Source organism: Python bivittatus, unplaced genomic scaffold, assembly GCF_059951505.1.
Source record: "Python bivittatus isolate LINGU-HERP-01145 unplaced genomic scaffold, Pbiv_v1 ctg000020_np1212, whole genome shotgun sequence".
In the NCBI taxonomy this organism is placed as follows: Eukaryota; Metazoa; Chordata; class Lepidosauria; order Squamata; family Pythonidae; genus Python; species Python bivittatus.
This window is the reverse complement of record NW_028277030.1, coordinates 103292539-103353486: the sequence shown is the minus strand read 5'-3', so window position 1 is coordinate 103353486 and position 60948 is coordinate 103292539. Positions and strand designations below refer to the sequence as shown.

Below are 60948 nucleotides of genomic sequence, written 5' to 3'. Positions count from 1 at the left end.
TATCAAGACTTTCACCAAAACATGGGTTTACAAAGAACAGAGCTGTTTGCCAGCATCTGTTTTCTATTTTAAACAGCCAAGATTTACCAGGAAGGGCAGAAATAAGTTCACTGTGTATAAATACCTAACAACACAACATGTAAATGATGATCAGATGCCAGCTGATAAAAGGATTTGTTTTGTATACAATGAAATTCTATCCCTTTCAATGTTTAATCGCACACATGTTGCATTCTGTCTGTCGAACTTGTCTGTGCAACTTGGTTGCCCACTTGATATTTCCAAACTCAGCTTTACAACAGCATTTGAGAAGTTAAGTTTCCTTCTGGGTTGGAGAGATGCATTCTGAGTCAACAATAAATCTTTCATGACTTGGGGAAAGGTCAAAGCAGTAAAGCCAAATTGTTTTTAAGAAAAATATATGATTATTTTATTAACAGAGGGAGATGAAAATTTATGAGGGCAAAACTCACATGGGTTATTTAAAGGATTCTGAAATAACAGCTTCCCACCCAAATGGGCGAGGAAAAAAAAACAGCTACAAAGCAACACACACACACTCATGTGCACACACATACACACTTCTGAGCTTCAGAGAATGGCAAAAAAAAAAATAAAAATAAAAAAAATGACCGTGTAATGAAAATTTAACAATTCCAATGTTAATAGCTGACCAGCTTTTTATTTTATAGCACAGCATTAACAGGTCTGAACATTAGTAATTATTTACCACTCACATTAGGAACTTAAAGCATTTCTAAACAGTTTGGCTTGACTGCCAATCCACTCTGGCCATCTTAAGATACTTGCCCAGTTCTTCCTGTTTTTTAAAGTCTCTAACCTTGCAGCTTTTAACCAGCATCTCCTTTCCCACAACAATTGCTGCTATAATAATTTAAACAAGAACCCATCCCAATTTACCACTTTTCATCTTCCTGGAATATTTAGAAATATTCTCTCAAGTAGAGTTTGGAGTGGATGATGATTGGGTATACTTTGATCCAGTGGAATTGCTGTCTGGATTAATCTCAGATCTGGCCCTTTTACCATGTTAGCTTTCAGTCACTGGGCTGTACCATGTTTTTCCTGCCCCATTATTTACTGCAGGGCTCCAGCTGGCTTGCATTTCCAACTTGATGTATGAAGCTGCTGAGTAAAATTGTGCAGAGCTAAGCTACAAGCAATCAGGAGTTTCTTCTTTTCATTTAACTCTTGTGGTCACACAGAGGGTCTGGCCACAATTGTGGCCTGGGAAGGAAGCTTCCAACAAGGATAAAATAGACAAGAACTTTCTGTAATATGGAAGAAACAGAACAATACACTGAACTATCTAGAATACCATCACAGCTTCCACCCGTGTGCAGGTAGGTACGTTAACAATTTAGATCTTTTTGTGTCTTCTGGCTTGAGGAAAAAAAAGGGGCAAGGAACTACTGAATAGTGCTCACTCAGTAAAAAAAAAAAAAAAAAAAAAAAAGATTTCCTGTTGTTTGTATTTAGTATATATTAGGAACACTGGAAAAGCATTTTTAGCATACTGTGTCTAGGTTGTAAAAATCTGGGTGACTACTAGATAGCAGCAGAGGGACTTATGTATCTCTGCAGCATTTAGTTGCCATCCATTGGCTTTCCATACTTTTTGCAGCCTGGACATGCCTAATAGTGAAAATCTATTATTTTTTGCCAACTTTGAGAGCGTTTGAAGTTTAATAAAGACTCCCAAGTAGAGTCACAGGCTCATGGCAGAAGTGGATTAGTTGTTGGAACAGAATTTTAAATTATAGTAGTGGCTAAAAACTGTAATTTTATAATATACTATACTATAATAATACTGGGCCATACATTTCCAAACGTTATCTTTTCACATAATTGTAAAGGAAAACTTCTCTTAAAATCTTTTCGCTATGAGAGAAATGGTGATTTGTATGTGAACGTTATAGATGGAACAAAATGGAATTGGATTGTCATGCACTAGAGAATGGACTCAGAATATGGGGGTTTACCATATTTTCTAAAGTCTATCTCAGGCACAATCATATGTCCTTTCATTCACCCACCATTTATGGAATTGGGCTAACTTCAGGATCATACTTCTGAACTCAATTCTCCTTTCAGTCCATGAATTGTGCAATTCTCACATTCCTACTTGCCAGTGAATCCATTACTCTACAGTCTTCAAATCTACAGGCTTCATTTTACAGTCAAAAGAAAATTGAACCTAGTAAACATTTTCCAGTGCTTACCCCCCTCCCCTCCACCATCAAGAACTAATGTCTATTCTTATAACTAATATGTTTACATAGTAGATAACCCTGTTCTATGCCTCTAGCTTGTTTTTTCCTTTTAAATGCAATTTCTATCCTTTTCTCATATAGAACATGATGCAACCTAAGTGGACTGTCAGATTTATGATCGCTATTTAACAGAAATTATGAAGTAAAAACAGCTGTACAAGGATAATTGCCTTTTGGGCAGACGTCTTGCTCTTCCTCTTATCCAAGAAATTTCAGATACATTAACGACTGAATTGACATACTTCCATACCTTAGCTTTGACTTTCCCAGCTACACAGTGTTAGATATTTAATATTCTTTCAGGAACTGCTAAAGACTAATGCATTTTTCCACCCACACTGATACTAATCTATAACTGGCCATGATATGAACGTGTTAGCATTTCACCCTCTTGTAGAGGGAAAAAAAGAAAAAGAACAAAAAAAGAACCTTTACAGAAAAGACTGCAAGGAAAGGAAGGATAAAAATTAGCTTGGGTTTGAGCAGCTCCACCTGGAGGTGGCCATTGGCAATTGTATTTTGTGGAAATATATACTGTATGTGAATGCACAGAAAGGAAACACTTTGGTAATCGACTCAAGTGTCACAATATTTGAAGTAGCCCTTAGCACACATATTGGCTAAATAGAAGTCTAAAACTAAATGTTTATTTCTTTACTCCTTTTACATCCAGAAATAATTGTAAAGAAATAAAAACAAGCATTTTAATTTTTCTTTATAAAATAAACATTGCTGTATCTAAGTTACCTGTAAATTCTTAGTTATCACCACTATATACATTATGATGCACAGTATACACAAATTCACTTCTAGGGGGAAAGAACTATCCATAAGTAAGGATCAGGAATCATTAAACAGAGTTTAAGAAAAATGAACAAAGGTTGTTGCTCGTCATTTCAATGGCATCTTGAACCAGTTAGCAGTCGCTGTGCCATACTTCTTTACTTTTCAAAGTCATTTAGTAGCCATATTTAGCATTCAGATGGGTTCTGCCGTCACCACTTTGACCTGCTCAATACAGAGAAAGGAAAACAGAATGCTTATTTTAAAATCTGAGAGATTTTTTTTTGCTTGTAGTGCTTTTTAAAAGAATTTGCATTACTGTTGTTTCTCTCAATGGTTTTATTTCAATGCTGTTTTTAATTTGTTCAAGATTTTATTTTGTACTTTATAGTTTTACCTTTTAATCCAGGGGACTTTTTTTTAATGAGTAGGATAAAAATGTTCTAAATATATTGGAAAATGGATTATTAGAAATTGATAGGTTGGAAATACAAAAGGTGTATGCGGAATTTGCAGGCTATTTGACATTTGAGGAATGGAGCTAGCAAACCTAATAAAGATATGTACTATGTACGCTTCTTACAACAGTATATGATTTTATTACTAAAAAACAAACATTGTTTTTTAGTAATAAAAATGACTAAAAGTAATAAATTACTCTGTAGTAAAAGACTATTCCATCTGCTACAAATATAGGCAAAGCTGCTACCATTATTTCTATTCTAGTTTTCAACACAGCCAGAGCCAGAAGCATGCTATGAGCAGAAGATCGTAATACTGTGGTTGAACATGCTCTGGGATCTGAACATCATTCCTGCAAAAGCAGAGCCAGGCTTTACAATAGAGAGAAGCAGCTTTGATTCTCTACCAAAACCCACTTCTGCCTATTATATTCAGAGATGGAACACTGATCTTCTCTATACTTGAATTCCAATAAAGGTGACACATGAACTTAGAGCTAACATAATTATTAGTCAGAATGGAGTAATAATTATGTTAGCATTTATATAACCTCATTCTGAAGAGCGAATAGGAAACTGTAGCATTAAAAAAATGGCACCATCCTGAATATATCTTGTTTACTCTGTATGTCCAGTTGGTTAAGGGTTTTGTGTGTGTGTGCGCGCGTGCCTTAGAGTCAATCTTGCTAATGGTGACTGCCTGGAGGAGTCCTTGCAGTTTTCTTGGCAAGATTTTGGAAGTGGTTTGCCTTCAGCTTCTTCCTAGGGCTGAGAGTGACTGGCCCAAAGTCAACCAGCTGGCTTTGTGCCTAAGGTTTGACTAGAACTCACAGTCTGTTTTAAGCACCTGTCTCTTAGTTTTCTTTGTTTGCATATAAAACTACATTTTTTCAGCAACTCAGGTTCTACAAATTACTCTGATTCCCCCTTTACCTTCAGGTGGCATCCATACACAGTAATCTGGGTCATCTTCTGGATATTTTGAGGATATTGAATGCTGAATCTGTAGGACAGAAAGTAATTTGTTTTCATAAACATATGCCAGAGTGTGTAACTTTAATTGCACTGTGGGCATGCCAGCCCTTGAATGGCACACCAGGGATCATGCTGCAAAAGAGGGCTGAATCACATAAAAACATCTTAAAAATGAGTGGGAGGCAAAATTTAAACTTAGCACTCATTAAACAAATCAATGGGATAAATTTGTTAAATGTTAAATTTTGCTAATATAATTATTACTTCTGCATAATTTAAATTCTTGTTACAGGTTAACACACCAACTTACAATGATCCCCATCCCTTCACAAATCAGTTGATTCCAAGGTTTAAAATAAAGTAGGTGACCTAAAAACAAAACCACCTCAAACCACTCTCTCCTGTATAGAGACATGCTCAAGTCTTGAATACTATGGCAGAGACAAAACAAGACAGAGTGGCATGTGGCATGTTTCTGGCAGGCAACATAACCAGTGGGGCGGGGCGGGGAATAATAGATGGACCACAAGTTGCATATTCTCTGTGATCCAGAGCAGTGTTTCTTAACCTCAGCAGTTTTAAGATGCATGGACTTCAACTCACAGAATTCCCCAGCCAGCTCTGGGAGTTGAAGTCCACATATCTTAAAATTGCTGAGGTTGAGAAACACTGACCTAGAGAATGAGTGAGCCTGAGGCAAAAACGTAAACCGGAGTATCAAATCCATATATTGGGCCAGTTCCTTTTATGTCTAGAATTCATTTCAAATTATGATTTGTGGGCAAAATACTGTTTTGTCAGACTATACTCTGAGGCTTGCTTATATATGAAGGAGATTTTTGTATCAAATAAAAAGAGTAGGGTTGATAACTAAAGGAAATATAGTTTTTTAGTTGGGCATAAATTGAGGAAAATGCAAACAATTGTTTAAATAACTGTTTCTACTGGAAGATTCACATAAGGAAAAGAATACAAAAATTATCTCAGACATTTTAAATAAGATAATTTGCGGATAGACAAAAAAATAAAAATTAAACCGCATTGTTATATCAAGTGCTGCACTACAGAATAGTCCTCTATTTTTGTTTTGTGTAGGAGAAAAGAAAGATGCAGTATCCCCTAGCTCAAGCATTACTGCAGATTTAGAAAGCGAGATTAACAGCAGATGGTCAAACAGCTGCACATAATTTCTCTATCATTAGCTCTACTGCACCACCAAGGCTGATTAGGTGAGATATTTTAATAATTGCCGGTTCAATGGAAACCAAGTATTTGGATTATAACCCTTTTATATAAGCTCTTGTACATTTTTGTGAGCAGTGCTACTATTCCCAAAATATCAACAAGTTATCTCCTTTTGATAAGCATAAAAGTTGCCCCTCCGAGAGCAGTATGCTACAGGAACAGGCTGAGACAAAGAGACAGTTGCCCTCAAATGCCAATATCAAGCAATTCCTTTTTTAATTCATAAGGGAACATTCCTCGCCCCCCCCCCATGGCTAGACTAAAAAGAGTCTGTTATTATTAACTATTATCATTATCTGGATGGGGTATGCAATCTGGGGGTCCTCCTGAACTCACAGATCCTGCGTGAGGAACAGGTGGCAGCTGTGGCTATGAGGGCCTTTGTCCAGCTTTGGCTTATGCGCTAGTTGTGCCTGGCCCTGGATCGAGAACCCTACTCATGCTCACTCATGCCTTAGTGACCTCTGGATTGGACTATTGCAATGTGCTCTCTGTGGGGGTCCGCCTGAAGAGCACTTGAGAGCTGCAGCTGGTGTAGAATGCGGTGGCCAGGGCAGTTAGCGGGGTCTTTTTTTGGCAGATGTGGCACTACTGCTCCGTGAGTTGCACTGGCTACCAGGGTGCTTCCAGGTGCAATTCAAGGCACTGGTAGTCTCCTGATTATGTTGATTGCTGTTGTTGTTTATGATTCTCAACTGCTACATGTTTTTATTATTTTAATGCTGTAAGATGCCCAAAGTCATTTATCTGAGATGGGCAGCGACATAAATCTATGAAACAAACAACCAAACAAGTTTTTTTCTTCCAACTCACCTTATGTTTACTGCTACCTTTCTGATTCTTGGGCATTCCTGCAGGCGTCTCAGACGCTAGTAAAATAAATAGTTGGAAAAATGAAGTTTATAATACCAGCTCTTTGGTTATCTTCAAGTCAGTAAAGCCTTTCTCTAAGAGCAGGGAGTTGTTAAAATAAAGCACTGTGTCTCACTGACAAAACAATGAGTGCAGATATCCCAGAAATGCGAGTAACAGTAGGACTGCCATACTGCCTTTTGAATATATCTCAGGTGAAGTGTTATTCATGTTTCTAATATTTTACCTGAAATATATTTTTCTTTAGTTTCTTCCTCCTTTATTTTGATCACTGTTATACATGTAGTTTTTAAACTGTACTATCGCTGAAATATTCTTCTTCTGTAAGGTTTCACTAATAAACTTTTTTTTAAAGGTAAAATATTTCTTCGCTTATTATTTGCATGACACTGCCTATTGGAAGTAGTCCAACATTAGAAAGCATAATTTACCATTGCGTTTTTCCCCTTCATTCTTCTGAAAAGGCTTGAGTTTCTAAATTAATGCTTTTACAAGTGATTTATAGACCTGAGCAGAGCACTGAATGAAAGTCCAACATCTCTTTGGATCTGCAGCGTGAAGGCATAAAGGGGTTACAGCCAGGCTCAGCATGGCTGGTTTGAGGCTCCTGAAGTTTTCTGACATTGCCCCTGAGATAACTGGAGAAGTAACTTTAAGTGGCTAAGACTGATATGCCCCTTAAGGGACCTGGAGAGGCACTCTGCTGAAAGCTCAGCCCAGGCCTAGTAACTGGAAGCAAGTTCCTTTATCTTCATTCTAAATTTTTCAGTTACTGAATGCAAAATATTGTTTAAAATACATTTCTTCATTTTTAACTAGAAGAAAATAGTGATCTTCTTAAGAGTCAACAACTTTTTCTCATCAGTTGTAAAATATAATTTGTTTCAATGTCAGTGAAATTATCATTTTGTCCTAATGTTCACAATCCATAGCTTGTTCAGAGATAAAAGGGTTGGATAAAACTGCTTACCTTCTGGTTTTATCTGTTCATTCACTGGGGAATTATGCTCTAATGTGCTTGTATCCTTGCTTGAAGATTCAGAATGAGACTTAAGTCCTATAAAAATACAATAGGACCCCAGAAATTTAGTTAATTAGACATAGTAATAATATTTTTTAAACAAATTATGATGCTAACCTTTTTCATTCCTTAAAAATAGAGTCTTATCTATTTAAAGCAGCTTTTCCACTATACACAGCAATGATATTGCAAAATAAAACAGGAGATAAGAGCTTTTCAGTGAGCCCCAGATCAATAAAAACAGGGAGCCTTAAAATGTGAAAATGAAGCTAGGTGGTATAAAGATAAAAATATGAAATTTATGGAAGCTTTTTTAAAAATGGGAGGGTGTCAAATAAGGATGGACACTAACTTATTTTGTTAAATCTTATTATTGCATTGCAAATATTAGGAAAATTAAGAGTATTCAAGGTCTTAATATAAAAATCAATCATAATTAATCTATTTGATTTTTGGGGGGGGGAAATGAAATAGGTATATACCTCAATTAAGTTTAAGTGAAATATATTTAATATATTTTATGTAGTGGCAAGTTCAGAAATTCATTTTGATAAACCACGGTTAATTAACATTGATTCTCTTTCTCTCTCTCTCTCTCTCCCCCTCTCCCTCTATCATCTGCTGTCCAAAAGACTTTACTGGGACTGTGAAAACATCCAAATTCATAGCTAACATAGATTTGCCTGAATGAATGAATGAATGTCTGGGCAGAGCTATACTAGTTCTGAAAGAGATACCTTGCAACTGAGACCAGTTCAAGATATTAGTTCTTTCCTTTCAAGCTCCAAAGAGTGTGTGGCCTCAAATAGCTACAGAAGTATGTCTTCTTATACCATCCTGCCTGGGCATTAATCAGAGAAGGCATTGTTCTTGGTTCTGTATGAGAAAATTAATCATTAATCAGCCTCTAGAGAAAGGATAGCTTCTTTTCAACTGCCCTCTCACAGGAAGCTTACCTAGTGTCAATGTTGCATTCTTTTTGGTGATAGGTTAAAGTTTTATTTTCACTGGCATTTTCATTATTGTTTAAAATATTACAAATATAGTTCTGTTTTTACTACCTGTTGATTTAATTTTAAGTTTCTTCCCTTGTACCAGTATTAGGTAGTGTTATTGTATTCAATTTATAAACTTGCTATTCTGTAACCACATTGGGTTGATGATGCATAATATAAAGTTTAAAATTAAATTTAAAAATATTCTGGGAAATATGAGAGTTGTGCATGCTTCACATAACCACTATAGTGTAGCAGTCAAGGTGGTATACTTGATCCACAGGGCCCCACTCAGTCACAAAGCTCAATAAGGATTCTGATCCAGTCACACTTTCTCAACCTAACCCACTTCACCCCCTACCAGCCTCTGGATCCAATGGAGCCAAGCATCCTCTGAATTTCAAGAAATAATGGACTTTGCTGCAAAGAAACTTGGATAATGGGAATGTTGGCTAATATAACTGGAAGATGGCAGCCCAGTGAAATGTGCCCCTTTCCCCCCACTGGGGCTAGGCACTGACGGCATGGCTGCCATCACTTAGCAATGTGGTCTCTCTCCCCAATGGTTTCAGTGGTGCCACCTGTGCAAAGGGTGCCACCAACTTTGTCTTTATACCTCCCTCGGACTACTACCACAGAAGTGGGAAACAGATGGACTGCATGTGTTTTGGGGCTCAACCCCTCCCAACTATCTGCCATGTAATGGATATTCAACTTTAATGGACACCCTTTCTACTCTATTAAGAGTATTCTACTCTTTCTACTCTACTCTTTTATCTTAAATTGAAAATGTACTGTTTAAGGAAACTAGAAGTAGACACAATTGCTAGCAAAAATGACTAAATCTTCATATTCCCTCTCTTATTTCTTTAAGTTCAAACTAATTAAAATGTGTAGAAGTTGAACAACTATTAAAAAAACAGTATAATTAACCATCACTAATGAATTCCATGCCTTGGTTTCTTGGTGAATAAGAATCAGAAATGAGATTCCCTTGTTTAACCATCTCTTGTGTTGCAGTTTCCATCTTTGTTTTCTGTGAGCTTTGATTTACACTGCTGTTCACATCTTCCTCCTCCTCTTCTTCCTCCTCCTCTTCTTCTTCTGGCCCCTCATCTTTCATCTTTAATAAGTTTACAGGTATGTCTGGACGTTTCATGGGCAACTTCTGTATGGTAAACAGAAATTACAGTGAAGGCTGCTTTTCAACTGACACTCAGAAATAAGGAAAATTGGAAAAGGTGCATTAGAAACTGGCCTTATACATATTTCTAGGAATAAGAAGTTAATGGCCTAATATTTTTCTCAGAAAATACAGAGTTCCTATAATAAACATGAGATAGGCGACCCCTGAAACTCCAGCAGCTTTTCCCAATACTGTCACAGTATTGTGTGCTTGAAGTTCTACAGCGCAAAATTAAAACCCAAAGCCTTTTCTTCTTACTTACCCCTACAGTCCCTGTTTTTAGTCTGAATTTGCTTCCCCCTTTCATGGCGCCAAATAAGGGTAAAGTTAGCTTTTTTGGCTTCTTCTGAGATTCCAGATCTTGATTCTGAAGCCTATGGAAAATGAATAAAAAACAAAACAAAATGAAGCATATCCAAAAAAAATAACATCAGATCTTGAAAGACTAGGTTTACTCATATGGGCAACCTACATATAGAGCCCTACACAACTCTAATTGGACTGGCTTCAATCAATACAGGTTTTATAGGATTGATAGGAACCCAGTGCAGCTGATATAGCCCAGTTCACACAATAGTGCATTTCTTCTCCAAGCATGAACTTCTGTTATTAAACATTACAATAGTACCCAACACTTCCCACAATTAATGCAAATTATAATTTACATAAAATTGAGGCCAGAGGGTTGTTGTTTTTTAAGTTCAAATGTTACATATACTCCATCACAAGTGCATTTAGTGGCTAAATTATATCACATATTTAAAATAATAGGAAAGGACAAAATGATTAGTGCTCTGTAATCAGACTCACTGGGAGTTCAGCTCTGGCATGGATGCAGGTGTAACAATCTTAATTAATCCTTTCAATCGCTGCTGTTCCTTCCTCAGTTCAAAGGTCCTCAAATGAAGCTTTTTACGTGTCACACTGTCTATGGCACAGCCTGATTTGATTTCTGTCATGAATTCGTCCAGTGAATCCTGAGTTGCTGAATGGGACTGTGCTACAGGAAATTATATATATGAAAAACATATATATGAAATACACAAATATATTATTTAGAAATAAATAAATATTAGGAATATCTGCAAAAATGTTAACGTCTACACTATTTCAATGTATTTTTGTATCCAATTATTCTTATACCAGTTCTTTGTGTCAATATTCTCCCTTCTCCCCATTTAAAGATTAAAAAGATACTGAGTTACAGTATTTAACCAAATTACTGATTTTTTTTAAAACAAAGGGATTTCTAAAATCAACCTCTCCTATGTAACAAAACTTTTATGCCTTTTTAAAGTCAGACAATATATTAAACCCTAAACCTGTGTTAACAAAATTAAGTGCTGCGTTCACATAATAGCAAATATAGCATCTTATGGTTTAATGGCAATTTCAGTGATGCTGTGGGTGTCCTATCTCGGTGTCTGGGGCTGTGAGGATCTGGATGGGAAACAACAGGCTTCAACTGAATCCTGGCAAGACTGAGTGGCTTTCGGTTTTGAGCCCCTCTGGTTCTATGATTTTACCATCTTTGGTACTGGATGGGGTCGCACCGCCTCAAACAGACCCTGTGTGCAATCTGGGGATCCTCCTGGACTCACGACTCCTGCTTGAAGAGCAGGTGGCAGCCGTGGCTAAGAGGGACTTTGCACAACTTCGTATTGTGCATCAGTTGCGCCCATTCCTAGATCAGAGGGACCTACTCACAGTCACTCATGTCCTGGTCACCTCCCAGTCTGATTACTGCAGTGCTCTCTACATGGGGCTGACCTTGAAAAATATCTGGAAACTTTACTGGTGCAAAATGCAGAGGCATGAGCAGTTATGTGTGGTTCTAGTAGAACACACATTACACCTCTGCTTCGTGAGTTGCACTGGTTACCAGTTTGTTTCCACGTCCAATTCAAGGTGCTGGTGTTGACCTTTAAAGCCCTTTATGGCATGGGGCCGGGCTACTTGATCGGCCTCTCCCTGATTTCATCTGCCCGTCCTACCAGATCCAGCAGAGAGGATGTTAACGGTTCTGTCACATAGGGAGCTACATTTGGCAGGCCCCAGGCAGTGGGCCTTTTCTGCTGTGGCGCCTGCACTGTGGAATCTTCTCCCCCCTGAGGTGAGACTGGCATCGTCACTGTTGCGCTTCCGGAGGTACCTTAAGACTTCGTTATGCCAGCAGGCCTGGGGAACCCAGGGGATGGGGGATTAGGGAGGTGGCTCCCTTATTTTTAACTTCCTTTTATTCTCGGTTTTATTTTGTTTTATATATTTTTAATGTATTTTACTGTTTTTAGCTTTGTTGTACACTGCCCAGAGTCATCTGTGGTGAGATGGGTAGCTATATAAATTGATTTAATAAACAAACAAACAAACAAACAAATAAATAAAGCAATAAAGCAAGCAAGCAAGCAAGCAATGGCCTAGTTCACAAAGCATGCTAAGATAATGGCTAGATACAACTCCATTTTAATCCAGGCAGCAATACACAAAAACTGAAATAACTCAGTCATATTTAAAAGACTGGTTCCCAAAAATGAATCTCTTGACTTCACTGTCACAGGATTGTGTCTTCTTTCAAAAGAAATGTAATTCTATTTCTAATACACATTTTAAAATGCCTTTTAAATTATAATTTGAAACTGTACCCTAAAAATATGAGTATATAGCTATAAATAAAAGCAAACAGTATTATTAATTGCAACAATGTCAAAATATTTTTAAGCTGAATAACTGCATTGGTCTTCTATATACTATCCTCCTTAAATTTTTAAAAAATATTATAAAAATCCAAGCATTCTCATACCAGTAAAAGAACCTTCCAAATAGAAAATAAGTTAATATTTGCCCTGATTCAGGAAATGCAATTCTCATATGGAAACAGGATTATTTCAGACATTCAATTGTATCCACTGTGCTTGCCACACTTAATAAACAGTAACAGGTCAAGATTCTGTCTTAGTGTCTGGAGGATGTGGGAGTCTGGATGGGGACAAATAGCCTTCAGCTCAACCTTAGTAAGAGTGAATGGCTGTGGATTTGGAGGCTCTCCAACTTTGGAAATCTTTCATCATTAGTTCTACACTACCTCAGAGGGAACCAATGAGCAATTTATGAGTCCTCCTAGACTCCAGCTCCTGCTGGAAGAACAGATGGCAGCTATAGCTAAGCAAGCCTTTACACAAATTCACGTTGTGCAACAACTGCTCCTCTTCTGGATCAGAGGGCCCTATTCACAGTTACTCATGCCATAGTTACCTACTGGCAACTTTGGGGCTGCCTTTGAAGATCGCTGGCCCAAAATATGGCAGTGCAAGTAGTTAAGTGTTGCACCTTCTCTTCCTTCTTATACTTCAGTCAATTAGGAAGGTGTCAGCCTGAGCCACTTTCAAATGTTATCTCATTGTTCTGGACTTAAAAATACAGGTGAAACTCGAAAAATTAGAATATCGTGCAAATGTTCATTTATGTCAGTAAGGCAACTCAAAAGGTGAAACCAATATATGAGATAGACACATTACATGCAAAGCGAGATATATCAAGCCTTACTTTGGTATAATTGTGATGATTATGGTGTACAGCTTATGAAAACCCCAAATTCACAATCTCAGAAAATTAGAATATAACATGACATCAATAACACAAGGATTGGAAATAGAACAATATCGGACCTCTGCAAAGTATAAGCATGCATATGTACTCAGTACTTGGTTTGGGCCCCTTTTGCAGCAATGACTGCCGCAATGTGGCGTGGCATGGATGCTATCTGCCTGTGGCACTGCTGAGGTGTTATGGAATACCAGGATGCTTCAATAGCGGCCTTCAGCTCCGCTGCATTGTTCGGTGTCATGTCCCTCATCTTTCTCTTGGCAATGGCCCATAGATTCTTGATGGGGTTCAGGTCAGGCGAGTTTGCTGGCCAATCAAGCACAGTAATCCCATGGTCATTGAACCAGGTTTTGGTACTTTTGGCAGTGTGGGCAGGTGCCAAGTCCTGCTGGAAAATGAAGTCAGCATCCCCATAAAGCTCGTCTGTGGAAGGAAGCATGAAGTGCTCCAAAATCTCCTGGTAGACGGCTGTGTTGACCCTGGACTTAATGAAGCACAGTGGACCAACACCAGCAGATGACATGGCTCCCCAAATCAACACAGACTGTGGAAACTTCACACTGGACTTCAAGCATCGTGCATTGTGCGCCTCTCCATTCTTCCTCCAGACTCTGGGTCCTTGGTTCCCAAATGAGATGCAAAAGTTGCTCTCATCAGAAAAGAGGACTTTGGACCACTGGGCAACAGACCAGTTCTTTTTTTCTGTAGCCCAGGTAAGACGCTTCTGATGTTGTTTGTTGTTCAGGAGCGGCTTGACAAGAGGATACGACATTTGAAGCCCATGTCCAGGATCCGTCTGTGTATGGTGGCTCTTGATGCACTAACTCCAGCCTCAGTCCACTCCTTGTGAAAGTCCCCAACACTTTTGAATGGCCTTTTCCTGACAATCCTCTCCAGGCTGTGGTCATCTCTGCTGCTTGTGCACCTTTTTCTACCACACTTTTCCCTTCCACATAACCTTCTATTGATGTGCTTTGATACAGCACTTTGGGAACATCCAACTTCTTTTGCAATTACCTTTTGGGGCTCTCCCTTCTTATGGAGGGTGTCAATGATGGTTTTCTGCACAACTGTCAGGTCAGCAGTCTTTCCCATGCTTGTGATCCCTACTGAACCAGCCTGAGAGACCATTTAAAGGCTCAGGAATCCTTTGCAGGTGTTATGGATTCATTAGCTGATTAGAGTGGGACACTTTGAGCCTAGAATATTGAACCTTTTCACACTATTCTAATTTTCTGAGATTGTGAATTTGGGGTTTTCATAAGCTGTACTCCATAATCATCACAATTATACCAAAGTAAGGCTTGACATATCTCGCTTTGCATGTAATGCGTCTATCTCATATATTGCTTTCACCTTTTGAGTTGCCGTACTGACATAAATGAACATTTGCACGATATTCTAATTTTTCAAGTTTCACCTGTATGTCAGCCCCTTTTGCCTAGATAATGGTTCCTGAATATTTTTGTCAAGTCATCTTCCTTACTCTCTACAATCTATCTCCACTTATCGCTGCCTATCCTGTAAGACCTGATACTGCTGGCATGCTTCCTGTCCCATCAATTAAACAATGTCACTTTGTGGGACAGGAAGCATCCCTTCTCTGTCACAACACTTGACATACAGAACAGATCTCCCTCTACCTTGTGAGTGTTTAAGAAGGCCCTGAGGACAAAAAATATGACATGATGACATCAATTATCTTTTTTCTTGGAAAATACATTTCTACTATTACAAGTTGTTGGCAATGAAAAATTCTTCCAAAGTTGTTTTTTTAAAACAGTTTTTATCCTGCCTTTCTTATTTTTATAAATAACTCAAGGTGACGAATGTACCTAATACTCCTTCCTCCTCCTATTTTCCCCACAACAACAACCCTGCAAGTTGAGTTGGGCTGAGAGAGAGTGACTGGCAAAGTCACCCAGCCCTACATTAATCAATTGTATTCTACAATCTGACTTTGCATGGTACGTAAATACACCACTGAAGGAATGAGTTCAAAATAATACTTTCCATGACATATATGGCTAGACTCATTTGGGTTTCACTCCATTTTTAAATGTTTAGGAATCTGTGTAAGACAGCCTGCACTCATATATACAATGACATGTTCCTTTGCTATTTTCCCAGTTTTAATGGAAACTATGTAGTCTTACTTGTCCTTGAAGATTTCAGCTTCTCTGCTATCTCACAGAGCTCTCTCTCAGCTGCATGTAGTTTGGCAACCTATAAATAGATAAGATATCCATGGTAGGTCAGACCCAGTGCTGATGTGTTTTAGCTTTCTTTTCAAAACTCATTTTTATGTTGTTCTTCCCTAGAGTTAAATCTCTCCTCCCATACATTTCTTCTTTTTACTGTCTGTATTCATTTTACTCTGTTGTCCTATTTTATCTTGTTTCTTCTGTACATTTTTATAATTACTATAAATCATTTTGGGATATTTAAAATAAGCAGTATGTAAGTATCTTTTGAATCTATGATGCTTGTACAACATTTTAATTCAGTAATGATGCAGGTTTTTTGCTCTGAAGTACAAGGCAAATCTGTACTTCTATTTAGGCACCATGAAACTTTTTTTTGTTTTAGCTTAACAAGGCATTTTTTTTTTAGTAATTTCATTAGTTCGTAATTCTGCTTTTGTCTCTCAACTTTTATGACAGTATTGTTTTACAGTCAGGACCAGAAATATTGGAACAAGGATAACTGTTTTGGCATTTGGCCTCCTTGGTGTACACCACCACACTGAAGTTGAAAGGAAACACACCCAGATGGGAGCAAAGTCAGGACTTTCAGCTGTAATTCAAGGGGTTTGACAAAAGTGGGGTACTAGCCATTCAGGAAGTATAGCTAGTGGCATACACACACCCCATCGTTGGTGGCTCATAAGTAATGGAACAAATGGCTGACAAGCAGCTGCATGGCCAGGTGTGGCCTGTTTCCTGGGTACCCCATGACCAATCAAGCAGATAAAAGGCCTGGAGGTGGTTCTGAGTGTTACATTTGCATTTGGTAGCTGTTCACTGGAACTCTCAACATGAGGTCCAAAGAGGTGTCCATGTGAGTGAAGGAGGCCATCATTAGGCTGAGAAAACAAAATAAACCCATCAGAGAGATGATGACAAGATGATGTTTTGATAGCAAAAACATTGGGAGTGGCCGATACAACAGTTTGGAACATCCTGAAAAAGAAGGAATTAACTGGCAAGCTCAGTAACAGCAAAAGGCCTGGAAGACCACAGAAGACAACTAAAGTAGATGCCCGCAGAATTCTGCTCCTGGTGAAGAGGAACCCTTTCACAACCTCTAGCCAGGTCAAGAATGCTCTTGAGGAGGTAGGCATGTCATTGTCAACATCTACAGTCAAGAGACAGCTTTATGAATGTAAATACAGAGGCTTCACAAGGTGCAAACCACTGGTAATGCTCAAGAACAGAAAGGCCAGATTAGATTTTGCGAGCAAACACCTAAAAAAGCCTGCCCAGTTCTGGAATAAGATTCTTTGGACTGATGAAACCAAGATTAACTTGCGCCAGAATGATGGGAAGAGAAAAGTATGGAGAAGGAAAGGAACAGCTCATGATCCAAAGCATACCACATCATCTGTCAAACATGGTGGAGGCAATGTTATGGCATGGGCATGTATGGCTGCCAATGGAACCGGGTCACTGGTGTTTATTGATGACCTGACTGCTGATAAAAGCAGCAGGATGAATTCTGAAGTGTATAGGGCTATACTTTCTGCTCAGATTCAGCCAAATGCTGTCAAACTGATAGGACACTGCTTCATATTGCAGATAGATAATGACCCAAAACATACAGCAAAAGCTATCCAAGAGTTTCTCAAGGCAAAGAAATGGAATGTTCTTCAATGGCCAAGTCAGTCACCTGATCTCAACCCAATACAGCATGCTTTTCACTTACTGAAGACAAGACTAAAGGCAGAAAGACCCACAAACAAGCAGCAGCTGAAGGCAGCTGCAGTAAAGACCTGGCAAAGCATCTCGAGGGAGGAAACTCAGCATTTGGTCATGTCCATGGGTTTCAGACTTCAGGCAGTCATTGACTGCAAAGGATTTTCATCCAGGTATTAAAGGCGATCCTTATGTTTGTAATGATGGTTTGTTCCATTACTTATGACCCACCAATGATGGGTGTATGTGTGTGTGTGTGTGTGTGTGTGTGTATGCCACTGGCTGTACTTCCTGAATGGTTAGTGCCCCACTTTTGTCAAACCCCTTGAATTACAGCTGAAAGTTCTGACTTCGCTCCCATCTGGATGTGTTTCCTTTCAACTTCAATGTGGTGGTGTATAGAGGCCAAATGCCAAAACAGTTATCCTTGTTCCAATATTTCTGGTCCTGACTGTAGTTTTAGGTGTCTTAATTGTGTAGCATGTTAACATACCTTGAGGCATGAATATTATTTAAATAAAATAATTTTATATTATCATATATTCAAAGGATCTTAAGCTACACAATTAAGACACCTTGAATATATGATAGTATAACATTATTTTATTCAAACACCATTCATGCCTAGGGTTTTGGCTACATTAGGTGAAACTTTTTTTCCTTCTGCCCATTTAAATGGAACTTACAGCTTTTTTGTTCATACTACGGCTCATCATTTATCTTGTTATGCTGACTTACAATTTGCTTCAAAGCATGTATGCTAAACATGGAACCTAGTGCTTACAGGAACAGCTTATACAGTTATCACTTCTGTATGTGTCATTGAACAGATAACATGAAACAGAAAATACCTTATTCCCCACCCCCCCATTGCCCCACCTCCCGTAAGAGCAGATATTATGATATCTGAACTGAGGTGACTACATTTTTTACTTTGGCAAAATTGGAAACACAGAAATCTGCCTGACCTTGTGTTGATTCTGGAATCATAAATGATCTCCTTCTCACTTCCAGCTCAGGAAGAAAACCAAAAAAGATTTGAACAGAGCCTCAAAGAAATATGAGAAATAAAAAAGAGACTGCCAAGCTCCCCCTTCTCTCTCTAACAATTAGGAACCAAGATGGAGAAATTGTGCTGAGACCTGTTACTGAATAGTACCTTCAAAACTATATGTACATCCTAAGCAAGATGCTGCCATTTGCATTTGTAGAGTTCAGTTTCAAGCACATTTTTTTTTCTGACACCAAGGCCAACAAAGCTGCATGGATCACTGGCTTAATTTGCTCTTACCAATGAATCATATGTTTCTGGCTTTTCATCTATCTTTCCAGCTTTCTTCATTCTGTTGAGTCGTTTCTGTTCAATAACTCCTGTCCGATCAAGAAATATGTCATCATCACTATCATAGAAGTCTTCTTCTTCCCAATTCTTTGCTTTTCTTTTCCGGGACACTAAGAAAAATAGAGATAACAGAAACAAAATAAAGCAATTGGAGACCAATAATCCACACATATTACCATATGATTTCACACCTTTTTTAAAAAAGTAAGCGTGTCATGTAAGATCCACACATATTTGTGATGAAAATAAATGTGAGTAATGCATTACAAGGATTGAATGCCTCTAATGTTGTAAGTTGCCAAAAGATGGCATTGCTGACATGCTTGAAGCTCTAACACAGTAGCTCCTGAACCTTTTGTTATCACACCTCCCTTTAGTGTACTTTAATGTACACACCTCCCCTAAATATCCAAACGCCTAAATGAACACAAACAAACAATGAAAACAATACAATGAATCTTTGGGAAAGGTGGATTTATTGTAACAATGTACAACTAAAAGGTTCTTCACACCTCCCCTGGACTCTGTCTGCACCTCCCCAAGGGAGGTACACCTCAGTTTGAGAAACCCTGCTGTAACATGTTCTTTGACATCCGTTCTTTCACTTCAGTAGGCAGAAAGTTGAGAAAAAGCTGTATTGCTATCATTTGTCAAATGGAAGCTTGCAGTCAGTACTTTTCAGTGTGCTTTAAGTAATGTGCTGGAACTGAATTTCTGACTGCTGAAGGAGTCCCTCCAACTGAAATTCACCACCAAACACAGATTGTTTATGTTGATGACTGTGTTAATATGAGTTTTGTGCGTTGCTGGGCAAAAAAAGATAAAGACAGTGAACTGGGAAGAGTTGATTTGTGTGACTGAGGATGAAGTGATGATCTGTGACAGCAAATCATGTGAGTTTCACATGAGAAAACTTGATGAAATGATCAGGGACAATTAATGGATCATTCAGAGGGAAACTACTGTCAAGTTTGGCATTTAACATGAATATGTGGGTCACAATATCGATATTCTTCAATGCCAGAAGGTTTGTGCAAGATGGGTCCTCAAGAACTGAAATTTGCCAGCAATTGTCATACTGCAGAATGAAGGTGAGGAATTTGTTCATAGGATTGGGACAGTCGATGAAACATTATGACCTATAATGAAGCATCAGTCCATGGAATATCATTACAAAACTTCACTCTACAGAAAGAAAATTCAAACCCCAAGCTTTGGCAGGAAAACCCATTGTTACAGTTTTTGGAGAATGCAAATGGTGTTATTCACATAGTTTTCCTTGAACATGGCACCATTATAAAGTCAGAGTATCACACTGCAACATTCAAAACTTTGAAACAATGATTAAGTAGAGTTCAGAACCAAACACAAGCAAATTTTGCTGCAACATGACAATGCTAGGCAATCACCTGTCAGGACCTGACTGAAGAAACAAAGCTTTAAGAAGCTTGTCCTTTGCTGGCAGAAGTGTCTAGCAAATGAAGAAGTAAAATACAGATAACAAAAGAAATCATTCAAGGATTATTTTCCTATTTCATTTATTAAAATATCCTTATTTAAACTAAAGTTATTGACACTGAAGGCTTATTTTTCATTCAACCTTTGTTCAAAGCCCTTAGAGCTCCTTGTCAAATGGTGAGTGAAGAAACCTTTTTAAACAATAAACTACACTTGCACTGATAATGTTACGTCTGCAAGCAAACAACCAAGCTCAGAGAATACCGACTCCACAGTAAATTACACTTAGCCATATGGCAAGTATGACAGGCATAAATTTATAAAAATTCTTGATAACAAGACTGCTTCCTAAAGATTTCTGCTGAGAAAAAAATCTGGCCACATAACCTACCTGCCTCTTGTCGCAACACACCCCTAGCATCCAATATCCTGCAGGCTTCCAATGCACATTGGATCATTGCTTCTTTTTTCTTCCCTGAATGAACAGCTTCTGCCATAAGCTGTTTCCCTGAGGCATCATCTATAGGCAGCCTGTCCAGTTTAATGGAGTGAAAGAATAAAGCAAAATCAACAACGGCCTAAAACCTCTACTTAGAAACATCATATATAAATCTGAAAACTGTTCTTTAAAAATCATTTTAATGTTGCTGGCTATAAAACTTAACGTTTTATTTATTTCTACATAGAAACATACAGATTTTATATAGCGGACACTTGGATTTTATACTCTGTAAAATAAATAGCTATTAGCATTATAATTCTATGCCCAAGGATAGGTTACAGATGATTTTTTGTGATGCATTCATGGTAATAATTTCAATTTATTGTGAATAAATTATCAGGGGGTAGCTGAAATATCCTCTACGTTAATAGAAAGGAATTGGATTGGAATTGGGTACAGAACCTTTCAGCCAACCCCTCTGATCTGTTACTTAAATATTTTAAAATTGGCTTAAGCACAGTATTTTCCTGTTGTTTTAAAGGCAAACTATTTGGTTATTTCAAATTATTTTTCCATCCTAAATATACTAGTCAAAATCTCAGTGGCATAGGGTATAACAGACAAAACCAAAAAATAGTCCAAAAAAAACAAACACCAACCAACCAACCCCCCCCCAAAAATAAAAACCAACCCACCCCCTGCCAAAAATCAATTTTAGTTATCAATCCACATCTAGGAATAAGGGACATATAATCTTTTTCAGCCTGTCCAACTGAATGAACACATATACACAAAATTGTTGAATGATATACATACATACTTCACCCTACAAAGCCAGGTGCCAGTTCCATGGGAATCAAATTCATACTCTAATTCTTCACCTAGTTAAAAAAAGGGAAATGGGAATCAAATTCTTGGTTTTAAAAGATAGTTTATTTATATTTAAATTAATCTATATTTTTATTATTTTTGTAAACTTGTTAATTTAATTAAACGAATTAAACCATACTGACACTTCCAAAATGTCTGAAACAATTATTTGAAATCTTTTAGTTAGCTGGTTAATAGTTAAATGCTATCAGCTTTGCATAAAATTCCATCTGAAATGAATTGCTACGTTTAATTTTGATTCATCCATCAATTAATAGTAAAAGGTGACATCCAACACTATGCAAGCAATTTTTTCTTGCTCTCCTCACTTGCTCCTTGGGTCTCCCAGTTCTTCAAAATTGTTCTGGAGATGTTGAAGGAGAGAGGAATTCTATCACTGATGGATGCTACTTTTCCTACAGTTGCACATCATTGTATACAGGTCTTGCATTCATTTATCACCTTAAATATTTCTAGAGCTTATTCTGAAATGATTCAAATGGATCTTTATGTTCAGACCCACCTAGAAAAATCTAGATTGCATACATACAGTCTGAATTGAAATATTTCAGTCATCCATCAAAGAAGTAGTTAAGTATAATTTAGATTAATTTTCAAAATTTAAGTTTGAAAATACCTGAAAGGTCACCTGGACATTCAACAGCACCAGTATGCAGATGCTACCCAAACTCTCTACTTTCTAATTTGGTCCACACTTATATCTACAACAAGTAATGCTGGATGTGGCATTACTTATTTGGCAGATAAACCAAAACGTGGTCTAAATACCAATGACATGTTTTTAGTAAGTAGAAATGCGGCCTCAGGGAGTTCTATGCGCTTTAACAAAAAGGGTGTTCCTTAATTTATCTTTACTCTTAGATGGTTAGTGTACCTTCGTACAACTTTTTATTAGTTAGTCAGCTGCATCATTTCCCGGAAAACCACAAATTAGGTTATCATTAAATGCCCTAGCAACAATCAGACTGTTGCAATGCATTTTATAATAATTATTTCTGAAAAAGGTTTGTTAACAGCAGCAAATGCAGATAGGTGTGACCAAGCTGTTTAACTCCAGTATTAACAATTGGAAACACTGAGTTTGTTTCTCAGGTCAGTTAAAAAACTAAACAATTTGGGGACTTAAAAGCTCAGCAGCGTATGTTTCCCTTCACTTGGGAGCTTCCTACAGAGGTTGGATAGTGATTTGTCTGAAACGCTTTAGCAGATCCTACACCAAGCATGGGGTTGGACCAGATGACCTCTAAGGCATTTTTCAATTCTATGATTCTATCTACATGGTTTTAATGGCCTAAACTTATACTTAAATATGACTGTGAATCAAACAGGCAAACTCAAAATGACAATAATATGTCATTCTTCTAAACACCAGAAAGAGTCAAAGGCACTGGACATCTATAACTAGTACCTTCTCTGTCAAAGAATCCTTGCAATGCCTTTTTGGGATCTTTCAAATAAAACGCTTCTTGATCCTCCTGAAACTCAATAGCAATTGGATTTTCTTCACCTTCTTCTTCCTCTGCATCTTCCCCTGAAAAATAAATGCAGTTAGAATTAGGCATCAGAGATGAATCAGAAGACAATAAGAACATAAAACTTTGATCGAATTTAGTATGGCTGCTGTTACCTAGTCTAGCAGAGTTGCCAGCCAGATGCCTATGAGAAATCTAAAACAAGACATGTTCTAGATCACACTTCTACTCATGCTCTCCAGAAATTAATTTTCAGAAGCATATTGCTTTCGATACTGGAGAAAATATAGCCATGATTAGTAACCACTGCAGCCTTTCATTTCATACATTTATCCAGCCCCATGTTGATAGCAGTCATATTTTCCAGAAACAAACTCCAAATTTTAACTATGTGTGTTGTGAAATAGCAGTTATTTTTATTCCCATCATATAGCGTCATTCAAAGATGATGTGTTCTAATATAAAAGAGGGGATAAAAACTTTTCCCAGGTTAACCTTTTTCTGAGCAGGTGTGAATCATATTATTTGATATTTTCCAAGGGCTGAATGTTGTAGCCTTTTAGTCACAGAAAACTGAACTGGCTGCTGTTTTCAGCATTTTTATTAGTTCTAAAAGGTTTTCTCCTTAATGTGTTGACCAGAATTTTGCACAATATTGCCAGCATCAGAGACTGACTGCATTATAATATTAACAATTTTGTTATAGATTCACTTTCTTAATACCTTACATGGAATTTGATTTATTAAGCACTGCTTTCTTCCAATTATGGAAAAAAGTAATGCTTTCATGAAGTCATCTTTCATAACTCTGAGAATGCTTTATTACTGTGTCATCAGCTGAGTTAGGCATTTTTGCTCCAGTGTGTGAAAGAAATTGCATTCACAGAATCACATTTGCTACTTTAGTGCCCATTCTGTTAATCTGGAGAGATTGCTTTGGAATGCCTTCTTGCTGTAGCCATCTAAATTATTTAGTGATATCTCTCCACTTCACAACTCACTTCAAATATAACATATCTGGATAACTAAAAAGCACTAGTTCTAGTACAAGGGCTTGAATGATCCCACCATTTAAATTTCTCTACTATGAGAACATCCATTTATTCCTAGTCTCTTCTTTCCTTTAGTTAATTAATGAAGCGTCTATAGAGAACCGTTTCTCTTAGCAAATTACTGGTAATTTTGTTTACGAGTACATAATGGATCATCTCTAACTATATGCTTTTTAACACTGCTTTTCTATATTCTTTTGGAGATCTTTTACAGTCTTTTTATTACGAATAAGAAAAATCTCTCTCACTGCTGTACTGAATTTGTAAGACGGACACAAGATCCTTTGCAGATTCCCCAATATTTTCCCATTATAGATTATGATCCATCCCCATGGGGCTCTGGAGTAGAGAGTTACTTCAAGGTAAAGAGGACTCAAGTACTTGAGACTAAAAAGTTTTAGAAAAGCATTTCAAATAAATCTAGTGGAATAAATTTATAAACTAAAATTTTGAATCTAATGAATTTATCAATGTATTTTAGAAAAATACATCAATATAGATTTTTGATACAATAATATTTTATGTTTGGGAGAGAAGATGGCATGATTTTAGGTTATCTACTTATAAGTATGTCAAGCATGAAATATGAATAACTAAGCAAATTCAGCTATCTTCTTACTTGAGCGTGTTCCTATAGTTCTGTCCAGAAAAATCCATTACAAGCCTTGATAAAGAAACTTGTTACTTATTTGATTGTATTAATGCTTGCTATGCTAAATTTACTTGTAATCTCTGCTATGATTTTGGTCAATTTTAACATTAAACATATTTTGCTTTAGTAAAAAAAAAAAACTTTTTGCCTCAAAGGATGATTTAAAGATAAATTTTGTTGTTGTTCAGTTGTTAAGTCATGTCCGACTCTTCGTGACCCCATGAACCATATTGCGCCAGGCCTTCCTGTCCTTCACTGCCTCCCTGAGTTTGCTCAGTTTCAAGCTCATTGCTTCAGTGATGCTATCTAACCATCTCATCCTCTGCCGTCCCCTTCTCCTTTTGCCTTCAATCTTTCCCAGCATCAGGGTCTTTTCCAAAGAGTCCTCTCTTCGCATTAGGTGACCAAAGTATCTGAGCTTGAGCTTCAGTATCAATCCTTCCAATGAGCAGTCAGGGTTGATTTCCTTTAAGATTGACTGGTTTGACCTCCTACCAGTCCAGGGGACTCTTAAGAGTCTTCTCCAGCACCACAGTTCAAAGGCATCAGTTCTTCGGCACTCAGCCTTCTTTATGGTCCAGCTCTCACAGCCATACATTACTACTGGAAAGACCATAGCTTTGATTATGCGGATCTTTGTCGGCAAGGTGATATCTCTGCTTTTTAATATGCTATCTAGATTTGCCATAGCTTTCCTCCCAAGGAGCAAGCGTCTTTTAATTTCATGGCCACAATGAATGCAGCCATGAAAGATAAATATAGTACTGTAAACTATTAAGATGACAGCTTAACCAAACCAGAGACGTAAGTGGGGATTCTTTGAATACAAAGCAATTGCTCACACATGCCTGGATCCATTTGCCTAGAACAAAAAAGAATGCATATGTCTAGAAATTTTCTCTTAGCACATTACTGGTAAATTTGTTATGAATGCACAGGCTCTATTGGATCATCCCTAATCATAACATTTCATACAAAGAATTTGTAAAACAACTTCAGATAGAATATGGCTGAGAAGGGTGGTAAATAGGGTTCAGTGAGGAATCTAAATCAGAAGATAATTGTATTTGTAAAGCATCAGAGCAAATCAATACAAAATATGCTCCATGAACATACATCACTGAAGATTTTGGCAACAAAATATTATATTCTTACCCATTCCCCAGGAACAGCTTAAATCATTATTCCGACTATTTTCACTTCCCTTTATTTCTATTTCCTTTTGATCTTCATCAGAATCATCACCCAACATAGTTTTTTCTAACTTGGCCTGTTGCTGTTTACGCAATTCTTTCAACTGGGTTACAGTCAGTTCTGATTCAGGTTCTTCATCTTCCTCCGGGCCCTGGAGATTAAAGTTATGAACTTAAAAATTGTATGCCTAGAATTAACTCCTATTAAATTAATTGGATCTTACTTTTCAGTGATTATAATCCAAATTTCATAGGTATTGCAAGAATAATATATGCATAATAGGAGATAGATTTTTCTGCACATATTTTTTTTAAAACTGGGCAGGATAACATTCCTACTACAAGAAAAATCAACATCTCATTTATCCTAATTACCAGCATTCATGCTACCAGACAACTGCCGAAGGCAGTGAAGACAAATGTGGTTGCAATACTGGAAAAAGTCAGATGCGAGTTACAAATGAGATTAATGGAAACTATCAAAGGAGCTTTGTAATGTGCAGGTATCATATTCAATCAGCTACTCTAACATTATAAATGGAAACTTTCCATGTTTTCTGCTTTTTTTTTTTTCACATTGTTCACATGAGAGCAGGATTTTGTACTGCTTAAGCTGTTTATTTATGTATACTAGCATAAGACTCAGATCTCCTACATTTTTATTAGCCATTTATTCTCACCATTTTTTTAAAAAAAGATACAACAAGATAAAATTCTGCTTAGCCCTGTCTTATGTTCAATACAAATCTTCAAGGAAATGGGCATCCTCAAAATATAAAGCCTACTGTAATATACAACCACAACAAACACAACAACTTTGGTATTTTTTATTTTGCTGGGTGATATAGTTCTTCCTATTGACCCAAAGTATAGATACTATAAAGAGCCAGTTTGGTATAGTGGCTAAAGCACCAGGCTAGAAACCAAGAGACTGAGTTCTGGTCCTCCCTTAGGCACAAAGCCAGCTGGGTGACCTTGGGCCAGTCACTGTCTCTCAGCCCTGGGAAGCAGGCAATGGCAAACTATTTTCAAAATTTTGCCAAGAAAACTGCAGGTTGTTGCCAGGAATCAATACTGACTTGAAGGCACCAAAAAACAAAAACACTGCCCCCCCCCCCGCCCATTATAGATCCCAATAACAGGCATGGATAGAAATCACCTGCCAAATCACCCTATTATCTTTGGAAGCCACACATTATAAAGATAAAATAAATGTGGAAGAAAACGATTTAACTCATATAAACAAAAATGGCAAAGCATACATTTAAGCATAATGTGCAAAATAAAATGTGGAAGCAAAAGAATATTTTTTTTTCTTTAATAATCATGTGCAGGATTTGGGCCACCTTGATATGGACTCTTCTGCACAAGGGCTGTGCAGCTGCTGAAGGCTGCTCCCTCTAAGGGGGGGGGGGGCGTCACTTACTCACCTGCAAGATGAAGAGACGGCTGCTGCCTCCGAAACGCAAGACGTGGCCCACTCGGACCCGGCAGTAGGTGCGGGGAGGGATCCTCGCTTTGTTGAGGAAGGTGCCGTGCGCGCTGTCCAGGTCGTAGACATAGAGGCCGGGTTCGGGTCCCTCCGTCGCCAGCGGCGGCTCCCCTTCCGCGGAGCCCTGCGGCGGCCGGCGCTGAAGCACGGCGTGGTGCCGCGACACGCACGGATGAGCCAAGGAGAGGTCGCAGCTCGGCGCGCGGCCCACTAGCACCCAGCTCCGGCCGACGAGGCTAACGCGGTCCAGCACCGCGCCGCCTTTTACCGTCTCCAGGCTGTAGCCGGAGGTGCCCTCTTCGGAGGGGCAGCCTCCCCACGGGGGCTCCTGATACCCGGGCAGGACAGGGTGACAGGGGCCCACCGCAGGGCCGTAGGGGCGCTTGGGAGCTACCCCCTCAGCTTCCTTTCCTCGAGCGACAGAAAAAGGCAACGGAGGGGGCAACACCGGCCTCTTAAAATCATCCGCTACCTCCCTCTCCTCAGTAGGATCCGCCATCTTAGCACATCCGCCTCTCTAACAGGTCCCCCAGGAAACTGCTTCCCTGGTGCTTCGGTTCCGGGAGAAGCGGCCCTTTCTGGAAGGGGTGGGCCCCTTCCAGCCTGCTGCGGAGGGAAACGGGTGAGGGGAAGGAAGAGAGGGCGCGGCCGTGATCTCAGGGCTAAACGCTGGGTGCTATTTGGTATCTCCAAAAAAGTGTCACCAAGCTGGCCTTGAGGGATCCCTAAGGGTGGGGACTTCCTGAATCCGCTGGACGTTTTATTGAGCATCGCGGTGCTGACAGTCTTTGGACGGTAAGGCCGCGGGAGGGCACATTGTTGTTCCGGTTAAGTTAATGTCAGGGATATGGGTTGAAACCTCAAAGCCATTGCAACCTCATTCAGTGAATACAAACCATGGTGGTTACTCGTAAGGAGTATGGGGAGAATTCGGGTGTGAGACAGCTGTGCGAGCTTCTTTTCTCAGGATTAAGTCCTGTGCACCAGCTTTTCTCCAATCTGATGCGAACGAATATCCATGTTTACAGAGACGATGGGCTACCGGAGGACACCAGGTTGGAGAAAGTTTGTGGATAAAACCTTAGTTCTTCACTATAAATCTGACCATGCCTATTCAGTCCCAGTAGGCTTTACTCCCAGAAAAGTGTGTATAGCATTTTAGTCAAATCACTTTTTAGCCTATCTGTCAGCCCTAAGATCAGATCAACTCGATCTAAAATCAGACCAAGAAAACAACTCCATATTATGACTAAAACTACTTTTATTAAGATTGGCTATAGTAACAGAATCTTGCAAGTCTGATTATGGCTTCCCACCTCCTTCTCTTATGCTATGTGAATTAGGAAGATGTCTGAGATGTTTCTGCATTCCTCTTTCATTGTTTGGACTTAAGCAGTGTTTTCCTTTTCATTACTTTGGTAATGGATCTCCCCTTTCTCTATCAAGGCCATCCTCTTTGTTCTCTACACTATCAACCTGCTGAAGATTTTAGTCAGGATGAAAAGTTTTCATCACAGAAGAACTCACTAGGGACAATGAGGATGTGATCTAATCACCTTCTTTAAGGGTGATACTATGAGATGGATCGCTGTAGCACTTGAGTGATGTACCTGAATGTGCAGTGCAGTCTAGGCACCACTGTCTGGATATGACCCAACAGGAAAAACCAGAACTACTCCAGAAGAATAACTTAAGCCTGCCAAGCTCTTCAGGAGAATAGGCTTACAAACTAGACACATTTGTGCATGTATTTGCAAGGAAGTAGTAAGTGTGTAAGTGAAGAAAGAGAGCATCTTCTCCTCTGGATCAATCTGAAATCCTCCATATTTCCTGGGAATTATGGGACCTGTACATCCCAGATTAGGGAATGCTGCTGTAGAACCTCAGACAACCTTAAGAGCTAGAGCTGGTCTGGAAAAGAAGTGCTTTAATCTACAATATGTGGAGAAGTTAATCAAGATTTAAAAAATCACATGCTTATTACCCAGTGATAAATGTGAACAACAACAACAAAATGTTTCCACCATTGTTAAGTAGTTTTTTCCCCCCCCTATTTATAGAACATGGAACCTGTATGAGGGAGCTTAAGTTCAAACTCTGGCTTTGTCATCAACTTATGTGAGTCTGGGCACATTTAATGAGCTACAGATCTCATATGTAATAAAAATGAGCAGAATAGCTATTTGTCTATATATCATGAGCACAACTACTGTTGCTAGAAATAGATTTATATTACAGGTAGTCCCTGGTTTAAGAACAAGTTCCATTCCCAAGGTCTGTCCTTAAATTGAATCTGTATGTAAGCCGGAACAGTATATAAGCCGGAACTACACAATAAGTTGTATTGTGTAATTAACTCGAACCATTGTGTATTTAACTCGAATCATTGTGTATTTAACTTGCATTTTGCTACAATAGGCTCTGTTCTCAACTGTGGGTTGTCTGTAACCTGGGCGTATTTGCTGATCTAATATAAATGACAAATATGAATGAGTTCAAAATAAACTTGCAAATCTTTTGGGTAGGTGTATATTAAAAGGTTACCTCTCCTTCCAATTTAGCTGGTGGCTTCATGGAGATATCCATGTAATTTTCTTGGCAATAGTATAACATGTTATTAAAATAGTTTCCTCTGCTACCTGCTGCAATTTATATTTATGTTATATGGCAGCATTCCCTTGGCTGTCATTAACCAAAGTTTTAACTTTATATAGTTTGCTAGATAGGATTTAAAAAAAATGTGTTTACTTCATGAATAAACTTCAGCTAGAAAGCTAGACATGTTCTGTTCTGTTCATTCTGAAGTATATAATGTATTCCTGAAAACTGTATCCTGCACAGTGCAATTAAGAATAGCACTTCAGGACATGCAAAGGCTTCTGCTTGGCTTCTTGAAGTTACTCTAGTCTCTTCAGGGATACAAAGGCTTTGCATAAAAAGAGGGAAAGTAAGGATTGGTGTGCTAGATTCACTTTCCTTCATTGTCATTCTTTCATTCCTACAAAAGTTGAAGATGACTCTGCAGCAAGGAGCTCCATGGATAGACTACAGGCAGTCACATAATAGCCACAGAGAAGACTGCACGCATGCACACACATACTGCGCACCCTCTTTCCACATTCTCCCTGCGATTGCACACAATCTGGACCCTCTTTTCCCAGCCTCCCTGGAATCGCATATACCTCTGCCCTCATTCCCTGGCCTTTCTGAGGTTGCGCTGCACCGAGTACCCCCTCCCCTGACTTGCGCGTGGCCTGCACTGGGCCTCCCAGGGCCTCCCTCCCCCCGCGCTTCTTACTTGGGACTCCCTCTGCTTACTGCTTAACAAATTGTGTGTCTTGGGTTATGACAACAGCTGGGGCTGCCTGGATTGCTGTTGCTAAGTGATGTGGTCATGTGACATCGCGCTTTATGACCACATTGCTTAGAAATGGCAATCCCGGTCCCAACTGCAGTTGTAACTCGAGGACTACCTATAGTTACTTTTTCTTCTTGAAATAGGGTTGCCCTTTAATCTTGCCCAGTCTCCATCTGTTCTTTTCCTTCTTCGTTGCTGTTTCTGCTGGAAGGAAGGAGATTGTGTGTGTGTGCGTGTGCGTGCATTACCTTCATGTTTCTTTGTATAAGAGTGGTTTCTCTGGGTGAGAGAAAATGGTTGGTATATCCAGTGAGGGATGAATTAATTTTATAAGGGAGGTGCTTTATTTTATAGACTGTTAATTTTAATCAGCAATTAATATAATTTGTATAAGAGAGTGACTTCTTGCAGGTATACGTACAGACATGTGTGTCACATGCATACATTTATAGGATGAACATAGGAAGTAATCTCCAGGATTGGTTTTAGTTGGAGTGGCAACTTTAGGATTGGCAAGGTGGAGAAACATGTTATTATATAGAATTTATTTTTCTGTGTTTATATTTTACCGCCCCCTCTTCTTTTGGGGAGGAAGGTCATATTGAACTTTTTTTTAACAGCAACATCAACATTTTTTTTCCTGCTAAATACAGTAGTGAGATGTTTCTTTAACTTTTGCATCAAAGATTACTCAGACAAAAAACCCCATGGCTATACTTCCTTCAAAAATATAAAAGGCAATAGTTACTCGGTTTTGTCTCTAGCTTTGATATAAACTCATGGATCTTTTGTGAGACAGGAACTATAACTTCTTGCCAATTTCTTTTTTTCCTCTAGGGATACTGAGAATGTTACTGCTTAAAGAAGATGTTGTTCAGTTAATTCATATAGACTGCATTACTTAATGAACCCTTCAACTGCAATGAGAACTCATTAGTACATTTTTGGATTCCCTGCTCCCCACAATTTGCCAGATCAAAAAATTAATCTTCAACAAGGACACTGCAGAATCAGTCTTCTTCATAGGACAGTCACTTTGTTACCTGAATATTTTTAGTACTATTCAATCAACCAGTAAAAAAGATGCTCCGTTACTGGGGTGAGATCCCGGTTTCCTCTAGTCAGGCCAACCGCAGCTCCTTTGATTTGCTTCAGCGGGAGTTCCGTACTGTAGAGGTCCAGGATCCTCCATTGCATCAACCTTCAGCTAACAAGCCTAAGCCTACAACCATGCTTGATATTCCTTCAGAGCCCTGTAGCCTCACCATTCATACTGTCCAGCTGATCCAACATAACAGGAGGTTGCGCAGCCTCATTGCCACGGCTCAGACTCAGAACCAACAGCAACTGGAAGGTATCAAGATGGAAGGAAGTGAGCCTTTGCCAACTTGTCCTGGGTCCCCACCACTCCCTGATGACTTGCTTACTTTGGATAGTAAAATACCCAAGATGCCATTCCAGTTGAGGCACAGTGATCCAGAAAGTGATTTTTACAGGTGCGTTGTGGGAATTTTGGCTTAGTGACCATCATGCTTGGATTGAGCTACACTAATCTGATGTTTACAATCCAGTATGCTCAATACCATTTCCACCTCCATTTTCATTATCTTAATTTTTTCCCCATGAGATGCTCTCCTGCTGGGTTCTCCTGCAAAAATACTGTATGGCACCATTTGTGCATTATAGGTGTGGAGGCAGTATTGCTATATGGGTATAGTACATTTATTGTAATCACCTGGAAAGACTCTTTTTACCTTTTTATATGATTAACTTTAATCTTTTGCAGTTGTTCAGAAATAACTACCCTTAATAACATGGAATGTCAGGAACTAAGCCGTGGCAATTTGGGACATCTCGCCATTTCAAATCTCAGTCCAGAATTCCATTTCTACTTAGTGTCCTGGGATCTTAGGCATGGAATAGATTAGTCACACCTTGTGTTGTGTTCTTCTATCCCACATTCAGTAGCAGTCTGCTCTTGAACTGCTGCCTCTTACTTTTTTAAACCAGCACAGCAAGCTTTACGTGTATTCTCAGATTACCAGAATCTCAGAATACCGTACTGGTACTAGAGAAAATGCCAGCCTTTCACTGACTGTAATTGTTAAGGGTAGCACCTGCTGCAGCTTTCTGTTGCAAAGAAAGTAGAAAAGAAAAGGTAATTAGGAAAGGAATGAGTACTGCTAGATCAAAATCAGAAAAGGTAGAAAACAAGCTTTTCTATTTTTGAATGCTGGATGCTAGTCAATCTTGTTTATAAATTACTAGTATCATTCGTTGTTTTTTCTGGAAGGAATTTTGTATCAGGAGATGGAATTTGGTTACACTTCAATGGCTCAGAAATACAGCTTAGCCGGTGTAATATTTTATAAAATAGAAGCAGTTGTAAGAAATCCATCTTTGCTTTCCTGGACCTGTTTTCAAACTATCATTTATCTTTGAAAAGGCCAATAGGTTCAGCCTGTAGTTTTATTTGAATGGACCTCAGCTTTTTCTGCACCTATCAAATCAGCTCCAATTCCTTCGCCTTCATGCACTGATTAAACAGGAAATAGGCCACTGGATAGTTGCTATGTGATAGAGTTTCTTATCACTTCCTCGGAGAATGTTTAATGGACAGAGGGCTATCGTTTTTAAGTGATCAAAACAGAAAATGACCCATTTTGTAATGTCTGAAATGTCACTAACACTAAGCCATGTTTGGTTTATCTAGCTTAACAGACTTGTGATAGTTCAGAAGTATATAACCTCTCTCTCAGCCAGAAAAGAATAGGGAGATGCCAACATTTTATTATCCAGAGGTGTCTGCAGTATGATAAATACTAACTCTGATAGAACATATGTATTGCACAGAAAAGGCCTCAAGTGCAGCCTTGGTATGACTGGGGGAAAAAAAAAACATTTGAAATCCTAGAGATACTTCCCCAGTTTGCTTGAATCTGATGCCTTTCAGATGTGCTGGAGGATACCAGCCAAGAGTGAAGGGAGATCTGTCCAATATATATAGGGGGCACTAAGTTGGGGAGGACAGATATACACTATGTTGAGCTGGATGGATTTATGTTACACCTTTATATTTTCATATTATAATTCCATATTGCAGTTTTGTTAATCAATCTTCAGAGAACTGAACTGGAAAATTAGATTTATCAGTTGACTCTGTGTTACTAGTTTATCAAATATTTTATCAAATATTTATAGTTCACAGAACTGAAGCTTTTCTTATTGTTTGCTCAATCTGTAGGTATGTTTAAACAGAAGCACATTTTTTTCCAGAATATTATTTGTAAAAACAAAAGGAATTTAGTCTTTAGTAGAATGGAGATTCATTATCAGGTTCTCTAGTTAGTCTCACGAATGTCTATTTTAGAGAATCTTAATCTAGTATTTTTGACAGTAAACCTGTTTTTAAAAAATAAAAAATGTTCAAGTTATTTCAGATAATAATCCTGCAAGGAATTTTTTTTTAAAATATGTATACTTTGCAGCTTCAAATCTCAGCCTAATTTGAAGCCTGATCCTAAGGCTGATCTGTGTTTAGGATAGATTTAGTGTAGTGTTACAAATGTTTAGCATATTTGATTTCAATTTTCTAAAAGGAGTTTGCTCTAGAAAAGTTTGGATTAAATAGTACAAATATTCAATATTTAGCTTTAGCACAGCACAGATAATTTGTATTTTGTTATAATTAATATGAATATGTTGCATTGAGTTAAAGTTTAAAAAGTTAGATACGATGTTTTAAAGCAAACATTTACTGTTAACTCTGAATTTTTTTTGGAATAGCATTCTTTTTATTGTATATTTTTACTTCAAAAAAAGCTGACACTGAAGTCAGACCAAACATGTTACTTGATGCAGGCATATTTTTTGTTTCAAGCCAGGTATGCCAAGTTAGCTAGGATGTTAGACATACTTTAAATGTTTGTTCCTAAACACGTTAGCATGCCTTCTGTCTTCCATATTCATTGTTATTGTACATTCTCTGATTTTAGAGGCAAAGGAGAGCCAGTAATAGAGCTGAGTTGGACCTCTTGCCGTCAGCTTCTTTACCAGTCTGTAGCTACTATTTTGGCTCACGCTGGCTTTGAATGTGCCCATGAAAGTGTTCTGGAGACTCTGACAGACATCGCTCATGAATACTGCTTGAAGTTCACCAAACTTCTGCGTTGTGCTGTGGACAGAGAAGCTCGGCTTGGGCAGACCCCTTTCCCAGATGTTATGGAACAGGTCTTCCATGAAGTGGGCATTGGCAGTGTGCTCTCTCTGCAGAAGTTCTGGCAACATCGGATTAAAGACTATCATAGCTATATGCTACAGGTGAGGAAAGGTGTGCTCAGAGTAAGACAAATGAACTGATTCTCATAACACTCACAGTAAGCAGTCTTCATACTTCTTTGAACACCCCAGCAATAACATCTCATCTTGTTCACATGTATTTTATTGGGCTCTTTTAGTCAATTCCCATATATACTGTTCAGGTATCTAAACTGTCTCATCCGCTACAGATGGCATGGAAAAAGAGGCTGAATAACATTGGTATACTACTGTCCCTTGCTCCCCTGTGCATGTTCCACAAGTGACTTTATGTAGATATTGATAATCATGAGACATGGAATTCTGTGTCATTCTGCAGTTTATATGACATGGGACTAAGCATAAGTCCCCCATGCTGCTCTCTGGAAACAGTCTTGAAGGAAGGTGCAGAAGCATGTTCAAATCATGCCACTTCTGACAGCAGCTCTCAGAGCTGACATTAAAATTTTCTATTACATTTTATATACACACACACACACTTTATATACATACACACTCATTTACACACACAGACACAATACACACATGCACAATGTTGAAGCATTTGGTAACTAGCTGTTTCTCAGTGTGGATGTAGGTCTTCTTCCATCCATAGTTCCCTCATATGTTTCATATATCCCCTCTCATTAGGTCTACTGTTGTAGGCGCATTCCATCAATTCCAGGTTCTCTTGTCTCGTCCATGTATTGTTTGTTATAAATGTATTGTCCATTTATTGTCGGTTTGTCCTGGTTCCCCAAAATGTGGTGTGGACCTTGTTAATCTGGGCAATGTCTGAGCAAGCATGACTCTCTTGGTTTGTGTCACTCTCATATTCAAGGTAGGCAGGTGAAGCATTAGGGAGTCTTTGCCTAAGGACCCCTCCTGGTAAGGTAGGTACCAACCAGGATTTGAATCCCGGTCTCCCACATCAAAGGGTGGTGTTCTAACCACTACGCTATCCAGCTGTTTCAAGCAGAGGAAGTCCATGGCAAGACAAGACCCTGCATGGGATGTACTATCGACAGATAGCTGAGGTGGCTGGTATTGGGAAATCCTACCAGTGGCTGGAAAGGGCTGGACTAAAAGACAGCACTGAGGCACTGATCATAGCAGCACAAGAATAGGCACTAAGCACCAGATCCATAGAAGCAGGGGTCTACCACACTAAACAGGACCCAAGGTGCAGACTGTGCAGAGAGGCCTCAGAGACAGTCCAACACATAGTGGCAGAGTGTAAGATGCAGGCAGGAACAGCATACACCAAATGATGCAACCAAATAGCTGGCATTGTGTACAGGAACATCTAGACCCTCCCAAATCCATATGGGAGATTCCACAAAAAGTTGTAGAGAGTAACAGGGCTAAGATCTTGTGGGACTTCCAGATCCAGACAGACAGGCAGGTACTGGCCAATCAACCAGACATTGTGGTAGTAGACAAGGACAGTAGTGGTGATAGATGTAGTGGTGCCAAGTGACAGAACATCAGGAAGAAGGATGAGAAGCTGGAGAAGTACCAGGGCCTGAAGGAGGAACCAGAGAGGAAGTGGAAAGTAGAGGCCAAAATGGTCCCAGTGGTGGTAGAAGCACTCAGGGCTGTGACTCCAGCGGATCCCAGGAACAACATCAGAGCAATCTGTCCAGAAGAGTGCAGTGCTAGGAACAGCTAAGATACTTCACAGAACCCTCAGACTTCCAGGGCTGTGGTAGAGGACCTGAGATTGAGGAAGACGCATACCACCCATAGGGGTGAGAGGGGATTTTGTGTGTGTGTGTGTGTGTGTGTGTGATTGTGTGTATTACATATACATTAAAAGTTTCTATACAGACATTGAAATCCTCCAGTACTACATACTCATTGCAAAGTTAAAATGATTCATTACTCAGGACAGCATAGGGATTTGGCGCATTTGTGAGGGATTTCTCCCCTCCTTCATTTCAAATTGGGATTTTCCTAGAGTTGGTAAAATTCCTTCTTTCAGAATTTCCTAGCATTTAGGAGTTATTTTCTAGATTGCTAAATCAAGTAGATACATGAAAAAAGTGAGCAACCCAGACTTTGGGATAAGTTGGGCAGCTATATAAAAGTTTTAAATAAACAAAGTGGAAATTCTTCCTTCAGTCTGCAGCTTATAAGCAGTTTATAATCAAATGACTGATTGTGGACTACTGCAACTATGTTCTTTCCTGCATTGTTTTTCTCCCCCCCTCAAGAACCTCCATTATACAGGAGGAATTTAGGTACCTGGTAACTTACCACACCAAGACCTGTGATTTCTCTTTTGGCATTTTTACACATACTGGGAGTTGAGGTGGAAAAAAGAACTATTTTGCAGAGCCTCCAATACTGCTTAGGTAACGTCAGATCAAATAAAAAGTATCTGATTTGGATCTCAAATGTAATTCCAGTAATGGGATCCTGATGTGCTACCTGAATGGTTTGCAGGATCTTCATATTACAAAGCAAACAGAATCATCAGCCAAGGTAGGCAACCTTTTCAAAGCCAGGAGATGCACTTTTAAAAATGAATTGTTTGACCTTCAAAGGCTGCAGGTGGTGTGGCAATGGCATGGTGACATTACTAGAAGAGCAAGGCTGAAATTTTGGGACTTTTGTTGTCTTGTTTGGAGTTGGAAGGTTTTTAAAAAGTAAAATAGCCATTCAGTGGAATTGACATAGAAATATTTTTGGAGGAACCAGAGAGGATGTGCAAAGTAAAGGCCAAAGTGGTTCCAGTGGTGGTAGGAGCACTCGGGGCTGTGACTTGGTTAGCTATTGAGACTGTATTCAGTTACTTTTTGGAAAAAAGATTAATAAATACAATTTAAAAATAACTACAGATCTTATTTAATTTGTTCTGACAATTCAGTGAAAGGTGAAATATGCATTACACCTACCAGAACTGTTGGCTTTGTGCAGTCCATGAGCCAGGGATTAATTGCATCAAGACACAATGATCTGGTTTGTACATTGTGTTAAACCTGTTTTCCTTAACCAAGAATTGATAAACTGGAATTGGTTGATCATGAACCATGGTTTATACATCACAATGGCTAAATTCCCATGAACACATATAGTCCCAAAGAAACATTATGGCTTAGTGTGGTGTGTTAACAAAACTGTTGCTTCTCTAGTTTATAAGATCCAAGCAAATCAGGCACAAAAGGAGATGGAGGCTGGGTCATGCAGAAGAAAATGAGGGTGAATTTGTCCTGAAGGCAGTGGCTGTGTTGTACCTTCATGCACCTAACACTTTATTACAAATCAGGCTTTCTTTCTTTACTTCATGGCTTATTAACAGGTTAGCAAGCAACTCTCTGAGGAGTATGAAAAGTTGGTAAACCCTGAGAAGGCAGCAGAAGATTTGAAACCTGTGAAAATCAAGGAAGAACCTGTTAGTGACATCACATTTCCCATGAGTGAGGAGCTGGAGGGGGATCTGGCATCTGGAGACCAGTCGTTGCCTGTTGGAGTCCTTGGAGCTCAGAGTGAACGCTTTTCATCCAACTTGGAAACTGAGGCCTCTCCGCAAACCTCTGGTACATATTATTTTATTTATTTTACTTGGGCTTATGCACTGCCTCAGTCTTAACTAATTATAAGTTATGTTCCTAGTTAAAATAAAAAGAGAAAAACAATACGCACAATGGGAAAAAAAACCCTCACCTATCATACTGTACCAAGGAGCAATAATCTGTACAAAACAGAATAACTCTTACTGTAGGAGAGGCTCAGTCACATCATTCTCAAAGGCCTTATGGGACAGCCATGTCTTAATGAGTTTCCTAAACCACAACAGGATAGTGTCAGTTTAATGTCAAGGAAGATGCTATTCCAGAGGAAGGGGGGCGGGGTCTGCAATGGAGAAGGCCTGACAACACTGCTTCTTCACAGATATGTATTTCCAGTGTGTGGAAATAGATTTTTATTCGGAAAATGTGGCTCTTTTCATTTCATTTGCTCTAAGTTGGGGTCAGCTATCAGAATGATGCCCATATTTGAAAACGTGTGGGCACTTTCATAAAATGGCCGCAATGGCAACATTACTAGTTATAAAGCATCAGTCTTCTTGCGCTAGCTGTCACCATCTCTACTTTGCCATCCTGCAGGATCCTCCTTACTATTCCTGCTTAACTTTGTACTTTTCATGAACAAGCGGGGAGACTTCCAAACAAAGCTCTAGGCTGCAGGCACTCCTTAATTTTATCTTTTAAGAAAGTTAATGGGACCAATATGAGGCCCAGATGCATTTTGAAAAATAAACATAGTAGAAGCCAGTGCTTTCCTCTGTAGCATTTCAGCTTTCAATTTTTTTCAGTATTAAAAAAAACAAAAAAAAACCCCAGGTGTCTCTGGTACCTCTGGGTTCCCCAGTTCTAGCTGAAAGGTTGTGCCTGTATTGTGGTGTTGGTAGAAGGGAGATACTGGGATATGAATGTAGCAGTTTTATCATTTGTCACACTAGCTTGTCTCCTAAGCCTTGAAATGTTATTTATTTTTTAGAGGGCAAAGGCAAGGTTAGAGGACAAAGTCAGTAATCGCTTTTCTAATTAAAGCAGCTAGGAAAAAAGGGCTACAGCTTGGTTGAAGGAAATTGCTAATGATGTCATTTGTGAACGGCCCTTAAAATGTTAAATTCATTTCTAGCCGAATTAAATTTCTAGCATTAGATAAAGTTAGCTTGGAAATTGGATGTTAACAAAACACTACATTCTTTATAATTTTTTTAAGCCCTAAGGAGTTGTGATTTGCTTTTTAATGCTTGCTGGCTAACAATCTCAGAATACATGCCATCTGTCCACTGCTTGTACTTACAAACAACACACTTTAAAATAACTGCCTAGGCTGCCTTAACACAGATACTAATGTGATTTATTTGGTTTTGGCTTTGTGTATGATGTGAACACAGTTGTTAGGGTTTGTAAACCATAGTTTATGGCTTAATGTGCTGGATGAATCCAATCAATTGTAATGCATTCAGCAAACCATTGCTAATCAAAAAATGGCTTTGTTTACACCTTTCAGTACTTTCCAACCGTTTTGCATGCTTATTTCTGCAGTCAGGAAGGTCTAAAATATACTTTGCCAAATCAAATGTTGGTATACTCAGGTTTCTAATAAGATTCTCAGTCGAGTTCCACTGATGTTTCTTGGAGAATCACTTGCATTTAAATGCAATGATACAGTTGCACACAAAAGTTCTAATCAAATTTTATTTTTTAGTGAATTCCTAAATGAACAAAAGTTGACACCACTCCTACATAGTATGAAGTTAAACTTAATGTTTTTCTGCAAATTTGAATGCATGCTTGCTATTTATATGTAGTTGCTTACAGATTCAAAATAAGACAACACTGACTATGGCAGACTTTTGGACACCTTTCCAGTTCATCAAGTACTTTTTTTTCCTGTGAAGTTATTTGTAAGTTACTTATAATCACTTCTAAAGGTGATTCACTTGTTAAGCCTATAATTACTAATTGAAGATAATTCCACAAGTGAGCAACTACTCAGACTCTGCTAAGCTTGTGATTGCCATTCTCAGTACTTTCAGCAGTTCTGGACTCTTCTAAGCAGCCCTGTGAGCAGGGCCGTCCATGGGGAATGGTGGTTAAAAACCAGTCAAATTGCTAAGGCATGACCCTGCAATCTAAGCCCCACCCTTTTTACATTTTGCAACACACATTAAAAACATGGTTGCAGCAACCATCTTGATGTCCTTGTCACCCCACCTCCTTCCCTATGGTTACCTCTGTTTCTGAGTATTTGAAAATGAAGACAATTCTCTTTTATAAAGCAGGGAAAGGGTATAAAATGTCTAAATGCTTCTTGCTAACTGAACTATGAGAAACACTGTTAAGAAATTGAATTGAAATGGAACATTGAAGTCAAGGCACAATTTTGAAGGCCAAGAAAAATCTCTGTTAGAACGGCCCCAAACCAGACAAATCTACAAAACAGAACCCAAAGATCACTGTAGATAATCCACTGAAAATGTTAGTTGGTACTAGAGTTGTTGCCCACAGGTTCACCCTATAGCACTGCTCATACAACAGTGATCTGCAGGGGAATTTTCAGAAGAAAACTTTTCTCCAACCTGATTACAAAAGTCATTGAGTGAAGTATGCAAAAGAAAGTCTTGAATAAGTCTCAAATATTATAGAACAAAATGCATTGCTGAAGCAGAAGTTGAACTGTTCAGCCACATACACAAGATGCATTTGGAGGGAAAAAAAGGATGAAACATTTAAAGAAAAGAATAGTTTGCCAACTGTTAAGCCAGGAGTTGCTCTATCATGCTTTGCGGTTGTATGGCAGCCAGTAACACAGATAGCATTATGTGAGTGAAAGGAAGAATGGATTCAACTAAATATCAGCATATTCTAGAAAATAATTTCAATGACACATTATGGACTCGTTATGTGAAGACCTAGCTTTCTGGAGAAGTCTGTAATACTGGGAAAGGGAAGAAGAGGATAACCAAAGGCAAAGTGAAGGGACTCAATTACAGTGGCAATGGGTGCACGTTGTAAGACCTGAAGGACAGATTGGGGAAGTATCATCCAGAAACAGAAGCTGAAAAGAAGTTGGATATTTTACCAAGACAGTAATTTGAAACATGGCTCCTGATCAGTCATGAAGTATTTACTGGAAAGAAAACAAAGTTTTTGGAATGGCCTTCACAATCCCCAGACTTGAATTTTTGAAATGTGGAGGTAATCTCAAACATGTAATGCATACAAGATGTAAGAATAATTTTGTACTAGAAGAGTTCATTGTTCTCCAAGGAACAATCAAATAAAATCTTTATTACGGTCATAGACCAGCATAAGCAAGGAACAATGGTGAAACATTCCAAAAGCAAGAATAGAAAGACGTTTAACTGGCTGTTTTCCGTGTCAAAGGAGTTATTACAAAGTACTAACTGAAAGGGTCTCCAAACTTCTGCACCAATTATAGTCTCAGTTTTTTTTATTTTCAGTCTAGGCATCTGCACATAAATATTAAGCATGCATTAAAATATGCAGAAAGATGTTATGTTCTACATTTTGTGATGTAGAGGTTGTGTCATCTTCTGTTTCCTTAGAGATGCATTGAAACATACAGTTTGACCTGAGGTGCCTATACTTTTGCAGCTGTAAGGGTTTGAGTTTGGAAGACCAGGTTAGGAACAGATCATCATGGAGAGAATCTGTCTGTGTGGTTGCTAAGAGTCAACATTGAGTTTTCTACAATGCCTTGAAAATGTGAGGGAAATGATGCACCCAAGCGATGCCTAGATCATTTGGGAACAAAACACTCATTGCTTGATGTGAATAGATTTCTGTTTGAGGTTAATGTGTTGGCAGTATATTAAATGTAATTATCCAATAGTAGATTAGTGATTATTAAGAATGTAGGTTTTTTTTTTCCTTGGTAGTCTTTGTTTTTATTAGATGGCCTTAGTTAAATTGCAAATAGTCCTCTGCAGTGCACTCTTTGGGTACCTTTATATAGTATATTAAAATGACACAAAGTGTGCATGTGTTTTAGGAATGTTAAGTGGGTTCTGTGGTGTCATCTTCTTATTTTATTTCCCCATCTTCAGTAGTATCAGAGTATTTAATCTAGTCCATTGCTTCATGATGAGTTACTCATGCTGTTGGTTTACTCTCTCTTCAGAATTCATTGAAAGTAAAAGTTTTCTTGCTGTGTAAGAGATGCTAAAAACATTAACAGTATTTGCATGACTCTTCTCTGTTTTTAATGTGTTCTTTAGTCATTTAACCAGTTCATTAGTTGCAGTGCTTCTCTCCCAGCTCTCATATTTATGAGTTACAGTTTTGTATCTTTTGCTGATTGATGAAAAAGTCCTTCCTTCCTCCTTCCCCCTGTCCCACTCTCTCTCTCTCTCACAGGTGGTGAGGTGAACACTTCCCCTCTTTGGAACTTGGCCCCAGTAAAAATGGAACCACAAGAGAATGAGGAGGGCAATGTTCATGGGCACCATGGAGTCCTGGGCGGTGATGTATTTGAAGAGCCAATGTCAGGCATGAGTGAAGCTGGGATGCCACAGAGCCCAAATGGTTCTGAAAGCAGTTATGGTTCTCATTCCCCTGATAGTTTGATAGGCTCTTCACCAGTCTTCAACCAACGCAGCAAGAAGAAAATGAAGAAGATGTGAATTATGGCTGGGAGGCACTGAGAGTGTGAACTAATTCAGCAAAATTAGGCCTGTGATCAAGAAAATAAGCTCTGAGTTGATGGATTTTGCATGCTGTGATTACCATTCTACCTGTAGTACTTCCCACTACCTGAATGTTTAGATAGCTTATAGTGGAGCAAACACCATACACAGAGGTAACATTACTTTGGCAGAAAAAGATGTTTGAGTGACTTTTGGTGAAAAAAGACAAGAGTGACATCAATCAGTCAACTGTGATCCCACATGAAATCTATCTTGTGAGCCAGTGTAGTTTCCAACTAGTTAGATTTTAAATAGCCTAAATGGTGGTACAACTTGCATAAATGACTATAATTTTGTATTTCTGCATTAAATGGTTGACTGTATCTTTAACTTGAAAGATGGAAAATGTGGAAGAGGTATGAGAACTGTATGAAGTTGTAATAGAATCCTGTAAATTCCATTTCACCTTTTGTTACATATGACACTTTGTTTTTGACTATGAATTTATATTTTGAAGAACAGATTTTTAATATAGAATTTTTGTTCCAGTATAATTACTATTACTCTTGGTTTTTGGTCAAAATCATGGCTGATATCTGCTTTTCCTTGTAACAAACCAACTCAACATATATCAAGGTAATAGAAATTTGGAACTGGTAAATCTTATGTATGCTTTTATGGTTTATATATTATTTTATGTTTTTAATATTTTAATATTTTGTTGTATAGTACACAGATTGTTGTGACGTATCCAAGGTCTATGATTGGTGCATCAAACAAGTTTTATGAACTAAAGAAAGTTTTTTTTTTTTTTAAGTAAGCATAATTTCATTTTCCTTATGCTAGTCTGGAAGGCCAATTTATGTGGAGAATTCATCCAGCTCTGCATGCAAATCTGTTATGACTGATCTCTTAATTTTTTTATACCAGTTAGATTGCACTCTGAAAATAGTATTGAGCCTAATTTGAACATTGCTGAGAGTGAGCTTTGAAAGGCAAAACATCTTCAGAACTGTGCTCTTAGTTCATTTATTATATCACAATGTACTATGCCTTTATAAGTTTTTGTTTTTACTGTTAATGCAGAATGCTAAATCTAGGTGAATACTTTATTAATCTGGGGAGGGTTTGTATGATATATATTTTTAAATGTTGATTTATTTGTTTGTTAGCTGCTCTTGGACATAGTTTTTTTTTTAATAATAAATGAATATTTTCTCCTTTTTTGATAATCTTTTGCTTGATTTCCTGTGTTTTGAGGTTTCCAAAATCCTTTTTATTGTACCAGAAAATGGTCTTAATGAATTTGTGTAGGCTGTCACTTAACTACTGATATCTTAAAAAGTGCTTACTTAAAAACTGGCTTGAAACGTGGCAAACATGCTTCCTAATTATGTAAGAACTTTGACGTAATAAAAAGAATTAATATTTACTGGAGATACTGCAAGCAAAGACTTTTGAAATCTTTAGGTTAAAAAAATACATTTTGAAATTATATTTTTATGATTTCTATACGATTTCTTTTGAGTTCTTTGGAACTTTTTAGAAAGCAGCTTTTCAGAACAAGCAAAGACAGGCTGAATGTATGTTCCAGGAATAGGATGGGGGGGGAGGTCATGAAAATTTCATGCTGAAATTATCTTCTTGGAAGTTTTTAGAACTCTTAACCTGCAATAAATCTACCTTTCTTTTTCAAAGTTGGTGATAATGGCTGGATTAAACTCTTATCTATTACTTCCTACACAACTCTGCGAGAATAGACAGTCAATGCTGTGGTTATTGAATGGTATCAAAATTCACAATGGTCTAAGACTCGAAATATAACCTGGCAGATACTCTTATCGGGGATTTTTGCTATCTACTCTAGAAGTACAGATTGGTTTTATACTGCCTTAAATACAGTAAATATCTTTAAAAAATGGTTGAAGCTGTAGGTTACAAAAGTGCTGAGGATTCTTTTAATTATTGCTATCTTTTGCTCACAGAATTACAATTGTTCCTCCTGTAAGAGGAGGAATGATGGTTCAAGTAGTTTAAATCACCAGTGACTGGGTTTTTATCACATATTAAACCACAATTTTGTTTACTATGGTTCATTGAATAAACCATAATTGTCTAGATTCTTGCAATAAGCTAAATCCATTTTTGCCGCTCCTAGACCCCCTTCAGATGCCACAAAAATTCAGAGGCAAAATGGTGATCTTTAATGGAAATATTTTCTCCTGTTTAAAAACAGTTTAACCAGTAAAATAGGTCCACTAAGCTTCTGGGATTTCAGGGCACCTGTTTTCTGTAAACTCCCAAATTCCTAAAAATAAAGAGCAGAAAATGTCAGCTGTATCCACTTCGACGATATCCTATTCGTTGCCATGCTTCTTGCTCCCATGACCCTCAGAGGCTGAAAATAAGGAACAAGCAGCCTCTGGTTAAAAAAAGTTGCCCACCCTTGTCATAAACAATGGCTAACAAGCCTTGATAGGTGGCTTCATGGTATGGTAGGCCAGAAACAATCAAACCACACTGTGGATTAGTACCATTCTATGTGCATTGTTTTCTTATACCACATATCACAAATGCTTTGCAACCCTAATCTTAACCTGTTTCACAGGTTCAACATGTGTGCCAATTTCTGGATCACCCTCCCGTTTGGACTATAGTAATGTGCTTTACATGGAGTGCCCTTGAAGAACTTTTGGAAGCTGCAGGTGGTCCAGAATGCAACAGTACAGACAGTTCTGGGCATTTCCCGATATGCCCATGTAACACCTCTGCTCCACAAGCTGCACTGGATCCCAGCAGCCTTCTGGATGCAATTCAAGGCACTGGTTATCACCTATACAGCCCTACTTGGTGCAGGGCCAGGTTACTTGCAGGACTGCTTGTCTCCGCTGCCAGAACTGGCAGAGTTGGCATGCTCCAAGTCCTATCTATTAGACAAAGTCATCTTGGGGGGACCTAGGAGTCATGGCTTCTCTGTTGCTATGCCTGTCCTGTGGAACAGCATTCTCCAGGAGATCCAAATGGCCCTGACCCAGTGGCTCTTTGACAAGGCTTTAAAGGTCTGGATGTTCCCACAGGCATTTAGGCCGGGACTCTGTGAGCTCCATTGGATGAGTGCTTTGTAATTATCTTAGTGATTGAAGTGGTATGGTTCTTTGATCCCAAGTGCATGATACAATATAGTTTTTTTTTTTTAATATTGATTTTGTGACTTAGGCTTTTTTGGTTTCAATCTTTGTATGCCACTAGGGTTACCTTGGTGAGATAGGTGGTTATTTAAATTGTTCAAATAAATAGTAAATAAAACTAAGCCAAACCTAAATATTTCATTCACATTTACATATAGTAGAAATTTCAACCTCTGTTGCTCCCACAACGTAGCTGAAGTATAATGCGGAAATAATTTTCTTTCCCATGAGACTTTTTATGAATAGAAGTAAGAAATGCATCAACCTACATGTGTATTGTTTTCAAATAATAGTAAAATAAAATCTCCTTCCCTCTCTGCTAAGTGCCTCTTCTGATATTTGTATGCTTTTTGTTGTTTTTATGTTTTTATGCATATGGAAGCTTTTAAATTCCTTGCAATGTTCCATACATTTTCACTGGCATTCATCATAAGCAAAAGTGACATTTTCAAGCCTGATTTAACAAGTCATGGGGGATTCTGTTAAGAACTGAACTTGTCTTATTTAACATCATAAGTCTACAGTAGCTGCCCTTATAGATAGCTGTTAAGAATCTAAAAAAGAATTCTTCTGGATCAGATTGCAGCACCCAGGTGAATAAGACACGAGATTTCATAAAATATTATGTACAAGATCCTCAAATCATCAAAACAGAGAGTTTAGGCTCAGTTCAGGAGTCCAATTTAAAACTCCTGAAACTGATGGCTGTTTAGCCTCTGCCTTGAACAAATCCACCTCTCTGGATAATTATTTTCAGTGCCAAACTGGAAATCTTTCCTCATATTTATTTGGAATCCACTGGCCCATTACTTAAATCCATTATTTCATGTCTGGTACTCTGGAACAATATTGAATATGTTTTGATATTTTTTGATATTCTTCCAAGTATTTGAGGAGAACTAATATATCCTTACTCAGTTTTCTCAAAACTAAATATGCTTGGTTCCTTCAATCTCTGTTCACAGGACTTAGTTTCATCTTCTTTACCCTTATCTAAAGCTGTTTCTCTAAATTCTTAAAGTGGTGTTCTCCAAACTGGATACAATCTTTGAGATAGGGTCTGATCAAGTGGTATCAAGTGAACAATTCTCAAGTTTTAGAAACTTTACTTCCTGTGGATGCATCCTAAAATTGCATTTGCCTTTTTTATTTCCATGTATTGCTAACTCATATTTTGTTTACTATCAATTACTATTTCAACAGTATTGTTACCAAGCAGAATCTCCTATCTTCTACCTTATCTGTAGTATTTGACTCTGTTAAATTCTGTTATTTTATTTTTAGGCCTCTTCTCTAACCTATTAACATCATTTTTGTTTCTATCTCCTAGTTTATTAACTTTCCCATCTCTTTTTGTGTCATCTGCAATTTGAAAATCATCCCCTCTACTTTTTCATCCAAATGATTATTAAAAATATTAAAGGGTAGAGGAGTTAACCTTATGTCACATCACTTGCTGTTTCTTCCCATTTAATGAGAATCCATTGATGAAGTTAGCATGATTTTCAAGCATATCCATTTAATTGTCATGCCATCCTGCCCACACTTGTTAATCAGAATTTCATGGGGTATTTTGTCAAATGCTTTGCTGAAATTAAGCAATATTACATCCATAGCATCCATATAATCTTTAAGGTTATCTACTAAAAAAATGAGATAAAATTAGTTTGAAACAGTTGAATCACTGCATTGCTTTCAAGGTCCTTACAAGGTCCTCATTTTTTTATTGTCTACTCTTGAATCTTCCCAGATATCAGTACCAGTAGTTGGTCTGTAGTTCTTTGGTTCCTCTTTTTTCCTATTTTTTGACAATAGGAACAACATTTGCTTTCTTCCAATCACCGGCATTTTACCAATTACCAATTCTCTGGGATGTCTTTGAAAAAACACATGAAGCTTTGGCCAGACTATCAGCTACTTCATTCAGTTCCTTAAGGAGCAATTCATCCTGTGATACTGCAAATAGGATGCAGCTATTTAGAAATCTATATTTTAAATAAGGCTACACTCCAAAACATATTTATCTGGGAAGTAAGTTTCACTGAACTTACTACAACTATCCAGTCAATGGCTGTTCACACATTCATTAAATCATACATACAAACTAAGGTTTTGAAGAGAAAAAGGGGCTTTGGAGCATGGATGGCTGCATTCATAGTACAAGTCAGCAATGTGTATTTTCCTGAGACCGTGATGCAGCCATGAAGGGCTATTTCATTTCTGGGTAAGAAGCTTTATACAAAGTAAAGTAATGAAAAAAAAAATTAAGGTGGAGATACAGAAAAGGAAATCTAAATTTATTTACATCTACACCATTCACTATACTTTTCTCTACCTTTCTAACCTTGCAAACAGTGTTCGCTTCTACCACAGCTTGGCACTGATTCATACATTACTTTTTGTTTTTTAAACTTCTCACCTCTTTCTTTTTGAGAATATCAGTTCCAACCAACCATGACTTTTTCAGTCTTCTTTCCAATCTATTCAACTCTTCATGTATTTGCTTTTCAATTTGAGCATCATTCATGGCCAAATTTCCATCGGCCTCTTGGATTTTTTAACCTTTTTTCTATCTGTGTAAGTGTGGTTCTTTCTTATAACTTTTAATTATGTATTTATGGTTTTAATTTGATGTAAACCGCCCAGAGTCCTTCATTGTGGGGAGATGGGCGGGGACAAGTCTACTAAATAAATAAATAAATAAATAAATAAGTGGTTTTAGTTTAGCTCGATGTGTAAATCAGAACATTGTGGCTTGAAGGAATGGTTTATGGCTTAGTATTTTATGTGAACCAGGCCAATATAGCTTGTCCAATAAACCATAGTTAAAACAAGCCATAACTTAATATTTCATGAATCCAGAAAATGTGTTCAAAAAGATAAAGAGGTAAAACTATTGACAGGCTCAATTGTTTAATGATCTGAATACTAATGTAGGAATATGGATTTATTACTGAGTATGTTTTGTGAATCTGCTGCTCTCTAGATGTATCCCAGAGAGTCACAGTCAGATTAGGAAATGAAGAGCAAAAATGAACACTGAGCCCTCAGGACTACAGATACCCCAAAGACCTTGAATACTACCCCAGAGATTTCCAAAGCTATTTTAATGCAACAGAAGAGCCATTGTGGCTCTCCCTGATCTCTCAGCAGCTTTCAGTACCATTGATTAAGGTATCCTTCTGGACTGAGTGGAGAGATTGGGAGTGGAGGACACTTGAGGTAGTTCTCTTCCTTTCTCTGTGGTTGGTTCCAGTTGGTATTGATTGGCGGGGGTGGGGGGTGGGAACAGATTGAGCCCACGTCCCTTCACTTGTGGGATGCAGGGCAGAGTAGCTGTCACCCCTTCTGTTTAACATCTGTATGAAACTGCTGGGTACGATTGTCAGTTTGGGCTCTGGTATCATCAATGTGCTGATGATAACCAGCTATATATTTCTGTTCAAGTGATGTGCTTGATGTCCTGTCCCATGTCTGGAGACTATGTGGATCTGGATGGGGAGAAACTGACTCAGGCTTAATCCTGACAAGACCAAGTGGTTGTGTGTATTTGGATCCCTGCTTCTGGGAACATTCCATCTCTTGTCTTGAAAGGGGTTGCTCTTCCTCATTTGAGACTGGTGCTCAATCTGAGGTTGTTCTTGGGCTCAGCTCCTGCTTAAAGAGCAGGTGACAGCTATGGCCCAGAAGACCTTTGCACAGATCCATCTAGTGCACCAGTTGCACCTGTTCCTAGAACACCCTTGTCACCTCATGAAAGGACTTCTGCAATGCCTCTCCATGAGTCTGCCCTTGAAGAACACTTGAAATTAATGCTGATCCAAAAGGCAATGGTGTGGGCAGTAACAGGAGTGCCTCGATCTGCCCATGTGACACCGCTGTCCACAAGCACTGATTGCCAATTGGCTTCTGGGTGCAATTCAAGGTGCTGGTTATCACTTAGAAAGTTCTTCATGGCATAGGGCCTGGTTATCTGAGGGGTTGCCTGTCTCCAATAGTTTCTGTCCATCCTGTAAGAGCCGGTGAACTCTAGATCCCTTTGATCAAACAATGCCATCCGTTGGGACCTAAGAAGCATGTCTTCTTTGTCGCAGCACCTGCCCTCTGGAACATCATCTCTCCAGATATGCATACGATTACCATCCTGATGATGTCCAAAAAGGCATTGAAAACTTGGCTGTTCCCCTGTGCCTTGAGGTATTGTGATTGAGCCCCTGTACAATTTTATCTAATTAACTACAGGTAGACACCGGATTACGATGGCATTTGGGACTGGAATTTCTGTCGCTAAATGATGTGGTCATAAAGCACGATGTCACATGACTGCATCGCATAACGATGGCAATCCTGGCAGCCCTGGTTGCCATTGTAACCCCAGGAACATGTGAGTCATTAAGCAGGAAGAGGTGGGAGTCCCATGCAAGCAGGTTGGTGGATGAGAGCTGCGGGTGGGAACTACAGGATGGTGGTGCAGAGGGGTGAGGGTTTGCTGTGGACATGGGCAGGTGTGCAGGTGCTGGGGGTGGGCGGGTGCTGCAGGTAGGCATTACGGAGTATGGGCAGGTGAAAAGGTGGGGGAGTGGGAGCAACTTCCAACTTCCTGCCAGCTTACCCATTGACTTTGCTTGTGGGAAGCTGGCAGGGAAGGTTGGAAATCATGATCACATGACCGTGGCTTGCTGCAATGCCGTAATCACGGGTCGGGCACTGAGTGGCTGGATCGCGACCACGGGGATGCTGCGACGGCTACAACTTTGTGGACTGGTTGTAAGTCCCCCTTGTTCAGCATCATTATAACTTTGAATGGCTGCTGAACGAATGGTCGTAACCCGAGGACTACCTGTATCTTCTTTCTTCTGGATGTGCATGATCATTGTTCCCATTGTTTTATTGTTTTCTTGCTTTTAATGTTGTAAGCTACCCAGTCTTGTGGAACTGGGCAGCCTCTAAATTGAATAAATAAATTATTACGACTGGAGAGAAATCACATTTTTTAAAATTACTTTTTAATTACTTAAATGAAAATGAAAATGAAATCCAATTATCTTTTTCCCTGACTCCCCTGCTCCCTACCCCACTTTCTGGAGTACTGCATTCCTTCTCTCAAGAACAGCCTTTTTCAAATTGCATTCCATGGAACTGTAAGGTTCTGTGAGAGGTTGCTAGGGGTTCTGCGAGAGATCATGATTGAAAAAAAATAAACATAAGTTTTTGAACTTTGTGTGCTGCACAGTGCTAGTGCTCGCAGTGGGAATTTTTACACACCATGACTCAGGTGCTGGCCTGCCAGTTTGCTGTTGTAAACATTGTAAAATGTGGACTGTGTAGGTGTTAGTCCTTCGCGGTAGTCCAGACAAGAAGCACAACAATGAATTCTAGCTCTATCTTTATTGTAAGGTTGTATTAACTGAATCCTGTAAGTCTGAAAGTGTTTCTCCCTTCCTTTCCCTTTACTCTCTGGGAAACTAGGGAGAGTCCCTTCTGAAACGCTTCAAATGCCTCCCCTCCTTCTGTGGGCTGAGATATCTTTTGCTGGGTTTTGACTGCAATAAAGTTTTCATAGTTTGAATTGAATCTCCCCTTTATTTGTTTTCAGAACAAACCCATTCATTACACTAATAAAGAAAAATCTGTCAAATCTATTACAATCCGTTGCCTGTAAGAGCAAGGTGTAGGAGAAAATGGAATGGAGGAAATTCAAAGAAAATTGAAACTGAAGCTTTAGTAAGTTGCCATTAATTGTGTCTCATGGTTGGTCCAGTGAATTCAATATTGTTGAGCTGGCTGGCATCAGCTCTCTGGGGTGTCATAGAAGTTCCTTTCCCAGCCTAGTTTAGCGCTATCTCGGACTGTGTTAGCCCTTTGAGGTAGTCCAGATAAGAAGGACAGCCATGAGTACTATATCTTTATTGTAAGGTTACAGTAACAGAATCTTGCAAAAAAGTTCTTCTGAAACACTTCCCACACCTCCCCTCCTTCTGTGGGCTGAGACATCTTTTACATGCTGGCTTTTCCTCCTGTCTCCCAAGGTCATTCCCACATACTATTACAGTAGGTTAGAAGTGAATTGTATTTTTAAGTTTTGTATTTGTTTGCAGTTTTTATGTAGAGGTTTCCTGAGACCTGAAAGTTATTTCAAGGGTTCCTCCAGGGTAAAAAGGTTGTGACAGGCTGGTCTAGAGGCTTATCCATGCATTTTCAAAAACATACCCCAAGAAGGCAATGCTTTACAACCATTGTCTGCAGGGCAGTTGCAAAAGCTACAGCGTTCTGATGCAGCTTCAATTTTCCTATATTAAAAGAACTATTGTGATTTCACTTCTAGGCAACTGTGATCTCTATTGTGGGAAACAGATATTTGCATTTCTTGTAATAACTGAATAAAACTGCGTGTTGATTATATGATTATCTGAGCAGAAACATGAGAGAAAAAGTCTAAACAGCTGTCGAGTTCTAGAAGCTGGTGGAAGTATCCACTTTGGCCACAGTGGGGTGCTGGCTGCACACATTTGAACAAACAGGCATTCCTAACGGGTTGTGTCTTTGTGTGTGTGTGTGTGCGCATGCACACACACATGTGCCTATTTTTAATTACCAAAAAAAAGTCATTTTCAATAGAGGGTTTAAATGGAAGATTAGAAATGGTGCCATTTGTTGCTATGGAGACAAACACCCTATAGAGTGAGAAAGCTGCCTTTGTATACATATTTATAAAGTCTCTTCAATAGTTACTCAGCACTGGATTGGTATCATTACTACAGAAGATGAGAAGGTGCATTATGCTGGAGAATTATTTTAGGGTCAGTTGATAGTTTAGACATATAGTTAATCCGAAGTCTTCCTGGCACACTCACAAACAGCCTTACCAAAGTGAATCTGTCTGGCTGAACCTGCTCACAGATATTTGTCCAGGACATTTTAAAGTAAATGTGTGTGTGTGTGTGTGTGTGTGTGTGTGTGTGAAAGGATGGGGAAAATGTTAACGTTTCTAAGAACTTGAGGACCTCACCTGGAGCAGTGCTGGTTGGGGGGAGTTTTCTTTGTTCTTAACTGATTAACCCTATTTTAGGCTTTTCATATGTTTCCCAGCTGAAAGTGACAGTAAGAAAACAACAAAGAAAAATACAGTGCCTCAGTATTGGATGCCTTCATGTTCAGTTTATCCCAGTCTTATTCCGATACTTGGTTTCACACTAATTTCTAGGCTCTCCTCTCTCTCTCCCATATGATGCAATTTAAAGATCAAGTTTGCCAGGTGTTTTGCAAGCACATTCTTCTCAGTTCTTGTAAGGCACCACCCATCTTTTTCCAGGAACCCCTCGTTGCGGAGATATATCCCATCACTTAAGATTTCACAGCATCATAGAATCATAGAATTGGAAGGGATCTAAGAGATCATCAGGTCTAACCCTCTTCACATTGCAGGATTCACTACATCATCCTCAATAGCTGTCTATCCAGCTTTTTTTGAAAACCTCCAGTGAAGGGGAATAAACCACTCCATGCAGTAACCTATTTGACTGATTGACTGCTCTTACTACTCAGAAGTTCTTAATGTCAAATCTGTGTCTACATCCCTGATGTTTCATCCCATTAGTTCTAGTCTTACCCTCTGGAGCAAGTGAGAATAAGTCCAAACCCTCTACAATGTGACAGCCCTTCAGGTATTTGAAGATATCCAAACAGTTTCCATTGCACCAACTGTATAGCCAGCTATTTGCTTCCAGTATTCATATCTCTCTTCCTGAGCCTTGTCCTTCAAAAGGAAGGAATAAAGAAAACACCATCTGTCCTTCCAGTTGCTTCACTCTCCTGCCCACTACTTGATAGTCCTTGCAGTGTTTTCAAGGCTGTGGTCTGGCTGTATCATTTGTTTCTATATGGATCAGGGGAAAGTGATATTTCCATCATATCACAGTATGGATCTGAGACCTAGGAAGGCAGTACACTGGTCATGAAAGATTATCAAATGAACCAGTCCCTGTTTTAGTCCCTCTCAGTAAGAAGTCTCTGGTCTCCACCACCCATTGTTTTTAAGGGGCTGATAGAGTTCTCTTCTTTAGTCCCTGTGGCTTGTGTCAGCTACTCTTTGTCTAGCAGTCCAGAAACAAGATCTACAAGGAGGCTCTGGGATCTATTCTGAAGCTCCAAAGAATAAAAAGACTTCTATATAGGCTTGGTTCTTTATGCCATGCTCCTCCATCTCTTCATCTCTGCCTGTCCTTCTTTTATCTGTGGGAGGCTTCATGGTACTATAATCCCTCTGCAAGTGCTTCCTATTCTGAGCCAAGAATTCCTCCTTTTTCTCGATAGTCTGGAGGGTAGATGGGTTTTCCTCAAGCCCTTTCACCTTCTCTTGCAGGAGAGCAATCAGCCTGTGCTTGCAGCACGCATGGCTCTTCTCATCTTCAAAGAGGGCAACATTCTCTGAAAGTCATCAAACGCTAGAAATGTGCATGAATTGTAGAAATGCTCTACATTTCTGTATTCCTCAGATGATCAGAAGAAGACCCCCATCCCAAGCTCCTCTTTGTTATCCTTATTTGCTTATGTAGCTTCCACAATTTCTGGCTATTGATCATAGTAGGTGGGGCTTATAGGAATTGCAGTCCAGTCATTTTTTAGAGTAGATGGAGAAAAGTAGATTTATTTGAATGGTGTTATGTTTATATAAAGTTGCAATATCAACTGTTTTAATATTTAGCCAGCTGTACTGTATGAAGTACACTAGATTCCAGACTTTGGAGGGATCTGTAAGTTGGCCGAGGGTACATTTGTCATTCCCAGTCCCCAAAGCTGTCAGGTCCTATCCTTTTCCAAAGTTAATGAAGTCTGGAAGAATGACCTTACCAAGAAGCAGGGATAATGTTGATGTCAGCACCACTGAAAAGTATTGCACCAAATCTAAAAATGAAAATGGCTAGTATATTAAGTATTTCCATTGAAGCACTGAGTTGGCATTGATATGCCCTTGTATTTGGAGAAAGAGCAATTTACAAATAAACAAGCAAACTTGTACACCAAATGTCTCCAATCTACTATTCTCTAAATGCATGTTGCCTGGGAATTACAGAAGTTGTCATCAAACACATCTGGAGGGCACCATATCAAGGAAACTAGCTTATATTAACTATCTGTAGTTGTGAAGAGAATTTTTTTTTTCCAACTCCAACTGGAGATGCTACAATTATCTGGAAACTTTTGGATACTGTTCTACTGCACTATGACCTGTCCACAGTTTGGGACCCCAGTGCTTCATTCACAGAAGCACTGTGAATTCTACACTGTGAAGAAACATGAGGTAGAATGAAAAATTCACATTTTAGCCAGCCAATATATTTTGCATTTTGAACATTTATTTGGCTGCTGCAATTTTATTTGGCAATTGTATGCACATTTTAAAGTTTTATCTTGGCAGATTTAAAAACTGTCTTTCCAGTGAATTTAAGATTATTGTCAAAGTGCTTAATTCTATTTAATAGCAGTGCTTATATGATAGAAATAAAAACTGCATGGATGCCTGGGTAATACATATGGTGAACAATTGGAATCGAGCAACTTAACGCTGTTCATGGTAGAAGATTCTTAATGTCTAATTCTTTTTAATACTGAATTTAGGAAGTCTGAAGCCTATGAATTTAGGAGTAAAATAGGTGTATTGAACTATAGGGTATGAATTCCAATCACATCTTCTATTGCAGTGTTGAACCAACCTACCCTTACAATATCACAGCATTTTTCTATCTTGTCAAGAAATCCTGTCTACACCACTGGGGTCAATATTCTTCTCTGTGACAACTTGTGAAACAAGTAACTAGTTTAGTGAAAGACAGAATGATGTATATAGGGAACTATTAGGAGTGAATATCAATAGGAATTCTGAATGATTGGTGGAGTTCATGGATTTCCACAAGGTAAGTGATGCAGCAAGAAGCAAATTTAGAAGCAAAATAATTGAAAATGACAGCACAGAAATGAAAAGAAAATGCCTAAGATGCTCAGCTATAGATGTCGTAAAGAAAGGGGTTATTCTTGTTTTCTTTATTTTCTCTTTGTATCAGGATTCCCCAATTCCAGCTGGGCACACAGCATGGAACCCATCAGTAGCTGTTAGGAAAACAGAGTTCATGGCTGTAGCACTTGAAATTTCATTGCCTGGGCCTAAGGACATTGCTCATACTGTAATAAAAGCAAGCAAACAAATTGTCTTCTCAATTGGGTAAGCAGAATGCCAAAGAGTATATCTGACCTCATGGTTAGTCAGAATCCTAGAGGGAGTGAGAAGAAGAGGCTGAGAATGTGTTTATTTGCTGATGCTCTGATTATTAAATGCTTCTTTCAAGGGAATCTTGCTGAGAAGAAAATGTTCCTCATTTACTTTGGCCTCCCTTAACGACAGCTGTGGAAACAAGCCTTCTGTCTATGTCTAAAAGCAAGTTCTTGGATTTCCCTTTCTTCTAATACTCTGAAACACAGCGCCCTAGACAGCATGGCCATTACAGAATCTGTGAGAATGGAATATTTCCCCACTTTTAAGAGTTCAGGGATGGGCAGAATATATGGATAATAAAGCAAAGAAGTGTAGTTTAGGGTTCTACGAAGCTTGGAAGGGGTGTTTCTCTTCAATGATGCTTTGAGCAAAACACACCTGGGATGCTGCTTTTCAAAATGCCATGCCTCCCTGCCCCCCTGCTTTGCCTTGCATCATTTTGCTGGACCTCCTCTCTTTTCAGATGCTTGCAGTGTCAGTGAATATACATCAGTCTCTCTCTCCATATCATCACTTCCAAAAAACTGCAACTTGGACAAAGTTATCAAAATGAATCAGAAAGTTGTTCTGATTTGTCTCTTCCCACCAAAATGTTTGTCCACCAGTCAGGACCAAAATGACTATTTTAAAAATCCTCCACCTTTTTGATGCATAGCACTAATTCTGCTTGTCCCTCCTGCTGAATTCTGAAACTATGCATTGGAAGCAGTTCTGTGGAGGGTTTTGAACCAGAGATAGGATGAGGTGTGAGATTTCCATCCTGAGTCAGCTGAGTTTTAAATACCCTGAATTTCATTTGGTGCTTTCAAAACCACATTCTCCTCTGTTTGTTTACTCATATTTGGAAGGGATGGAATACCAAACATTATCAGATATTTTTTTTTAGCTAATATCTCTGGTTTACTACAGCTCTAACCATTCTGACCTGTCTCTGACATCTTATTTTCCTCTGAATTAAAGATTTCCATGATTGCTGGCTGGAATTCACAGGGAGTACAGACATTACAGTATTGTGGAAGCTGAATCAATTGTGAAATTTATTTTTCCATGACATGTTTTGGCTTCCAATATTAATCTTAGAAGTGATGTGAATATAAAGGAATCGAATCTCATTCCCTGGGAGCATGTTTTCAACGCCATGACAAATGGAAGAGCAAAATAGTTTGTCTGTTTTTCAAAATAAGCAAATCACCACTTCAGAGATACAGTATTAAGTTCTCAGTAGTGTCCCCAGTGTTAAATAAAATGGGGGGGGGGGAAGCAGCATTTTTCATTCCTGCAGTGAAGTCTTCCTAGGTAGTCTTGTCACTATCCTAGAAATGTACCTCCTCAGTCTTGAGTGAGTGGAAATGAGCTGATGGAAAGATGCTCTGCTTTGCTAGAGGCATCACTGCTGTGGTTTTTACCCCACAGCTTTTCCACTCAAAATGAGTTCTGGGGCTGAACACCAGTGAAACTAAGACCTGCTTGTTCCAAAAAGGTGACAAAAGTGGATCCTGAGGTAAGGTGCAAGGATTAGAGACTTGTCCTTAGTTTTCCCATCTTCTCCTTTCTTCTTTTATTACTGTTGAGCATGTCTGTGGGGCCCTAAAAGCAGGATCTCTCCTCTCATAAAATGCAGTACTAACGCATGCCGATAGATAAAAGAAAGGACTGTGTGGAGTTTGCATTTCTAATTTTTATCAGTTCCTCCATAATGTGGAGGAAATCAGGATTTGTGAATATCCTGTGGATTAGTGCATGTATGTTTGTGTGTGTGTGGGGGGGGGGGGGAGACAGGGAAGGAAGGAAGGAAGGAAGGAAGGAAGGAAGGAAGGAAGGAAGGAAGGAAGGAAGGAAGATCCAAGAGGCTCCTTTTAGCCAGTGCCATTCTAAAAACAGTTCCAGAGACCCTGAACTCTGCCTGAGATAGGCTTCTGCTTCCTATTATCAGTGAAACAGAACTTCTGTTTCTTGAGTGAAGCGATCCTGCCCTCCTGTTGCTTTAGGGGTGTTGCTTGTATGGGTGCTCTGCGGTGATAGTATAACTTTTCTTGACATGAAGCAATGAGCTGATTCTGGTGTGCAACCTGTGGCCTGCAGGCTGTGTTACCCTCACTCCCACTACCTCTTTCTGCAGTGTCTGTACCTCCCATCATGCTGCCAACATTCAGTGCCAAACGTGGACATTCAGCAGCAAAATTTTTCTTTTCCTTGAAATAGCAAGCAAAATGGGTTTGACAAATCTGCACTAGGCTGGGTGCAACTATTTTATTTAAAAATTGTCATCCCACACCCACTAAAAAGCCAAAGCATTGGCTCCCCACTTCTGAAGGCATCATTGCCACCTCTCTCCTGCAGCTTCCAGAGGCTATAAATACATGCATACATAAATTGGTCCTGGCTGAAGAAAGGAATTTTCTGCCTCTGCCTTCACTGAAATAACCCAGTGCATATTGGCATCCCAGTATATCTGAAGGGCACCAGGTTGGGGAAGATTACATTAAATTGTTTTAAGCCGTAAGGCTACTCACAAAGCAATAGGAGGGGTGCTTCTTATGGTGCTGTTTGTTTGTAGCCCCCAGTCCTGCCCCAGGTACTGACCACAATGGAAGCCCATTGAAAGCAGGAATTCTAACATGGGTCAGTTTAAAATGCACGTATGAGAGCTTATAATACTTGCAAATAATCCTTGCAACTTTACTGTGGGAAATTCTGGCTGCCAAAGAGAAGTTGCATAGGCAGAGCCCTTTATAGGGACAATAAGAGAAGTATAGGTAATTCCCATGAGAGAGAAATACCATATTTATTGGCATATAACACGCACAGGCGTATAACACGCACCTTAATTTTAAGAAGGAAGTTTGAGTAAAAAAACCTTAAATTTAAAATAAATGACTTGGACGCAAAATAAAGGGAGCTCTGAACTTTTTGTTTATTAATATTTACACCACTTATAAGGTAAATATGTAACATGAAAGAAAAAGCGCCTCTTTTGTATGTTGTAGGCTGGCTGTGTGTAGTGTGTGTGTACCATTAGTTCTCGTTAGTTGTGTGTAGTGTGTGGTAATGGTAATCTGTTTATTACCATACCGGAACTTTATTTTTTATTTATTTATTATTAAATTTGTATGCCACCCATCTCTCCCCAACGGGTGACTCTGGGCGACTCACAATACTTGTTCCCTCCCTTCCTGCTCACCTGTCTGCAGCAGGCAGGCAGGCAGGTAAGATCTCTGGTGGACCAGTAGGGGCTAAAAATCCCTGGTGGTCCGAGTGGATTGGGGGGTACAGTAATTTATTATTAGGGTATGCCTCCTCCGTTTGCAGTCTTTAGTAACATCACCTGCGCCGGCGGCCAGGAGAGCATTTCTTTTTTGGCAGCTGCCACAACCCAGCGCTGCTGCTCCAGATGGCTGCAAGGGGAGGTGCGGGGCCCACGGCATGCTGTGCAACACCCCCCTGGCCACCTGCCGAGAGCTGTGCCTGACCCCTCTAGGGTCACCCCAGGACTGGCGAGCATGGAAGACGCAACTTCTCCTTCAGCTCCCTGCGTTTCTCCTGACCGGAAGGAGGGAAGAGCGGGTGAGGCTGTGGCGAGCCCGAGGAGAGGCTGTGTCTTCCATGCTCGCCAGTCCTGGGGCGATCCGAGAGGGGTCGGGCGCAGCTTTTGACGGGCGGCCAGGGGGACATTATGCAGCGTGCCACAGGCCCCGCACCTCCCCCTGCGGCCACCTGGAGCGGCAGTGCTGGGTTGCGGCAGCTGCCAAAAAAGAAATGCTCTCCCGGCTGCTGGCGCTTTGCTCTCCCAACCCTGCCGCTTGAGGTGAGAAGCCACAGGGCATATCGGCGTATAACACACAGCTAGGATTTCAGCCCCAAATTTTAGGAAAAAAGTGTGTGTTATATGCCGATAAATACAGTACATTTAAAAAAGATTACTTATTCATTAGATTTGTATCTTGCCATTCCTCTAGGATCTCAAGGTAGCATGCCTAGCAATCCCTATATCTAATCCCCCTAAACAGTAACAGCAACCCTGTAAGGTAGATTGGACCGAGAGATTATAACTGGCCACTCAATACATTTTCATGGCTGAGGAAAATGAGATTTAACCCTTTAACCCTGTGCCACCCAACAGCTCTATCAAGGTTACAACCTGGAATAGAAATATTAGAAAAGCATCCCCCTCCACGCAAGAAAGTTCCTTATTGCTGAACAATTCCAAATTGAGCTACAGTGTAACTTGAGGACTATCTCTTTCACTTTGACTCATTTACTGTTATGCCAAACCTTAATGGGCTTCATCTTTTGATAGATAAGTCTGCTTTCTTACAATGATT

General features: G+C 39.0%; 2 protein-coding genes across 3 annotated transcripts; one reads left to right on the top strand and one right to left on the bottom strand.

Moving 5' to 3' along the window:
* Positions 1-506: 506 nt before the first annotated feature.
* SLC4A1AP (solute carrier family 4 member 1 adaptor protein) lies at positions 507-27934 on the bottom strand. The gene is made up of 14 exons (XM_007435639.4): positions 27283-27934; positions 25815-26004; positions 22892-23014; positions 21413-21473; positions 20542-20681; positions 18642-18802; positions 15593-15662; positions 10644-10833; positions 10096-10207; positions 9602-9815; positions 7602-7688; positions 6572-6627; positions 4472-4541; positions 507-3302 (listed from the first exon to the last, which is right to left on the bottom strand). The coding sequence occupies exons 1-14, from the start codon at positions 27841-27843 to the stop codon at positions 3253-3255; spliced, it is 2085 nt and encodes a 694-aa protein (XP_007435701.2). The 5' UTR covers positions 27844-27934; the 3' UTR covers positions 507-3252.
* A 41-nt stretch (positions 27935-27975) lies between these two features.
* SUPT7L (SPT7 like, STAGA complex subunit gamma) lies at positions 27976-46664 on the top strand. 2 transcript variants are annotated; one of them, XM_007435638.3, is made up of 5 exons: positions 27976-28139; positions 31540-32198; positions 34698-35022; positions 38303-38540; positions 42900-46664. In XM_007435638.3, exons 2-5 carry the CDS (start codon positions 31786-31788, stop codon positions 43163-43165), a joined length of 1242 nt encoding a protein of 413 aa, XP_007435700.1. In that variant the 5' UTR covers positions 27976-28139; positions 31540-31785; the 3' UTR covers positions 43166-46664. The 2 variants fall into 2 exon arrangements, with proteins under 2 accessions (XP_007435700.1, XP_088001688.1); XM_088145562.1 differs by lacking the exon at positions 27976-28139 and adding an exon at positions 28259-28399.
* Positions 46665-60948: the final 14284 nt, after the last annotated feature.

Bases quoted from the DNA above. Each gene is read 5' to 3' on its own strand.
- SLC4A1AP (XM_007435639.4), bottom strand. From the start codon at position 27,843: ATGGCGGATCCTACTGAGGAGAGGGAGGTAGCGGATGATTTTAAGAGG. The intron at 21,474-22,891 runs GTACTAGTTATA...TTTTTTAACTAG, and splicing joins AGGATTCTTTGACAGAGAAG to GTGAAGAATTAGAGTATGAA. The intron at 9,816-10,095 runs GTAAGTAAGAAG...TTTACCATACAG, and splicing joins TAAAAACAGGGACTGTAGGG to AAGTTGCCCATGAAACGTCC.
- SUPT7L (XM_007435638.3), top strand. From the start codon at position 31,786: ATGCTCCGTTACTGGGGTGAGATCCCGGTTTCCTCTAGTCAGGCCAAC. The intron at 32,199-34,697 runs GTGCGTTGTGGG...CTCTGATTTTAG, and splicing joins CCAGAAAGTGATTTTTACAG to AGGCAAAGGAGAGCCAGTAA. The intron at 35,023-38,302 runs GTGAGGAAAGGT...GCTTATTAACAG, and splicing joins ATCATAGCTATATGCTACAG to GTTAGCAAGCAACTCTCTGA.